This window comes from Trachemys scripta, chromosome 4, assembly GCF_013100865.1.
Source record: "Trachemys scripta elegans isolate TJP31775 chromosome 4, CAS_Tse_1.0, whole genome shotgun sequence".
NCBI lineage: Eukaryota > Metazoa > Chordata > Testudines > Emydidae > Trachemys > Trachemys scripta.
In genome coordinates, this window is record NC_048301.1 from 11,889,476 (window position 1) to 11,961,564 (window position 72,089).

Genomic DNA, 72,089 nt, shown 5'->3' on the forward strand with positions numbered 1-72,089 from the left:
AGGATGTTCCAAAAATATGAATGTGTGTGTGGAAATCCTTTCTTTGATTTTAATAGTTGGTGCTAAATGCTTTCACAGTCAGCCAATGCCAAATGTATTTTTAGTATCTCGGCATCACCTAAGGTTACACCAAGCTTCAGTTTTGACAAAGGTACCACAAAAATCTCAGCTATTAGAGACTCATCAAGATCCACATTTTAAAGGGGTAAGCAAGAAAAAAAAACGGAGAGAGAGCGAGAGATGCTTAAACAGTAGGAAAATAGATCTGAGCAGAATTTTAGAGCTCTTATTTAAGCCACACTTTGGGTATGTCTACACTGCAATAAAACCCCCATGGCTGGCCCAGGTTAGCTGACTCTGGGACAGGGGGAGGGTCCCAGAGCCCAGCTCCCGCCTGATCCCAAATGTCTACACTGCAATTTTATAGCCCTGCAGCCCCACCCTATGAGCCCGACTCACCTGCCATGGGCCTGCTGCCAGTGTTTTATTGCAGAGCAGACAAACCCTTTGATTCCTGTGCTCAGAGCCTCCCTTAGGCCGACCCGGCTCTGCTGTCCTAATCCTGAATCAGCAGGGCTGACGTCAGCCTCCCGTCTTCACTAATTCTTGCTCTGGCCCCATCACAGGGTAACTCATGGGTGACACGTCCACAAGGTGACCCTAGGCAGTGATGACAGAACTATCCACAGATACCATTCAGCCAGTGAGAACCCACACACACAATCAGCCATCTAAGATGTCCCATTGAAATCAACGGGACGACCACTTTTGTAATAATTATTGGCCAAAGTGAGGGTCTGTGGGATCAGGCTCCAAAAGTCCTCCGGTTTCTGGCAAACTGTCATTGGGCGTCTCACCAGGGCACAGTCTGGGAGCCTTTGCTTTAAGTGTGCCTGCAATGCAAAGGTTTATCACATTTAGAGAGATTATTAATATTAGCAAGGCAATTCAGTAGCGCACCGGCAGCAGAATACAGAGTGAGTATATGCTAGAAAGACTGTCCCTTGCATCAATAGGAATAAATCCGTTTGATTAATTTCCAACATACGGTACTGAATCTCTAGACATCATAATAAAATCGGAAGCCCAGCACATAAGTTATTTGTCAGGGAAAACTTCTTAGCTGTAATTGAATGTCAAATAATTATTTGCTTCCCTGAAGTTTTATTAACAAAACCGGCACGAGTGAAATAAGCTGTCTGCATTTCCTAATTCTGTAATTATGAAGTGCCTCTTCTTTATCAGATGAGAACCTCTGGGTTGAAGAAACTTCCGTTCTGTGCTTGTCATGCTGACAGTAGCGCATGTCAGTGCTATGATAAATCTCTTCCCATACTTGCATATATTTTAAAGACTCAACAATTAATTAGACAGCTGAGAGCATTCTTGAGTACCTTAATCAAAAGAGAGTATCAGACGAGAAGAACCCAATGGCTGGCTAGCTCCATGGGACAAGTATAAGTGCGCTTCACAGCACCTTACTGTAGAAGAGTTTGGGAGAGCGCGGCAAGCTTGCAACTTCTCATGTGCCACTTGCACCGTCCCTAGATGGCACCGCAGAGTATTTTCATTTTGACCAGTGGAAATGTAAACTTTCTACATTTAAAGTTATCACACTGGTGACGTAACATTTTACAGTGATAGAACATCATCACCGATGTGGCATAATGGTTACAAATGGCACAATAACCTTTAAATGCTTTGGCCAGTTTTCAAAAGAATCTAGTGATTTTGGGTGCCCAATCGGAGACACCGTAAGGGGGCCTGATTCACAGAAAGCACTGAGCACTCACCCTCTACAAATCAGCTCCCTTCAACGTGTCTCAAGTTGGGCATCCAAAATCACTTTTGAAGGTGGATTTTTGTTTCTCTCTTTCCCTTCTATTCTCTCTCTAAACAGTTGCATCACCTAAGCACCTAAGCACAACTGAACCAAGGAACGTTTTCTGTTGAATGGGGCAATGAAAGAAATGCATCATGAACAGAGAATGAAAACTGGAAGGAGGAATGTTTAGCAGCGGGGGAGAATCACCATGTGACTATCTATTTATTTTACATCCAGAGGACATGAAGCATCCAGGAAATGTTCTTAGAAATATCCATGGGTTTTATAAAATGGAAGATTCTAGACACCGAAGTAAAGACTAGGTAAAAGACTGGGGAATCAGGTCCTTACAATGTAAAGGGAACTGGAACAGACTGTATTGTGTCTTGATTTGGCTTCAAGGAATTAAGAATTGAGTCCTTGTTAACTATACTATGCGGTAACTTTTAGGAAGGGATCCAAGCCACAACGTTCTGATCCAAACTTCCACAAAGGTTGGAGATGTTTGGATGAAGGTTTTTGGTTTAGGCTGAGTGCTACTCTCTTTATTGCCAGAATTGATGGCCTTGGTTAGTCAAGATAGAATTGTTTTTAAAAATTTATCTGATGTCATGTAGGAACACACAGCTCCCGAATCGCTAGTTCACGGCTGCGGCACACTGCGCCCGTGGCTGCGAGGCCGGAGCGGCCTACACCCCCACGCCTGTGATTGAGAAACTTATTGGCTGACCTAATCATCACCCTCGCTGCTCGCTTTCACGTGCACAAGAAATGGGCTTGTTAGGTCATGTTGATAAGTATTGTATGCTCCTCCTATGCGCAAAAATTAAGCCACTCATAAGTGTTGTAAATAAAAAAGTAAAAAAATAAAAACCCCAATAGAAAGTCCCTGAGAAGCTTTTTCGGCTACCACAACCTGGCGCTCTTGTCTCCTTCCTTTTTCGTCGCCACAATGTCAGGGGAAGCTTACCTATGTAAAAATTCAAGCTATGTTTACCTAGTAATGAAAAAATAAGGGGCCAGATTCTCAGATGGTGGAAATCAACATTGCTCTGTTGGAGTCAATGGAGGGAGTTAGAGGTGAGAGTCAATGGAGCTAAAAAGGATCTGCACTGAAAGACCCTTTTGCCCATGTGAAGCAAAGGATTTCTGCATGGCTGTAAGAGCCTGCCCATGCTGACCTGACTGCAAGATCCATTTTACTTTCCGTAGGCAGCACCACAGAATCCCGACTTGGACTTACACCCTTGGACATGAGCAAGGCCCTGATCCTGGAAACACGTACATAGGAGCATAACTTTACTTGCACAAGTAGCCCCATTGAAGTCGATGGTGCTTCAGTGTGTGCAGGATTGGGGGTCTCACTGATTCATGGGAGATTAATCCTCATGCCTTTTCCTGCGTGTAAACTGCAGAATTTGGCTCGTTTTTTCAAAAAAATAGTTTTTGGAGTTAAAAAAGAAAAATTAGGAGCCATCAGGTGTTACAGAATTTTCCCCTGGAAAACAATCATTCCCCTGCAAATTATTTGAAAATGCAAATCTCAATTTTAAAAAAATCCCTGAAATGTAGAAATTCATAATGTCAGTGTTAAATATTATCCAATTTTTTCTGCACAAATCTTGTCTAATCTTCATATAACCCTTTCTAAAACCTTTCGGTGTAAATTTCTCTTACATTCAACATTTGAATAGCAAGACAACAAAGACAGCATAGCAACGTCTACTAAACAGCATTAGGAGATTAGAAAAGGATTAACTGGTAATCACACAAAGACAGTTTTGGCATTATGCAATCACCACGATTAGTCTGATTTTTATGTATCAGAGGGATAGCCGTGTTAGTCTGAATCTGTAAAAAGCAACAGAGGGTCCTGTGGCACCTTTGAGACTAACAGAAGATTTTTAATATTCTCACAGGGTCAGACGTGGGGACCCTTACCCAGATTGAGCAGTACCCCACTCCATGAATAGTCCCACGAAGCAATGGAGTAAAGTGTTACTCAGTGGGAGTAAGGGTGTCAGAACCTGATCCCTAGTCTCATGGCTAAGGGCTGGCCTTCCCACCCAAGATCCTTGGAAGAGGAAGCAGCGCTGGGCACTGGTTCCCTGCGGTGTCTGTGCGATGCTTCCCAGGGACACCTAGCATTGAGTGGCACCTTGCTACCATCTCCCTTTAGCGTGAGGAAGCCTCATCTGTGCCTACCAGGGGTCAGCTCCCTGACTCCACCAGCCACGTGCTACACAAACCCTCTCCTCTCCGCTGCTGTCCCTCTGGAGGTTGGCAATAGGCGCATTTGAGATTCTGAGCATCTCTCTGGAATGTCCAGCTCCTGGTCCACTGGACACTCAGAATTCACAGGTCTGCTATTCAAAGCATACCACACCCCAGCTTCCCAGTCTCCCCTCGCGGTCACCGCTCCACTTAACACACCGCACTTGGGTAAGTTTACAGTGAACACAAGAATACGTTTATTTAACACAGAACAGATATTCGAGGAGGAATAAGTAGAATGAATAGAAACAAATGGTTACATAGAAAGTAAAATCATAACACACATTCTAGAGCCTACCCTTGTCTAGCAAGATCTTTTCAGGTCCTGTAGCGTTTCTCTCACCCCAAAGTCTTTCTCCCAGCGTTGTACAGCCTGGTCGGCTGTGATCCTCCGTTCATAAGACATGCATGCTGGCAATTTGTTTCCTAGCTTAATAGTACAGGTACACCCGGGACCCGTAGATATATTCCAACAATTTATTGTCTGTACTTGAGAACAAGACACCCGCCACCCACCCCTGGCTGTTGGTTTTTTCCTGTACACTTCTTTCTTGTAGGTTTCAGAGTAGCAGCCGTGTTAGTCTGTATCCGCAAAAAGAAGAACAGGAGTACTTGTGGCACCTTAGAGACTAACAGATTTATTAGAGCATAAGCTTTCGTGGACTACAGCCCACTTCTTCGGATGCATATAGAATGGAAGTGGGCTGTAGTCCACGAAAGCTTATGCTCTAATAAATCTGTTAGTCTCTAAGGTGCCGCAAGTACTCCTGTTCTCCTTTCTTGTAGATTTTGCAAACTTTGATTAGCTGGTGGTTCACATTTTAAGACACACAATACAGAGTGGTCAGCCAGGGGGGTAAGTGTCTCCTACCCTTTGCCTGAACAGAACCTGTTCATCACCTTTTGCTGACCTGTCTTAACTTACCTACTTTAAGAACATAGTTTTCATTATAAATACGTAACTCCTTAAATATCATCTGTACATACATCTCGCAATGATTAGGATGACCAGGGTGGACTGGCTATTGGTAGAGACCTCCTTTGATGCATTATTATGCAGACGTTGGACCCCAGGGATCGCTGTAAATCCCTCTGCATCCCTTATGCCATCTGCCAGTTAGCATCAAGGGGACACTGGGACACTGTGAGCCTATCACCTGAATGGGCGTGTGTGGCATGGGCTGATGGCACAAAGCAAGGCAGGTTTTCCCAGATGGGACGGGCTTTAGATTCGCTTACAGTGACAATCTCCCCTTTGAGGCACAATTTTATGATTACAGCCAGGAAAACTTGCCTCTCAAAACAAAAGCCCCTTTCATGGTAACGAGATACACTAAATGGCGTCCTTGCTCTTTATCCTTGGGCCACAATCCTGCCTCGTTTGTAGTACTGTGATTCAGGTGCTTTCCCGGGGATAAGACAGAGGAATTCTCAGACCCAGAGGCAGTGAATCTGCTTCACAGGAGCTTCTTCTGCATAACAGCTGGAAAGGCCTCTGCAAACCCGTCTGCCCCCACTTCTGTCCCTGAGAGTGGAGGAAGTAAAATAGATCCTGCAGCCCAGCCCCACACCAGCTCTTCACAGGGAGGTCCTGCCCAGCTGAGCACCCTGGTGCACACTCCAGGGGCAGACACCTCAGATTCTCACTCCACCCCTCACGGAGAGGAGACACACTGGTTCCATTTAGAAAGGGATCTGCACAACTGAGGAGTGGCAGCGCCGGGTTAGGAAGCTGCCTCTTTGGGAGCACAAGACTTGATCCAATGCCCACACTGAAATCAGTGGGAGTCTTTCCATTGACTTCACTGGGCATTGGATCAAGCCTATAGTGCGACGTGGCTTGGACCATGACTCTACACACTGAACAATTAATCAAAGGAAACCTCAGGGCCCTGTGATAAATTTACATTCAAATGCACTTTCAGTCAACCCCCCCTCGCAGGACACACAAAGACAGAGGAGATCATCCTCGTACTCTGGGTGACGTTCTTTGCACCGAAGATCCGCGTAGAGCCGTGCTCTCTGCTTTAAAAATCAGCCTTTAACTTTAAACAAATTATACTCAGCCAAGCATATAAACCCAAGCCAATTCATTGCGATGGGGTAGGGTATTGATCTGGTGGCGTTTTCACTTGTCAGCTATAAATCAGATGCAGCCGCGGGATTTTATTAAGTTATCACCAGGGCCCATATTCCAATTAGAAAGCAGGCTGCATTAGTGTCCCAAAACAATGAATTCTGCGCAGGTGTGCTCCCAAGACGTCCCGTGATTTGTGCCTAACAGCGAGCAGTGCCGTGTGCAGGGCTCGAGTCCAAAGACAGTATTTCCTTTTAAAAAATGGTGTGCCAACAAGTTTCACTTTTAAATTGCTTGGCAGGAAGAGAGGAATTGCCAGAGCAGATCAGAGCAGGGCTTTCCGCCTAGCCCTGCATGTTATCTCCAGCACTGGCCAGCAGCAGATGCTGGACTAGGCAGTTATAGAATAACTTCCTCAAAGGGAAAGTTTCTTCCTAACCCTGTTACTTAAGCCAGGTCCCCTATCCCCCGTGAAACAAGATGGTTTAGATCCTTTTCTCAAACTCGTGGTGTTTGGAATCTGTATTATTTCGACAGGAGTTGCACGGTTTATTTCTTTCCTTCCTACATCATAAAAAGAAGCCGTTTTTCAGATGAAACCTGGCAAGCCATTTGTCCTGTCGGTTGACTTGCAGCCAAACCGTGGCAGTTCATTCCTGAGTTGCACAGAGGGGGCTGCATGCCAGCCTCGCCACATTTGGCAAACGCGCCGTACTCAGCACACAAAAGGAGTATGCCCACTGCACCAACCTATACCAGGGCTTCGCTCTATGGCTGGTTAACTGTTGTCAAGAGGGCAGTGGGATTGCCAAGGTGTGTGACCCTTGGATTTACAGCATAAAGTTCCTTAATAATACTACCTAATTTTTGTACAGTGCTTTTTATCCATAGGTCTCAAAGTGCTTTACAAAGGGCAGTATCAGTATCCCCTTTTACAGAAGGGGAAACTGAGGCACAGAGTGGTGACGTGACTTACCTAAGTTCACCCAGCAGCTGCTCAGACTAGAACTCAGGCTTTCTGAGTAGCACTCCAGTGCTCTATCCACTTCAAGAAAGATGTGAAGAAATTGGAGAGGGTCCAGAGAAGAGCAACAAGAATGATTAAAGGTCTTGAGAACATGACCTATGAAGGAAGGCTGAAAGAATTGGGTTTGTTTAGTTTGGAAAAGAGAAGACTGAGAGGGGACATGATAGCAGTTTTCAGTTATCTAAAAGGGTGTCATAAGGAGGAGGGAGAAAACTTGTTCACCTTGTTCACCTTAGCTTCTAAGGATAGAACAAGAAGCAATGGGCTTAAACTGCAGCAAGGGAGGTCTAGGTTGGACATTAGGAAAAAGTTCCTAACTGTCAGGGTGGTTAAACACTGGAATAAATTGCCTAGGGAGGTTGTGAAATCTCCATCTCTGGAGATATTTAAGAGTAGGTTAGATAAATGTCTATCAGGGATGGTCTAGACAGTATTTGGTCCTGCCATGAGGGCAGGGGACTGGACTCGATGACCTCTCGAGGTCCCTTCCAGTCCTAGAATCTATTAATCTAGTCCACACTGCCTTCCATATGATCCTTGCACTCTCTGGCCCACTGTCCCCCTATGCAAGGGCTGCCCACCACCTGTCTTTAACATTCAGCTAGAGTTCCCAATCTATTAGAATGCCAGGGTGCCGCTGGCTGGCAGCGTGACATGCTGCCCGCACCCTTCCGTGAACAGTTCTGCCAGCTGTTCTCAGAACCCTTGCCTCCGGAAAGACGGCGGCGTGTATCTCTGTGAGCTGCCACCTACAAAACCACATCGGGCCGGCGTGTTTGTGACTAGACTGATAACCCCATGCAGCGGCAATCGCAACACTGCCGAATAGAGACGAGAGCGTTTGGGATACTGGAGGAGGAAGGGCTGATACTGCATGATTTGGAGAGGGGGCATGGAAGTAGCAGAACAGCAGCCATGGGACATGGCAGGCTCCCTTTGGACAAGGGCGATTAGTCAAGGAGGAACCCACCCAAAAATTACCATAGTGACTTCCCCCGTGTGGCTGCAAGTCCCTTCCTGTGTGGGGGGGTGTTTGCCTCCAGCACTGGGTGGAGGGCATGGTAGAACAGGTCCAATGGGAGCTGTGCTACCATGAGACAGCAGGAAGTCACAGAGGTCCTGGGGCCGTGCACAGACAGTTCTGCCTCTTGCTGGGTGTCTCAGGGTCAATGTGGTGCTCGTTTAGGGGTCTGGGAGACACAACTCCGATTTTTTCATTCACCTCAGGGACGGCAAGTGGCCTAGAGTCACAATGGTTCCTTACCAATGCAGCTTCCTGTGAGAGGTCAGCCAAACATGGATCCTTTTATCCTACCCACACCAAGCCTTTTGTGGTTTTGATACAAAGGATACAAACGTAGGTTAGCAGGGCTCACACGAGTGCTCTAGCTGTGCGGCCAGCGCTTTGAAACTGGGTCTCCTTTGTATCAAACTCCCCTCTCCTTATCTCAACCAGCATTTTCAGTTTGCAAAAGCAAAGCCACCCTGGTGAGGTTTGGCAAACCTCTCACACAGCCCCTCTGCTCATCTCTATTTACTGCACATGCCAAGTCTTTCCTTCTCTCTCTAAATAAAGTTATTTCAGAACAGCCTCTATCCAACTATTACCGGCAGAGGTTGCAATTACAGGAAACAAGCTAGCTTGACTTTATTTCCAAAAGCCATTACTGAGAGTTTCACTCCACTTGCTCTTTTATCTCCACTTCTCTTTTACATATTCCTTGCTCACTCTCTCTTTCCATCATGGGACTGTGATCAGGGGTGGAAGGGCCCTCAGGAAGTCATCTAGTCCAACCCCCTACTCAATCCTCAAATGGCCCCCCCTTCAAGGATTGAACTCACAACCCTAGGTTTAGTAGGCCAATGCTCAAACCACTGAGCTATTCCTCTCTACCCCCCCTTCACTTCACAACACAACACAATACAACCCTCTATCTCTGTGCCAAAAGCAACAACACTGGTGCTGAAGAGCAGTCAGTGGTACCCCCATAGCCCCATCTGAAACCAGGCTTTTACCCACGTTAGCAAATCATTCTTTAAACTGGTTTAAATAGTTGCAGCTAAAAGAGCTTCTGCTTTGGTTTGACTCGCCAGAGTGTGTTGTTCCACCCCTGGGCTTGGTGCAGGAAGCCAGTGGGAGAGTAAAGGACATTTCAAACCACCTTTGCAGTCCCAATATTTCCAGGGGCCTGCCCAGTCTCTATAGTAAGTTACAGCAGCCTCGAAGGCTGCTCTAGCTCACATCCTGGATGCAACGTTACCCTAAGGGATTGTCTGTCTAGGTGTTACTAGTCAGAATGCAGCCCCCTCCCACTCCATCCTGCCAAGTCCCCTGTGCCAGAGCCTGGGAGGAGGGGTGCTGCAGAGCGGGACTGGCAGCCCTCATGCAATGGGTAATTGCAAGGATCACGTCCAGCCCTTTACACAGCTCCACAAAACAGATCCAAGCTCACGTTCTAGTGCCCTGTTGAGTCGGTCTCACAGCATTTTGGAGCGAGCAGAAGCGAGCCTCCCAGCACGGGTCAACGAACTTAGGCAGGCAAGGCTCGCATGTGTGCTCTACAAATAGCTGTGTAGCCAGCGCTTTGAAGTTGTGGCTTCGGGTGGAGCTCAGGCTCAGAAGCTCACCCCCCTCCCTAGCCATCCAAGCCCAGGCTGCAGCCCAAGACCCAGTTTCAAAGCACTGGCCACACCGCAATTTTTAGAGCGCTCGTGCGAGCCCTGCTAACCTAAGTATGTTGAGACAAGTGGAAGGGCTCGTTCCCGCTCGCTCCAAAACTTAGACATACTCCCAGAGTCAATCAGTCTAGGACCCATTCTTCAAACCAGTTTTACAACAGTTTGGCTGGCCACATTGCTTAAGAAACTCTTGTATTATTAGCACCAGAGTGGTTTATTATTTGCTGAGCAGTGACCGCACGCAGGGAACAGTAGAGAACAAGGAACAGTGTAGGGGTCCTGCTCTCAGGCAAGTTAAAACCTAAGGGACAAATTCTGCCTTGATTGACACCCTAAGTAACCCCCCTGGGTTTAGGATAGCTGGTTTTGATCGGGCTTAAACACGTACCTAATAGGGCAAAAGCCGGTGTTAGGTGGATCCATAGAAACTTGACGCTGACTGGCCTGTTCTGTCCTCAGAAAAGCTTAGAGTAATATAAAATGGTGCCAAGCTCTTCATTTGGCTCAAGAGCATACAAAAGACTTCCTGGAGGAAAACTGGCAGCTCTCGGACCAATACAGGGAATTGCTTTTGCACAAACACTACATAAAAACTCATTTGTTCCCCGTCTGCTACATTTTGTACTTCAGAGCGCAGGGGAACATGTTGCAGCCAGGGCTGGTGCAAGGAAGTTTCATGCCCTAGGCGAAACTTCCACCTTCCGCCCCCACCCCCGCGACAGCTCCCCCGACTCTGCCCTGAGGCGACCCTCCCCCCGCCCGTGGCAACTCCCCCCCCCGGCCCGGGGAGCTGTGTGGCAGCTCCCCACCCCAGCTCACCTCTGCTCCGCCTCCTCCCCGAGCACGCCGCCCCCGCTCTAATTCTCCTCCCCTCCCAGGCTTGTGGCGCCAAACAGCTGATTGGCGCCGCAAGCCTGGGAGGCGGGAGAAGTGGAGCAGCAATGGTGTGCTCAGGGAGGGGGCGTAGCAGAGGTGAGCTGGGGTTTGGAGTCCTGCGGCAGCTTCCTCCCACCCTAAGGCACCCCTCCCCCCTGCGGCGGCTCCCCACCCCCCCGGCCCTAACTAGCATCAATCACATTGATGCTTCCCAGGATAATCAGAATAGTACTTCAGTGATGCCCATTTGCTTTGGGTTCTGTCGGGTTTGTATATGAGTCGTGGTGTTTGTTTCCTCTTCCCTTTTCACAAAGAGTTTATCAGCCTCTAACACTACAACATGCTTGTGTTTGTTTTCTGACAAGCCTCTGCGCCAGTGAGCCTTGCGACTGGAAGGCTACATCCTGTTATATTTCTATAACTGCTAAGGAATACAACCCCCCCAAGCCTCAGCTGCAACTGCAGAGCGCCCTGCGCAACTGCATAGAGGGATGTAACGGTGGCTGTAAGCCAGTTGTATGTTCCCCTGATCCTGGACCAGTGTGCTTGAAGCCGCTTGAAGGCTGCTCTAACTTGTGCCATCTGCCACTGACCACAAGAGGCCATCAGAGCAGCTGGAAGTCACAGCACAGAGAAATTCCGGTTCACTAGCAGGCAGGGAAGGGAGGATCTGCAGTATATGATCTGTGCCAAAAAGGGCAGTAGCAAGAGGACCAGTGGGAAGATGGCTCAGTACGAGTGAGGAAGACAAATGGTTGGTGTCAGGAAAAAGCAAACCAGATCCTCTTGCTGCTGTAGCACGGACCCTATGTTAGCTTCACTGAACAGGCAGAGGACTCCCAGCACTCTAGTTAAAGGACACCTGAGGACAAAAGCAGACTAATCTTCAAGCACGTACCAGACACAGAGTGATTAACAGCTATGCTGTGCCTATCCATCAGTGGAGAAGAGGACGTCTCTTTTTATCCCACTGCATGCTGGGAGCAGACAGAAGCCAGGAGAAGGAGAGGAGAACAGAACGCAGAGACATTGTTTGTAACAAAACTTGGATTGAGCTAGGTAGGCCTGGAAGCAGCGTGGGTGGGGGGGGGGAGGAGGGGAGAGGGGGAGGTGTCAGACTAGGCCCAGCAGCAATAAACTACCTAGGATGACATTTTGCAGATCAGTAGACCCTAGTTCCGATTCTGACTTGCTGGGTGACTTTGGATAAATCACTTAATGTCTTTGTGCTTCATTTTTTCCATTTGCAAATTGAAACAACAATTTTCGAAACGTGGGTGCCTGAAATCAGGCTCCTAAATCCATATTTGAAGACCTACAAATTAGTGGCCAGATTTTCAGATGTTCTGAGCGTCCATAAATCCCACTGAAGCCCCGGGGAGCTACAGTGCTCATCACCTCTGAAAAATCAGGCAACTTGTATATAGGCACTCGGGTTTGAAAAGTTGGGCCGCTATTTTGCCTTCCACTGAATTGTGTTTCATTTAGGATTTATACTGTGAGTGTTCTGGATGTCCAGCTACGAACCTGAATGACAGACGAGAAGAACATAAAGAGAAATGCAAGCAGATGTACAACGAGCACTGTAAAGGACACAGAGGAAAGCAGAGCACAGCAGAAGCAGCATGTTTCCTCAAGCAAAAAATCACATGTCCCAGAAGAGAACCAGGCAGGTCAACACATACAGCACCAGCACACGGGGAGGAGGGATCTCCTTGCAGTGAGCCGACACAAAGAGGCAGAAGCAGTATGCAAGTGAGCAACGTATCATCCAGAACTTAAGACTGAGAAAACAGGAACATGGAAATGAGAGAGAACATGGCTTTTGGTTCCTCACTTAGTGTGATGTATGGACCACTGGTGACCAAATGCACACAGATGCTGTGACAGTGGAACAAACCAGATATTGAAAGCTCTGCAAAATACCACATAACTGGTGCATTATCATTTTCAGTCTAACGAATTACATTGTATTTGATCAAAACCAAAAATTTAAAAAGGCGAGGAGGATGAGAGCTGCCAAAGAACACACACCACTGGACAACTACATCACATATGCCACCCTTTCTATATTTAGATTTTGGACTCAGACACACACGGCACCAAAAGTTAACAAAATACTTTGCATTTTTTCATTAAAGCCTTTTGTCTAAGGATTTCAAAGCACTCTGCAAACACTAACTCATTAAGTGTACATACTGGTGTGAGATAGATCGGGGAAACTGAGGCACAGAGGCATCCAGTCAAATTTTCAAAAGTGACCACTAATTTTGGTTGCCTCCGTTTTTGTGGGGCCAACCTCAGGCACAAATGGAGGCACCAAACTCAATGACCATTCTTAGAAAATGCTGACATGAGAACTCTCAGCTACCAATACGTTTAAAACTGGTGTTGTTTTCTTTTCTAGTGGCAGGTAAAAAACACGGTCATTTATTCCACAAACATAGTAGAAGCCTTTATTCCCTCCACCCAGTCTCTCTTTGGTACTTTGGAACTTTGGAAAACTCCTCCCTTGCATTGCAATAGTCAGCACCAACCTGCCCTCACTGATGGAAAAAGCCCCCCTTCCAATCTATTTTTCAGTTATTTTAGGGGACCAACCTCACTTAAAGTGACCTCAGCCTCTCCAAAATATTACTACTAATAGGCCTGGTCTACACTAGGCGTTTATGTCGAAGTTAGCGCCGTTACATCGAATTAACCCTGCACCCGTCCACACCACGAAGGTATTTAGTTCGACATAGAGGTCTCTTTAATTCGACTTCTGTACTCCTCCCCGACGAGGGGAGTAGCGCTAAATTCGACATGGCCATGTCGAATTAGGCTAGGTGTGGATGGAAATCGACGCTAATAGCTCCAGGAGCTATCCCACAGTGCACCACTCTGTTGACGCTCTGGACAGCAGTAAGAGCTCGGATGTTCTGAACTGCCACACAGGAAAAGCCCCGGGAAAATTTGAATTTGAATTCCTTTTCCTGTCTGGCCAGTTTGAATCTCATTTCCTGTCTGGACATCGTGGCGAGCTCAGCAGCACTGGCAACGATGCAGAGCTCTCCAGCACTGATGGCAGTGCAATCTCAGAATAGAAAGAGGGCCCCAGCATGGACTGATCGGGAAGTCTTGGATCTCATCGCTGTGTGGGGCGATGAGTCCGTGCTTTCCGAGCTGCGATCCAAAAGACGGAATGCAAAGATCTATGAGAAGATCTCTAAAGACATGGCAGAGAGAGGATACAGCCAGGATGTAACGCAGTGCCGCGTGAAAATCAAGGAGCTGAGGCAAGGCTACCAGAAGACCAAAGAGGCAAACGGACGCTCCGGATCCCATCCCCAGACATCCCGTTTCTACGAGGCACTGCATTCCATCCTCGGTGCGGCCGCCACCACTACCCCACCACTGACTGTGGACTCTGAGGATGGGATAGTGTCCACGGCCGGATCCTCGGACATGTTAGCGGACGGGGAAGATGAGGAAGGAGATGAGGAGGACGAGGCAGTCGACAGCGCTCACAACGCTGATTTCCCCGACAGCCAGGATCTCTTCATCACCCTTACAGAGATCCCCTACCAACCCTCCCCAGCCGTTACCCCGGACACAGAATCTGGTGAAGGATCATCCAGTAAGTGTTGTAAACATCTAAACATTTATTTGTAACAGAACATGATTATTAACAATTTAAAAAATGGGTTTCTCATGATTAGTTTGATTAACTTAACGGTTCAGTCATGGGCAGTGCAACTATTTGAAAAAAATCTAGCAAGGTCCGGTTTTGCATGATTGTCCTGCCCAAGCCGCTCTACTGTTTAGTCCCTGCTACTGCAGCTACAGTAAGATGCGGTCTATATGTCCGGGGATGGAGCAGAAATCCTCCTGGGACATCTCAAGGAAGCTCTCCTGCAGGTAATTTGAAATCCGCTGCATTAGGTTCTTGGGGAGAGCGGCCTTATTGGGTCCTCCGTAGTAGGACACGTTGCCGCGCCACGAGACTAGCAAGTACTCCGGAATCATTGCTTGGCACAGCATGGCGGCATACGGCCCTGGTCTTTGAAGGCTTTCCCGGAGCATTCTCTGTCTGTCGCTCTCAGAGATCCTCATGAGGGTGATGTCGCTCATGATGACCTGCTTTGAATGAGGTAGGGGAATGTTAGTGTTGGGACTGCTTTACCGTTCCTTTACAGAACTGTAACCGCTGGTTTGCAGCCACGCGGTGGAGGCGGGAGAGGGTCAGCCGAAAGGGATCGTTCCCGGGGACAGCCGCGAGGGTGTGGGACAGGAGCAGACTTCCTGCTTGCCGGATTGCTGGCAGCAGGGACCGACATTGATTTCAATGTGAAATGAGGCCATTGCTAATATTAAAGTTTTAAGCTGCCACGAATCTACGGCTTACCATGTCTGCGTGCAAGAGCAATTCCGTTGTCCTGACAGGGTTCTCAAAAGTGCTCTGCAAAACCCCAGACACTGAATGCGAAGGCCGAGAATTCGACCTTGTGCTGAGTGCGCATGTGATAGGTGCTGTGCATGGTCCTGTTCACAGAGAAAGACTATGTTCTTTGTTCACAACTACATTTATCTTTCTGAGGAATTCACTCCCTTTTTCCCATTCCCACAGCCCCATCTGCGACTGTCTCACAACCTAGCCTGTCATCACACTCCCAGAGGCTAGGGAGGATTAGGCATAAGAAGAAGAGGACACGGGAGGACATGTTCTCAGAGCTTATAGCCTGCTCCCGAGCCCAGGCAGCACAGCAGACCCAGTGGCGGGAGAACTTGTCCCAAATGCACCAAGCCAACATGGATCGGGAGGAGAGGTGGCGTCAGGAAGACCAGCAGGCGACTCAAACCCTGCTTGGACTACTGAGGGAGCAAACGGACACGCTCCGGCGCCTTGTGGATGTTCTGCAGGAACGGAGGCAGGAGGACAGAGCCCCGCTGCAGTCCATCTCTAACCGCCCTCCCCCGCCACCAAGTCCCATACTCCCTTCACCCAAAGTGCACAGAAGGAGAGGCGGCAGAGTCCCTGCTAACTCTCACTCCACCCCTGCAGAGAGCTCGAGCAGCAGAAGGCTCTCATTCCCCAAAGTTTGACAAGTTCTTTCCTTCCCGCCTGACACAAGCCCCCGTCCAAGTTTCACTTCCCAGTCCCATGTGTAGTTGATAATAAAAAATATGTTTCTGTTAACTACTGTTTCCATCATGTTCTTTTGGAGGGGGGGGGGAAAGGGGGTTGGTAATTGGACAGGACAGTCACCTTTGGCAGGGTACATAGTCGGGGGCAGGCACAGCAGCAGGGCACAGCAGCAGGGCACATACATAGTGCAGTGATGCAGTGACTACTTACCCTGGTTAGTCTGGGAGGTTCTTTTCATGTTATGTGGTGGGGGGTGGGTTGCTCTGTGACTTTGTGTCAGGGGAGGGCAGTTAGAGATCTTAAGCGGCGGTCCTTAGGCAGGATCACAGAGCCACACAGCAGGGGATCTGTAACCGTCCCCCCCCTGCCACAAACTCACATAGACCCCCCATACACACAGTCCGTATCAGGAGGGGTGACAGGCTCCGTTGAAAGAACCATCCCACCGCAGCGGAGCCTGTCAGTCCTTGAGTTTAGAAGCTGCATTCGCGCGACTACACTACACCCGCTCCGCACCACAGTCTGCGTCCCAGTTTTAAAAAATTCCCACGAAAACAGTATTAAAGAAAACGGTGTGCTTTAACAAAGTAGAACTATTTTTATTTTGAAACGTGTGTTGGAAGTGGGGTGAAGGCTTCTCTGTACACAAAATTAGAAAGTCACAGGTTACCCTGCTCACTCAGGAACTTTGCTTTCAAAGCCTCCCGGATGCACAGCACTTCCCGCTGGTCTCTTCTAATCGCCCGGCTGTCTGGCTGTGAGTAATCAGCAGCCAGGCTAATTTCCTCAACCTCCCACCCCGCCATAAAGGTCTCCCCCTTGCTCTCACAGAGATTGTGGAGCACACAGCAAGCTGCTATAACAATGGGGATATTGGTTTCGCTGAGATCACAGCGAGTCATCAAGCTTCTCCATCTCCCCTTGAGACGTCCAAAAGCACACTCCACCACCATTCTGCACTTGCTCAGCCGGTAGTTGAAGAGTTCTTTTTCAGTGTCCAGGGCACCTGTATAGGGCTTCATGAGCCAGGGCATTAGCGGGTAGGCTGGGTCCCCGAGGATCACTATAGGCATCTCCACATCCCCAACAGTTATTTTGTGGTCCGGGAAGTAAATACCTTGCTGCAGCCGTCTAAACAGACCAGAGTTCCTGAAAACACGAGCGTCATGAACCTTGCCCGGCCATCCGACATTGATGTTGGTAAAACGTCCCCTGTGGTCCACCAGTGCTTGCAGCACCATGGAAAAGTAGCCCTTTCTGTTAATGTACTGGCTGGCCTGGTGGTCCGGTGCCAGGATAGGGATGTGAGTTCCATCTATGGCCCCACCGCAGTTTGGGAATCCCATCGCTGCGAAGCCATCTATGATCGCCTCCAAGTTTCCCAGGGTCACTACCTTTGGCAGCAGTACATCAACGATTGCCTTGGCTACTTGCATCACAACAACCCCCACGGTAGATTTGCCCACCCCAAACTGGCTCGCGACTGACCGGTAGCTGTCAGGCGTTGCAAGCTTCCAGAGGGCTATGGCCACTCGCTTCTGGACAGTCAGGGCTGCTCGCATCCGGGTGTCATTGCGCTTCAGGGCAGGGGACAGCAACTCACAAAGTTCAAGGAAAGTTCCCTTCCGCATGCGGAAGTTTCGCAGCCACTGTGATTCATCCCAGACCTGCAGCACTATGCGGTCCCACCACTCAGTGCTTGTTTCCCGTGCCCAGAATCGCCGTTTCACAGCATCAACATGACCCATTGCCACCGTGATGTCCTCGGCGCTGGGTCCCCTGCTTTCTGAGAGGTCTGTGCTACTCTCAGACTTCAGGCCATCACCGCGTTGACGTAGCCTCCTCGCCTGACTTTTCTGCATCTGCCTCAGGGCAACCTGTATGATAAGCTGCGAGGCGTTGAGAGCGGCCACAACTGCAGCGATGGTTGCAGCGGGCTCCATGCTCACAGTGCTGTGGCGTCCGCGCTGTCAATGACTGGAAAAGTGCGCGAAATGATTTCCCGCCGGCGCTTTCAGGGAGGGAGGGAGGGCGGGAGTGATGGACGGATGACGACAGTTACCCAAAAGCACCCTGGCCCCTTTTTTTTTTACCCAGAAGGCATTTGCGGCTCCACCCAGAATTCCAATGGGCGGCGGGGACTCCGGGAACTGTGGGATAGCTGCCCTCAGTGCACCGCTTCCAATGTCGACGCTTTCCCCGTTAGTGTGGACTCACAATGTCGAATTACTGTCCTTAGTGTGGACACACACGTTCGACTTTGCAATATCGATTCCAAATATTCGATTTAAGTAAAATCGAACTACTCTCGTAGTGTAGACAAGGCCATAGATGCCTAGACTGTCTTCCAAGAAACGGTCTTGTTTTGATACTAATTTTTCGGTTCAATAGACATGCTTTTATCCCTTGGTGAACTACCTGCTGTACTTTGCAAATCTCTCCTGAGATTCTATAGCTCCCTCTTGTGACACAAAAGTATTGTTTTCCCTCATGTATACTGAAGTTGTACATTTGTTGACCTTTGTGTTATCTATTCTATATCCTTGCATACACCACCCCTAAGCACAAAATCATCCTTTTGCATCAGAAATATAATACAACCCAGTGGGTCTCTTGCTAGTATCCTCATTGTAAAACCTGCAATCATGTACTTTTCATGCATCCTGCTTGCATGCAATTCTTTTCTTCCTCAGAGTCATGAATTAAGACCCTCCAAGGCAGTGTCCAATGATGCTGGGCGAACTGATGAAGCCATTTTCAAGCAGAATTCTCTGAGGTGGACTCTAGAGCTGAATGAACTAGAAAAAGGCCGCAAAGCCCGACAATCCTGCACTGGGTAAGGAGGCCAGCTGTAGTACTCTGAGTACGTTTGAAGCTAAGTTAGGAAATGGAAATTTTTACATTTTAGAGGACTGAATTATTCATTTTCCAGATTAAAGAACAAATTCCTTACGAGCTAAGAACAAGTCCTGAGAGAGAAGGAGATCAAATATAGGAGATGCCCAAACACTCTCCCTTTCTCAGATGCGGCAGCAACGCAAACATTTTGAAATTCCTGCTTTTCACAGTGCAGAAACTGTCAAGTTGTCCAACTAGATTTACATTAAAAACAATACATTTTCCATGACGGTCTCAAGATGATGCTTTTCACATGCTAGCTTGTTCTAATAGCCCCTTGCAAATTCAGAGGAGGTGAAGAGTTATGTAAGGACGAGCAGAATCAAAGTCACGCCACATATGTACCCAATCTTGCCCACAGAATATTGCTGATCTATTATTAGCTTCGGGTACTGAATGGAAACACCTTGATGCTGGGTGAACGACAGGGATAGAGAAATCTGCACTGTGCAGCTGTACTTCATAGCGAATCTTTGAGGGGTGTTAGCCTGATATTAGTCATCATAAAATGAGCTTAATGTAGTCATGTGCAAATGCAGGTAATGAGCCCTGCTGAGCAACTTGGAACTTCTTTTCAAGGTGACCTCATCCCACTCACCAGCAGAACTCTGGCTCCTGCGCCAGATATATATGTGGAATAAGTCACCAGCTGGAAAATTCAAACATGGATTTTCCAGGTCTATTTTTCTTTTGTTCCTCCCTCTGTGTAGAAGGAGGTGCCAGTTACTGTTCCCTAAGGATGCTGGAGTGTGGCAAGAGGAGACAGGCTCCCCCAATGTCCCCCATACCAGCCTTGCATGGATTTCTTTCCACAGAGCCTTCTCCATAACAGGGAGACTTGGGGACAGCTATGGCCAGGGAACACACTGGTAGGGTGGTCCCAATGGAACCAGTTGGCTCAATGGGGCTCCAGACCCACTGCAGGGGCACAGCACCTCCCTGCAGAGGCGTGAAGAGAAACAGTGTAAAGGGAGGGGGAGCAGGGATTAGAAGGCTAGAAAACCTTCACAAAGGAAGCGGGATTAGAACATTGCAGAAAAGCTTTACATTAATTTCGCACGCTTACAAACTGTGACTGGATGCACCCCTGTAGTCACACCCTACACACCATGGTAATCTATATCTAGAATATGCCTTACGTGGTATCATTTGAAAACTAAGAGCTTGCTGGTCAATAATATCATGGTGAAATCTGTGTGGCAATGTTATATGTAAAGATATGAACATAAACTGAAATTATGACTGAAACGTGTTTACCAGACAAGCCTGGGGAGGCAGCAAACCCTGTTCCTCAAAGACAAAAAGAAGCTAAGGCCTCTAGTCAGGTGTCATCAAAGGTGACTGGCAATCACCGGTCAAGTGGCCATTCTTCAGCAATAGAGGGGAGCAAGAGCAGATCGACCTGCATTTTAACAAATAACAACATGGAACCTCTTCCATCACAAGATTCCATGTCTCCGTACTCAAAGTGGAAGGAACTTTGTCTATGGGCAACTCTCAAGCAAATGTGTTTCAAAAGGTGACTGGACTATAAAAGTGAGGGGCAAAAACACCCCAAGTAGTCTCTCTCTCTCTCTCTCTCTCTCTCTCGTTCTTTCACCTAAGACAATAAAGAAACCAGCCCTTTGGAGGCAAATCCTGACTCAAGAATATGGTCAGGTATGTTGCTGAGAACATGTGGTAAGGATTTTACCTTGAACCAAGTCTAGTTTGTTAAGTCTTAGCTACTAGGAAGTGTTTTATCTTTATTTCTCTTGTAACAATTTCTGACTTTCATACTTTGTACCCACATCTCTCTTTGTAGTTAAATAAATGTGTTTTATTATTTAATCAAAACTAATCCAGTGTTGTCTTTAAACTGAATTGTTTGGTAACTCCAATTAAAGTAGAAATTGTTATATATTGACCCCTTACATGGGCAACAGACCTCTAATATCTGAGCTGTCCAAGAGAAGGCTTCAGAGTGCAGACCACACGTTTTTGGGGGGAAATCCAGGACCTCAAGTGTGTTGGGGTCACCCTGCAAGTGGTAACCAAGGCTGGTGGAAGCCAGAGTGTAACTGGAGTGCTGCCGGCAGGCTACAGCTATCCACAGACACTTTTTGTGAGGTACTCCAGGTTTCAGGGCAGGTGGTGACACAGCCCCTCACTGGCCTGGATTGCACCCCAGAATGTGATACAAACACTTTCACTTTCATTAAGAAGCATTCTTTTCATTGTCATCGTAGATCAGGTTTTCGCTCTCGCTGACAAGCACAGTAACCTCCTACAAACACACACACACGTTCAGAGAACCCTAGATACAACATTCTGACTGCTTCTGGGATAGGTGCGATAGGGAAGGAACAGGGTTCCCTGTATTCTTTCCACACACATCCAATATCTCTGCCAACAGGCAGCCACAGCTTGTTTAAACTCCATTAACCCTTATGAGACCGATGGGCCAAACTCTCTGACGATGTTGCTCATTGACCTCACTAGAGTCACAGCAGCAGTGAATTTGCCCCGATGTCTTCTCACAAACGAGCCTACAACAACGCACACAAACCTAAAACTTTCAGTAAGAGTCAGTTTCCTTTTGATGACATTCCATTGCTAATATGACCAAGAAGAGTAAACAAAGGCACCATTTGCCCCTCAATCAAAGTGATTTTGGAAATTTACTTTAGTTTGGGATCCAAAAATTGATTATTATGGGCCAGGAAATGTTCCCATTCTCCAAGCTAAGTTATAATACTACTTTGTTTCAATGACAGCTCTCTCTGTACAGAGCAGTGGCCTATCACAAGTGTTGGTCTTTTTGCACCATCCTATAAAGCCTGTGAGAAAGACTCCCCCTGATCCGAGAGGGGAGATCTGTTGTCACTAGGAAGCATCTGAACTCTGGGGTTTTCTCAAGTTTGATGGTCTTTGCACCTCTTCCAGAGCAACTTCAATGAGACAAATTTCTCATTGCTATGGGGAAGAAAACCCAGGATTCTTTTACCTCTCGTAAGGTTCAGTAATGGTTACTACTGCCCCTGTATTTCTCGGTCCTCACTTTCCCCTCATGTAATCTGGCGATAATACGCTTACCTTCCTCACCGCCACATTACAAGGTTAAATTCAGGAGGGCTTTTAAGGCACTCTGTGATTCTCAGATGGAAGTTGCTAGATGCTGCAAACGCTCCTACTACTATCTCCACATTTCAGCCTCTCTTAAAGACCCACTTCTGCCGTGCTGCTTATAATGAATCAAGCCAACCTTTCTATACATTTGTTTTTTTCCTAATCTCTGTCTTTCTGTTCTGAGACATCCTCAGGACCGTCCTTTCTTGAATACCATGAAAGCCCATTGTGGGCACCACTGCAAACACACACTGTATGATAATGTTTTAATAATACTTTAAGATGTAATTTTATGCAGAAAACTTGGAAAACTCAAAATTGAACTGAATAAGGAAACTACCCTTCCAGACATTCATGGTTTGCTAAGTTTTAAGGCTCAATCGTGCCAAGCGCTAGGCACTTTCAACTCTTTCGGACTTTGGAATCCAGCCCTTATTAAGCCTATGTCCATTCTAGGCCGTCTTGCCTCTAACTCAGAGACGACTTTAGGATCCATCACATGGAACTCTGGAGAAAGATCAAGCATTTCTAACACACGAGAGCAGCCTCTACCTGCAAGCAAGAAGGTCATTGCAGATGATGTACAACAGGTTCTTTCTGAGGACTAAGATCTGGCTGAAACTGCAGATGTAGGGTCACAGAAAGATGTTTGAGCAATTGCTTAATGACTTCTTCCTCCAAAACACTTTGCCGTAGAAGGAAGGGTTACAGTTCTCCTGGACATCCTTAAGGAAAGAAGACTATTACCAGCACTTTGTCTTAGTATCCATTCCACTCTGAGAGAGGAGCTGACTATTCTTAAAAGAACCAGGCAAGCTGTGGAGATAGATTATAAAGAAATCTTTATATATAAAGGCCCCAGCTACTTAGGTGCAGGTATCTGTCTGCAGAGGGTCTAAAACCACTCAGACAATTATACGAGAGAGAGGTGTTGACCCCCCTTCACAGACACAGCAGGGTGGTGCCGAACAGAACATGCCCATCTCGTGTCGGTTTTAAAAACACAGGCCCTGGTTCTGCAGCGAGCTGTATGGGTGGAGCCAGGCGCCTTTGTGAAGCTCATTGCAGGATCTGGGCCTTAGAGGCAAATCCCTGCAACCACAGAGAACTCCAGGTAAGTCAATGAGTCTCTGTGTGGGCCGTGTGGATCCAGTTTAAGGCTCTGGCCCCTACAAGAGATGGATGGGGAGAGACTCTCAAAAGCACCAATGAGTCTATGGAAAATGTATTTATCCTAAGGATCCTGACTCTTGAACCAGGAATATATCATAGGAAGGACTTCAACTGATTGCAGAGGTGACCCTACTGCATTTGTATGCAGAGATCTGTAATTCAATTGCTATTGGAAATGGCTTCCTCTTAAATAAGGATAATCCTTCTTTTTAAATTAAGTTACTGTTCCGTATTTTGTCCCGTCCACATGAGGCTTTTAGCAATCTTTGCTTATTCTTGCCAGAACTTCATTACTCTGTAGCTGTTTTTATTACCATTCTCGTTGATTCGGCACTTTTATCCTAAAGGCCCTAAATTCATCATGTTATAACTTTCCAAAACATTTACTTTTAAGACTGACATTTATCATGTTTGCTCTCAATCCAGTGGTGAATTTGCCTGGGAAGTTTTGAAGAAAGCCTGTTCAGTCACTTCTTTACAAGACTCTCCTGATAAGATACTTTACTGACAACTTGGCTCTGTTCTCAACAACCCTGGCTCTGTGGATGAGGGGAAAGCAGTGGACGTGTTATTCCTTGACTTTAGCAAAGCTTTTGATACGGTCTCCCACAGTATTCTTGCCAGCAAGTTAAAAAAGTATGGGCTGGATGAATGGACTATAAGGTGGATAGAAATCTGGTTAGATCATTGGGCTCAACGGGTAGTAATCAATGGCTCCATGTCTAGTTGACAGCCGGTATCAAGCGGAGTGCCCCAAGGGTGGGTCCTGGGGCCAGTTTTGTTCGGTATTTTCATTAATGATCTGGAGGATGGCGTGGATTACACCCTCAGCAAATTTGCAGATTACACTAAACTGGGAGGAGTGGTAGATAAACTGGAGGGTAGGGATAGGATACAGAGGGACCTAGACAAATTAGAGGATTGGGCCAAAAGAAATCTGATGAGGTTCAACAAGGACAAGTGCAGAGTCCTGCACTTAGGACAGAAGAATCCCGTGCACTGCTACAGCCTAGGGACCGAGTGGCTAGGCAGCTGTTCTGCAGAAAAGGACCTAGGGATTACAGTGGATGAGAAGCTGGATATGAATTAACAGTGTGCCCTTGTTGCCAAGAAGGCTAATGGCATTTTGTGCTGTATAAGTAGGAGCATTGCCAGCAGATCAAGGGACATGATCATTCCCCTCTATTCGGCATTGATGAGGCTTCATCTGGAGTACTGTGTCCAGTTTTGGGCCCCACACTACAAGAAGGATGTGGAAAAATTGGAAAGAGTCCAGTGCAGGGCAACAAAAATCTGGAGCACATGACTTATGAGGAGAGGCTGAGGGAACTGGGATTGTTTAGTCTGCAGAAGAGAAGAGTGAGGGGGGATTTGATAGCTGCTTTCACCTACCTTAAGGGGGGGTTCCAAAGAGGATGGAGCTAGGCTGTTCTCAGTGGTACCAGATGACAGAACAAGGAGCAATGGTTTCACATTGCAGTGGGGAATGTCTAGGTTGGATTTTAGGAAAAACTTTTCCACTAGGAGGATGGTGAAGCACTGGAATGGATTACCTCGGGAGGTGGTGGAATCTCCTTCCTTAGAGGTTTTTAAGGTCAGGCTTGACAAAGCCCTGGCTGGGATGATTTAGTTGGGGATTGGTCCTGCTTTGAGCAGGGGGTTGGACTAGATGACCTCCTGAGGTCCCTTCCAACCTTGATATTCTATGATTCTATGAACTTTGCTTTCTCTTTTTTTTTTCTCTTTAAAAAACAAGAATCCATTAAGGTGGAGATTCAGGGCATGAATGTGATCTTCAGTGGGAGCAAGAGCAGGCCCTTTCATTGCACAAAGTCAGGAAACCGAGATGTAAAGTTCCAGCAACAATGTTAATTCTCTCCCCTCATGCACATTTAGGACATGTCTGACCCCAGTGCACTGGGCAAAGGGCTTGTCTTCACATACAGTGCTGCAGCTGCGGAACTGTAGCACGTTAGTGAAGATACTTCTAGTGGGAGAAGCTCTCCCATCAACATAGCGCTGTCTACGCTGGGGGTTAGGTCGGTATAACTGTACTCGGGGATGTCGGTTTTTTAGACCCCTGAGTGACGTGGTTACACCGATCTAGGTCTGTAGTGTAGGAATGAACTGCATTTATTCCTCTGCTGCCAATCCTCCAGTGAGACTCAATACATAATTTAACTGCACCTGTCCTGTAGCCTTACATGCCCACACGTAGGATTTGGTATTACCGCATTTATGCTGCGTAAGAATATAAGTGCACGAGGACACAGCTAAGATATGCTCTGGGAATCTTAACTGAATTTCCTGACGTTGCTAAAATTAAAATCTCAGCCTTAATCTTCAATTAAGGGGGGGGGGGGGGGGGCGTTGTTTGTTTGCTTTTATTCATTTTAATGAAAGTTGCTGTTTTTAGTGGAATCCCTAGAGTTCAGGTAATTATTTATCTTCTTTTTCTCTTTTGGAAATTTTAACTTCCCCCCGACACACACACACTCCTCCGGTGCTCAAAGCGTTAGCAGCAAAACTTCTACAAACTCATTAATTACCCACACATCGTGCTAAAATTCACTCGTGAATGTTTATCCGGCACTGAAAATTAAACTATCAATTTAGTTGCTTTTAGATCCAGCACTTTTATATTAGTATTTATTAAATAAAAATGTAGCTGGGAAGACGGCCTTGCACTGAGACTGAATAGTGCTGCACAGGGCTTGTAACTGTGCTTAATGGGTCTTACGAGGGCTGTTCACAGGCACTAATATTCACCCTGGGTTTGGATGCTTTGGCCAAAGTTTGGATATGAATCATTCAAATATAACTTGCCTAATATGTCTGATCTGCTAATATCATAATGACTAGCAAACATTTTGGAAGGGATATAAAACCTCAGACTTCAGGGCATAAGCCAGTTCTAGCTCGGCGATCAGAAGGAGATCTGCATGACCTCTGAAGTAGCTAGTATTGGCCACTGTCAGAGACAGGATACTGGGCTCGATCCTCAGTCTGGCAATGCCTGTAAACCAGTGATCACCAACCCGTTGATCGCAATCGACGGGTCGATCCTGGAGCTTCTGCCAGTTGATTGCGATCTCTGGGCCTCTAAAAATCTGGTGGCGGAGCAGGGCTCAGGCAGGCTGCTTGCCTCCCCTCACCCCACTGTGCTCCCGGAAGCGGCTGGCTGCTGGCCTGTCTCTGCCGCCCCTGGGGGGCAAGGCAGTTCCGTGCACTACACCTGCCCCCCAGCACCGTCCCCGCAGCTCCCGTTGGCCAGGAACCGGCCAATGGGAGCTGCCAGGGAGGCACTTGCGGGCATGGGCAGTGCACGGCGACCCGCTACCCCCCTTTCCCTCAGCCAGCCGCTTCCGGGAGCAGCGTGGGGCCAGTGAGCCCCGCTGCACCGCCAACTGGGAGCCGCCTGTGGTAAGCGCCTCCCGGCCAGAGCCTACACCTCACATGCCCTCCTGCACCCCAACCCCCTGCCTCAGCCTGGACCCCCTCCTGCACCCCAACCCCTTGCCCCAGGCTCAGCCCGGATCCCTCTCCCACCCTCTGAACCCCTCAGCCTCAGCCCAGAGTCTGCACCCCCTCCCCCACACCAACCCCCTGCCCCAGCCTGGTGAAAGTAGGTGAGGGTGGGGGAGAGTGAGTGACGAAGGGAGGGGGGATGGAGTGAGCGGGGGAGAGCCTCAGAGAAGGGGCGGGGCCTTGAGGAAGGGGCAGGGTAGATCCTGGGTTAATCTTAAATTCAAAAAGTGATCTTGTGCATAAAATGTTTGGAGACGACTGCTGGAAACCATCCCCCGTTACAGCTTTAGCCACCATTATGCAATGTCTATAGCAGATTTGGTGACACAATTTGGAACCTGCCCTCGCCCCCCGCTTCCCCCCGACCCCGAGCAGTTCCTCTAAAGTCACTGATTGTACCACTCTATACATTTAAAAAATCACCATCACCCCCGCAATCTGGGGAAATTCCACGTGACCGCTCACGGGAGACCAGATTACTCATGTGAGTAAGAGTTACAGAGGCAGCATTTGGTTTGGGCTTGTGAAGGAAGCACATCAACGGGGGAGTTCGGCTACCATCTTTTCCAACTTTGCCTCTGGGATACAGACTCTGCATCCCAACCTTGAGAAGCGCGGCTGGTAGTGCTGTGCCACTGCATTGCGTTCCCTCCGACGAGAGCTTGGAACTACTTAATGCCCTGCAGACTATGGACTAACCCCATCGTAACTGGGGATTGTCCCTAAAAATAAATGGGGTGTGGAAGGGGAAGGGGGGGGAGAATGCCACTCAGGAACTTTAGGATTCCAAGGAGGATTTTCTGGACCGAAGCAGAATCTGTAAGTGACTCATACTCCGGTTCGGATATCAACCAGGAAAAATTTCAGTGTGTGTAGAGAGAGGGGAGTCTAGCTTTGCTTGGATTCTTACTTGCACCTAGTAAGGAGCATTGCCGTAATTACAGTCATGCACTGGCTATAATACAAACTGAACTATATGCCACCAAACAGCTGCTGAGGTCTGCCGAAGGTCAGACACCAATTGATAGTCTGTGTCTAAGGAAAAGAAGAGAGCCTGCCCTTCCAGTGACCCGCTCTCGAGCAGGTTCACTGAGACGCGCTTTCATCTGCTTGCCAACACAATTCTCACAACCCCACTGAGATCACCTTATTTGCCTCACACAATAATGCACAAGATTAGCAATCACATCCTGAACGGCGAGCAGAATTCCACCTTGACTAGCACAGGGCAAATATCACCGTCCTTTGTTCTGTTCATTCCTGCTTGGGCATCTCCTACCTCTCACTTTAATCTGTAGCTTTTGAACAGGCTTAGCGATGCTGTTCCACTGAAATTTGTACATGATACAAGTGGTCTATTTCCAGTGAGATCTGTGGGCAAAGTGGGGGAAACTATGAAATACAGCACTGAAGGTCAAGCTGGGGACCAAGTCACAGCAGGTGAGGTTAAGCAACTCACCTGACCACTGACTGCCTAATTTAGGTACTTATTTCATCCCGTCACTGTAATAGCTTCACAATCTTTAATGTATTTATCCTCACTTCATCCCAGTAGGTAGGGCAGTACTATTATCCCTATTTACAGATAGGAAACTGAGGCACAGAGAGGCTATGTGACTCACCCAAGATGTAGAAAAACATCCAAAAATATTTAATAAATTTCAATTGGCATTCTATTGTTTAACGGTGGGATTAAAACAGCGATTAATCGCGATTCATTTTTTTAAGCGCGATTCATTTTTTTGAGTCAATTGCATGAGTTAACTGTGAGGAATCAACAGCCCTACTAGATATAAGTGTAGCAATGTTAAGCCATGAGCAGTGGTCTTAGCATCATTCACACCTCATTTGACCTGATCATCCCTTTTCTTTTCTGCTGTTGCCTGCAAATCATAATGGGCTAAAATGCTGAGGGCCAGAACCATCGTCAGACACAGATTAGTAGAGAAAATGGCCAACTTGATTATTTTATTATCCTTATTATTTGTATTAGGGGCCCCAAACAAAACCATGACCCTTCTGTGCTAGGTACTGTACATTTGAAAAAGAAGAAACAGTCCCTGGCCTGAAGAGTTTGCAGTCTGAATCGACCAGACATACAAAGGGCAGGAGAAAGGAAGGATTATTATCCTAATTGTATAAATGGGTAATTGAGACCCAGAGAAATTAAGAGCCTTTACTCAAGGTCACACAGGAAGTCTAAGGGAGAGTCAGGAATAGAAGCCAGATGTGAGTCCCAGTTCAATGCCTTAATTATAAGCCCAGCTGTCCTCCAATTTACTGACTTAAAGCTAACACCTGGGGCCAATAGGTCCTGGCAGCAGTTGTAAAGGGAGGGAGGAAGTGACAGGAGTTTTATTTCATCACAGGACATCCACCTTTTGGTACTTATATCTAAATATCAAGTGAGCCAAGTGTCCCAGGCCAGATGGGCCCACCTACCCTAGGCCAGAGCAGTCTGCAATCTGCACAAGAGCATGCTGCCTAGAACTGCAAACACCCCATGAAATGAACCAACATGTGCCTTGCATTTATGGCATGGAACGTGACCTAGGTCACTGCTTAAAGGTAGAGCCATGTGATGGGGTGTCTGCCCCACACTGATATGTAAGGGTTAATAGGGCCGTAGGAAGGCTGTGCAGGAAGCGGCCAATAGGAAAGAAGCTGTGAGGAGCAGCCAATCTGGACTCAGCAGGCCCATATAAGAAGAGCCGCAGGGCAGAGAAGGGGCAGTTACTCCCTGGAGCTCAAGGAGGGAGAACTGGTGCCTTGCAGGTGGATAGAAGCTAGCACCATGAACAGAGAAGTGCTAGGCAGGAACAGGGGAGTGAGAGGGAGCGCCTGGCTGGCTGCTAGGACTGGCATGCTGAGGCCTTGAGGGAAGGGCAAAGAAGATGCTGGGGCTGTGGGAAGTGGCCCAGGGAAATGTACTGGGGAGTTGGAGGGGATGCAGCATGTGGTTGCCATCTACAGGGCCCCTGGGCCAGGACCCAGAGTAGTGGGCAGGCCTGGGTCTCCCCTCCACCCAACACACACACTCCCACTGGGGAAGTGGCCAGAGAATTGACTGCAGTCACCACCGTGGGAAGTGGCTGGATAGTTGACTGCAGGTCCCCCGGAAGCGGGGAGCACAGATCATGGCACAAACAGAGTTGCTCCTTGGAACCTGCTTGACCCAGCCACATACTTTTGTATCTTAAAAAAAAAAATCCAGCTTGGAGTCGCCACCTAAACAATTTACATATGCAAATAAGGAGTGAATCTCCTTCAGCAGTAGGAGGTTTTGGAAATGTCACAGTTCTTGCAAGGTGAGATTCATAAGCCAAAATTTTCAAGACCAAAAATGGGATTTTGGGTGCCCAACCTGAGGCATCTTAAAGAACCTGCTTGTTAGAGAGTGCTGAACACCTGCTCTCTGAAACCAGGCCCCTTGAGGGTGTCATACCCCAAGTCAAAAGTTGCTTCGGCCATACCCAACCCACCTCGGCCCCTAAAAATATACATACGGAGATGCTGCAATAGACACATTTCACTCCTCTGGCCAAATAGCTACCCTCGCCCTCTGCCCCTTGATGTCTGCCTCCATTTACTGGGGGGGGAGCAGGAGGTAAAGGAGGTAGAGGCAGGTACTTAGCCATCTCTGCAGCACAGGGCACTATGGGAGCATGCCGGAGCTGGGCCCGGTGGCAGCCTGTCAGCTTCAAGGAAACAACTCGCTAGACAGATTCTTTGATCCTCAGCATCTGCCCCAGCCAAGGACCACTTTAGCTGGAGGAAATGGGCAGGGGGGTATCTTGTATGCATGGCAGCTTTCCCCATCCCTACTGCTCTACGGGGTCTGTGAGAATCAAAGACAGGGACAGGCAGGAGGCACCCCAGCCCTCACAAAGCTGTTCCCTTTGTTTACATCGCACATGCCAGCCCTCAGGCCACAAGATGCCAGCAGCCAGGTTCTAATATACACCTCTACCCCAAGATAACGCTGTCCTCAGGAGCCAAAAAATCTTACCGCATTATAGGTGAAACCGCGTTATATCGAACTTGCTTTGATCCGCCGGAGTGCGCAGCCCCGCCCCCCTGGGGCACTGCTTTACCGTGTTATATCCGAATTCGTGTTACATCAGGTCGCATTATATCGGGGTAGAGGTGTATTTTTAAATGCGCTGCCCAGTGCCTGGACCAATACCTCAGAGACTGGTGGTGCATTGGGAGATGGTGGGGGGAATGAATCTATACATTCCGCCCCTTCCATTTGTTTATTGTTATGCTTAACTTGATAACAAGTATTATCCATGCAGCGTTTACAATGTTCAACTTCTAAGCCATATGCCCAAGTACTGTAAATATGGTTTGTGTTTCTTTTTCCATGCTATGGAGCAGAGTTCGGGGACCTTTTTAACCACAGGAGGGTATTTTTATTTCTTTGTTATTCACGTATAATGCAAGTTGACAAGAACAATAGTTGCAGGCAGAGTTGTTGTAGCTATGTTGCTTCCAGACTATTAGACAGACACGGTGGGCAGGTAATAGCTTTTATTGGACCAACTTCTGTTGTGAGAGAGACAAGCTTTCGAGCTTACACAGAGCTCTCCTTCAGGCTTAAGCTTGCAAGCTTGTCTCTCTCACCAACAGAAGCTGGTCCAATAAAAGCTATTACCTCACCCACCTTGTCTGTCTAAGAACAATAGTTGACAGGGAAGAGAATGAGGAATCTGGATTTTAAACTGCTTTGGGGAGCAGAGGGAGGACTGATTGGTTCGAAGTCTTTTGGTAACCGCATTGAGCCTGACTGCTGTGCAGGTCAGGGAGAGGTGATTGGCAGAGTGCGTAAGGCTGGAGAACTCCCATGGCAGCCATGTCCAGCCTGAGCGCAGCTCTACTGAGTCAGAGCTGACGGCAGATTCTTTTTTCCTCTCTCGCTGTTTGTCAATGTTTCTTCCTTGTAAGAATTTCAGGTCACAGTTTTCAAGCCTCTATGCCTAAAGTTAGGCACATAAGTCCATAGTTCAGCAGCTGAATCTAAGGGCAGCTCTACACTTAAACGTTGCTACGACACTGTCGTGCTTCGATGAAGGTGCGACTTAGGCCGACAAGAGGGATTCTCCTTTCAGTGTAGGCTCTCCACCTCCGCGAGAGGCGGTAGCCATGTTGACAGGAGACGCTCTCCCGTGAACATCACTCTGTAGGTCAATATAAGTACGTTGCTCGGGGTTTGTGTAGCTCCCGAATTTGACATTCCTGCCCATACCACAGAACTGGACTGTACTGCAGGCAGCCATCTTGTGTGTTCAGCCACTGCCAGCTGAAAAGCAAACATCACATAGCTAGGAATAACTTTAGGTCCTGAGAGGCAAGGCCACGCAGCTGCGTGTTTGCAGCTCTGCTAATCAGAATGGGAATTTGGGACAGCGAGTTTAGGTTCCATGAAAATAGAAGGAATGTTTGGTCAGCCAACCTTGATTTTAGGTGCCCCTGACATGTAAGTTTGACAGCCCTAATCATAACAACAATAAAACGATTTAAAAAATTAATCGTGATTAATGGCAAGATTTAAAAAATTTAATCACAATTAATTGCATTTTATTTGCACTGTTAATAATAGAATACCAATTGAAATTTAGTATAAATATTTTTGGATGTTTTTCTACATTTTCAAATATCTTGATTTCAATTACAACACAGAATGAAGCATGAAGGGGCATACAAATGTTTAGCAGATCTGGCACATAAATACCTTGCAACGCTGGCTATAAAAGAGCCGTGCGAATGCCTGTTCTCACTTTCAGGTGACGTAAATAAGAAGTGGGCAGCATTATCTCCCGTAAATGTAAACAAACTTGTTTGTCTTAACAATTGGCTGAACAAGAAGTTAGACTGAGTGGACTTGCAGGCTCTAACGTTTTACATTGTTTTGTTTTTGAGTGCAGTTATGTAACAAAAAAATCTACATTTGTAAGTTGCACTTTCATGATAAAGAGACTGCACTACAGTACTTGTATGAGGTGAATTGAAAAATACTATTTCTTTTGTTTATCATTTTTATAGTGCGAATATTTGTAATCAAAAATAATAATATAAAGTGAGCACTGTACACTTTTTATTCTGTGTTGTAATGAAATCAATATATTTGAAAATGTAGAAAAACATCCAGCAATATTTATAATAAATTTCAACTGGTATTCTATTATTGTTTAACAGTGCTATTAAAACTGATTAATCGTGATTAATTTTTTTAATTGCGATTAATTTTTTGGAGTTAATCACGTGAGTTGATTGTGATTGACAGCCCCAGTTTAAGAGAAGAAATGCTTTGCTGATAAGAATAATGAATTGTTATTGGCTGGTTGCAAAGGTCCTTAAAAAGGAAGACGAGCAGCTTACACTGCTCTACAGCCAAAATGCTTCTGAAATAAATGTAGTCAAACTTTACTAATTCTGGGTCACTGAGAACGAAAATGATGCTTAAAATTGTTGATTGGCTCTAGTTTTCAAGATATGCTATTGGGTCAGTATATACGACCCTTGACTTGGGAATGGCGGAGGATAAGTGAGTTATAAAGGGAAGGGATCTCAATTTAAACCAGAAGTGACTAAAATACATCTTTGACTGGATCTATGAATAAATCTGTGACTGGGTTTGGACAGTACTTGCTTTTTAGGCAAAACAATGAATGATGCAATCTGAAGCTGGTATTGCATCATACATGATATGAATTGCATCATGTTATTCCTAGAAGTCATGGATGATGCAATCATAACGAAGCTTACAGCACTCTGCTGAACAAATTGCCCTATATCAGCTCTAGAAATCATAGAGTGTTGTGCTCTCTTATTTATCAGTGTTTGATTTTGCAAAGGGACACATTTTTGTTTAGCCAAAGTGAGCAGAGATGCCCCATACTTGTGTGAACAGTGCAGATAAGTTCTGCTATGTTTGTGGTGAAGTGACTTTTGCATCACAAAAGCGCAGTATAACCACTATGGTTAAGAAAGCCTATCACCTTTATTTTGGCTGCAAAATTGGAGATCAGGACAAGAGGTGGGCCCCACACATATGCTGCAACACTTGTGCAACAAATCTTCGCCAGTGGTTGAACAGGAAAAGGAAATCTATGCCTTTTGCAGTGCCAATGATTTGGAGAGAGCCAACAGATCATACCAGCAATTGTTACTTCTGCATGGTGCCTCCAGTTGGGAAAGGTGTGTCAAAGAAGAAAAAGTGGACTGGGCATTATCCAAACATTCCATCAGCTATACGCCCAGTACCCCACAGAGAAGGCCTGCCGGTTCCTGATGCACCAGAATCATTCTCACTTGAATAAGACGAGGAAGAGGAAGAGGATGAAACTTCCAGTCCTGAACCATCCATGTCACAGGACCCACATTTTCTCCCATCCTCCTCCTCTGAACCACACCTCATAACACAAGGTGAACTGAATGACCTTGTCAGGGATTTGGAACTACCCAAGAGTAAGGCAGAGCTGTTGAGCTCCAGACTACAGCAGTGGAATCTCCTGGCAGGTGATGTTAGGGTTTCCATGTTCCGTGACCGTCAAAAGGATCTTGTCCCATTCTTCTTCATGGAAGGTGATCTAGTAGCCTGCAACAACATCAATGGTGTGATGGCAGCCCTCAACATCGTTCACAATCCAGATGAGTGGAGACTGTTCATTGATTCATCGAAGACGAGTCTTAAAGCTGTTTTACTGCATAATGGCAATGTTTTGCCATCAATTCCAGTTGGTCATGCAGTCCATATGAAGGAAACCCATGACAACATGAAACAACTTTTGAGGTGCATAAACTATGACCAACATCAGTGGCAGCTTTGTGGCGATTTGAAGGTTGTTGCTCTCTTGCTTGGTCTGCAGACTGGATACACAAAGTACTGCTGTTTTCTCTGCGAATGGGATAGTCGTGCAAGAGATTCCCACTACATCAAGAAAGATTGGCCACTCCGACAGTCATTGGAGCCTGGGAGGAAAAGTGTTCAGCATCAACCACTTTTTGAATCAAAGAAGATTTTGTTACCACCCTTACACATCAAGCTGGGTCTGATGAAGAACTTGGTCAAGGCCATTGACAAAACACAAGCAGCTTTCAGGTACCTCCGTGGAAAATTTCCAAGGTTAAGTGAAGCTAAGATAAAGGAAGGTGTCTTTGTTTGTCCTCAGATTCGTGAACTTCTTCGAGATGATGCATTTGACCATGCACTGTGTGCAAGGAAGAGACGGCATGGAAAGCCTTCCAGTTAGTGGCAATAAACTTTCTCGGAAACAACAAGGCAGACAACTACAGGTTGTTGGTGGAAAACCTCCTCAAGGCATACCAAAGCCTTGGTTGCAACATGTCACTAAAGATACATTTTTTGCACTCTCATCTAGATTTTTTTCCACCGAACTGCGGAGCAGTGAGCGACGAGCACGGCGAGCGATTTCACCAGGACATTGCAACAATGGAGAAACGCTATCAGGGCAAATGGAGCCCATCAATGCTTGCAGACTATTGCTGGACAGTGACAAGAGATGCTCCATTTAATGAATACAAGAGACAAGCCAAGAAGCGCCGAGTAGACACTGAATAGGACTAAACTATGTACATAATAGTTTTTTGCCTTTTATTTCATATTAAATTTATCTATATAATCCTTTTGCTGATTTTTAAAGTGTTACATAAACAGGACAGGTGAAATATTATCATGTAAAGCAACCATAAACACATGAAAAGACATAGGTTTACAATTTATGATTAAAACTCTACTATCTACACAATACACATAGACATAAAATGTAAAAACTTAAATATCGTAGAAACAGTAGCCAATCAGTTGTTTTAATTGTCATATTTGAATTCAGCACATCAAAATACATAATAAATAGCACATTTTATCTCTGAAGCAGACGACATCTCAAAAATTGTAGACCAGTTATGTTTGATGCATCGCAGAAGAAGCTGATGGAATGATGCAGACAGAGGAATGATGTGATCAAAGCGACAAGCCAGAAAAATGATCTTTGCTGCAGTGTTTGAATGGATATAAGTGGGGCAAGAAGGGATCTGTCAAGACTAACTTCCTTAGCTTTAGCTAAAGTATCTTTCACTTTAGCCACAGAAGATGTGAATGGTCCAGGGAACAGCCACCGCCAGCAGATTTTCTAATTCAGTCACTCTAGCCAGACATTACCCGGCGTGAAGAGCAATAGGATTGACGAACTCTAAACTCCAGACACTCCAGCTGTGACCGACCATAACTGAGCTCTGCACTGCAATGTGCTGCTTGCATTAGTAGAATGGAAAGTTTATGTTCCACAGTACTGTCCCTTCCAATCTGTATTTTCTAATTTTCAGTACCTCCTTTTTCTATCAAGCAGTGTAAGGGCAGGTCTACAATTAAAACGCTGCAGCAGCAAAGCTGCATCGCTTCATTGATGACACTACATACTCCAACGGGAGAGCTTCTCCTGCTGGCATAGGTACTCCGCCTCCCCAGGAGACAGTAGCTATGTGGATGGGAAAATTCTCCCATTGACCTAGGGTACGTCTATACTTACCCGCTGGTTTGGCGGCCAACAATCGATCTTCTAGGATCGATTTATCGTGTCTTGTCTAGACGCGATAAATCAATCCCGGAAGTGCTCGCCGTCGACGCTGGTGATCCTGCTCTGCGAGAGGAGTAGGCGGAGTTGATGGGCGAGCCTGCCTGCCGCGTGTGGACCCGCGGTAAGCACCTTTAAGTTCGAACTAAGATACTTCAACTTCAGCTACGTTATTCACGTAGCTGAAGTTGCGTATCTTAGTTCAAACTGGGGGCTTAGTGTGGACCAGGCCCTAGAGCTGTCTACACTGGGGGGTAGGTTGGTTTAAGTGTATCATTCGAGGGTGTGGCTTTTTTACACCCCCTGACCGATGTAGTTAAGCCAACCTAATATCCTAGTGGAGACCTGGCCTGAGATATGAAAAAGTAATAAAGCAACACTGAGTTATTGCCACGATCTGAGGTCTGGGAAACCTGCCTTATTCTGCGAGACTAAAGAAGCACCTGCCTACTGCAGGGTTTCTTGCACGTTACTCTGAAACGGCTGGTGCTAGCCACTGTCAGAGCCATTCTGGGTTTTTGTTCTGTGTTTGTACAGTGCCTAGCGCAATCCAATACAAATAAATCATAATAATTCCTATGGTCCAAGTTTAGAGCCCTCAGGCCAGATTCCGGCTCCTGCTCTGGCTGTTTCATGCATCTCCAGCGGCACAACGCAGCAAGAAAGCTGGCAGATCAGGCACGTCAAGGGGTGGCTTAGAGCCACCACAGCAACTTCTATGCCACTCCTCTCCCTGCCCTCAGCACAAGGGCTTGCCCAAGAGAAAGGGGTGTGGCTGAGCCTCTCTATGCCCTTAGTGATCCCCAGCTGCCAGAAATGCTCTCAGGGGCTCCTGGCAGCCAGCAGGAAGGAGAGCAGCCCTGAGACAGCTCTATTTTTTGCAAAAAGGACCAAGGCAGCAGCCAGCCAGTCCCAGGACCAGGGGAGGGGTGTGTACAAGTGTGTTAACGCCAGCTTTGCTCTCTCACACACCAAACTGTGCAGAGTGCAGCAACGTCAGCTCACGATGTCTGTGTCTGATTTGGTCAAGCAGAGTGAAGGCCAAATTCTGACTTGATTTACAGTGGGCACTCTTGAAAAGTTGCCATTTACTTTTCCGAAGTTAGCTGAAGTATTTATAACAGAGGTGCCCTGTGGAGGGGGAGAACATGCAGGGTCACGTGCCCCCCACTCCTCAGGGTTGCTGCTTGGCTTGTACTTAGGGTTGCCAGGTGTCCGGTTTATGACCAAAACGCTCGGTTGAAAAGGAACCCTGGCAGCTCCATGTGGCACTGCCGACCAGGCCATTAAAAGTCCGGTTGGCAGCACAGCAGGGACTCGGGGGTAAGGCAGGCTCCCTGCCTGCCCTAGCTCCGTGTGGCTCCCAGAAGAGGCTGCCAGATCCCTGCAGCCCCCAGATGTATGGGCAGCCAGGGAAGCTCTGCATGCTGCCCCTGCCCCAAGGGCCAGCTCCCCAGCTCCCATTGGCCGGGAACCATGAGGCACGAGGCAGTGCGTGGAGCCTCCCTGGCCATCCATGCATCTAGGAGCTGCAGGGACCTGGAGGCCACTTCCTGGGACCCGCAGGAAGTGCCACCAGGAACCCTCTCCCGCACCCCAAACCCCTGCCCCAGCCCAGAGTCCCCTCTCTCACCCAAACTCCCTCCCGGAGCATGCACTCCCCCAACACCCTGCCTCAGCCCCCTCCTGCACCACAAATCCCTCATCCCCGGCCCCACCCCAGACCTGCACCCCCCGACGGAGTCCTCACTCCCCCACACACACCCCAACCCCCTGCCCCAGCTGGAGCCCTCTCCTGCACCCCAAAACCTTCATCCCCGGCCCCACCCCAGAACCTGCACCCCCAGCCGGAGCCCTCACCCCAACCCCCTACCCCAGCCTGGTTAAAGTGAATGAGGGTGGGGGAGAGCGAGCGACAGAGGGAGGGGGAAATGAAGAGAGCAGGGGCAGGGCCTTGGAGAAGGGGCGAGGCAGGGGCAGGGCCTCAGGGAAGGGGCGGGACATGGGTGTTCGGTTTTGTGCGATTAGAAAGTTGGCAACTCTACTTGTACTGAGCATGCTCACACAGACTGAGTATGCTCGGTAACACTGCTGAAACCGACTGTCCTCATTCCGTGCCCCCCCACACACACACACACATACATACTATCAGCAGGCATGGGTTGTCTCTGATGTACAGAAACCCCCACTCTAAGTATCAGGCCTCCTGCTAATACCATAAATACCTTACGTAACAGGAAAGAGTAAAATGACATTTTAAGGGTTCCCGAGACACTGGTTTAAATCCAGAGCAACCCCACTGAAAGTCAGCTGCAATGAACAGCGTAACTCAGACCAGAACACTGTATTAAAGGTAAGTTATGCCGGTAATCATGAAACTCAAAATAGGCTGGTTTTTCAACTGCAAAGTCAGCCTGTGTAAAGAGCTTGCTACAAATACAAACACAATATGAGCACTGAGCTGAAGCGTATTTTCTACCATGTAATATCCAGTGCCCATAGTCTTATGGGGAATATGTGCACTACATTATTCACTAGCCTAGAAATAGACAACCTTTTCAGACACTTCTGCAGAAAGCGAATTGCCTCAGGTAACAGCCAAATACTACTCAGTCCAGCACGCTCCCACGTCATCTACAGTTCTCCACTTTTCCACGCTCCTTCGCTCAGCAAAACACAACCAACAGTCTAGTGACAGGGCAATATGCGTTAAAAGCGTGTGCTGAAATGATGTCTCAGCTGACCAACTTCATTTATTTAAAATACCACTGGACTTAAAATACGTGGAGGGAAACACACAATGTTTCCAAGTCCAAATTTTCAGGGTTTGTCTCTAAATGGATGTTTTATGGGAGCCTGAACTTCCCATTTAAAACCGTATAGAGAGAATGTCACAGAATAGATGTCACTTTGGCATAATAAATCAGAGAAAACACTAGCAAAGAGTCAGGTTGCCAAGGTTCAAAACCAGCAATTGACTTTGAAATATGGCAATCAAAGCTCATGAACAGAAGTTCTTTAGTTTTAGATAAGAAACAACCTCCCTGCACCCCCTCTCCCCCAAAAAAACCCATGTCTCTTCCTGCTCTAACCTTTATTCACTGGGTGTTTGCAGGAGAAGGGGAATACTGTAACAAACTGAGGAGGAGCAAAGACAGCTTTTGAGGAAAAATGAAGAGTGTCTTGTTAAGATGTGAGACACAATGTGCATAAGAAATTGAGCTCCGGTGCTCAGAACTCAGCCTGCTTACTATTAGTGAAAGAGAAATCACTGGAGTGAGAGGATGGTCCCTTGGGACTGGGGTTCAGGTGATGTCGGTTCATGTCCCACCTCTGCCACAGACTTCACTTGTGACCTTGGACAAGTCACTTAATCCTTCTGTTTTCCAACCCGCTCTCTATAAAAGGGAGATGATAACATTTTTTTTCTCCCACATTTTCTCTATTTTATCCATTTGAACTGTAAAATCTTAAGGGGGGGGGGACTGTCTTTTACATACAACATGCATGTACAGCACCTAGCGCAGTTGGGTTTTTATTTCAGTTGTGACAACACTATAGTACCTCAGGCTTTGATCTTGTAGATATTACAGTCGAAGACGCATTGAGGTAGGTCAGTAACTGAATTGGAAACACCACGGCTGCTTTATATAGCAACCCATTTGGCCTCTGGACTGCTAGATGGTTTTTTTCCCCTCTATTGAAAGCCTTTGAGTTGTCAATTTCAATAGAAACTGGAAACAGCCCAGTCATCTGAAATGTTAGCAGCAGTGGCGGGCAAAAGCGAGACGCACAGAAGCCAGGGCTGGGATGCTTTCAAGCCAAGCCTGTGATCGCAAAGCTGCACTGCGAACTGATCAATGCTTCAACTTTAGCTTCTTAAGTGACAGTAAAATAGAAAGGTGCCCAGCTGCCTCGGAAGCGTTGTACTGCACAGCAGCCGCAGAAGGGAAGAATACAGCTGATGTGTGTGTCTCTATTGAAGCTGGGCCACCCACGGCCAGCAGCACTCTGCACACAAAGGAAAGTTTCCTCAGCACTAGAGCCCTTCCAAGATAGCTGGGGCTGTGTCCCTCCTCCTATTGGGTTCCTGGAAAAAGGAAGTAAAACATCAGAGACCAACCTTCCCTCTGAGCCCAAACCAACTCCCATTGAAGTTATGGTGGGGGGAGACCCTGACTGGGGCCCCGTTTGAAGACAATGATTGCGCACAGAGCGAGACTAATAGAGTAGGAAAAAAGAAACGAGCCAAGGCTGGAGACTGTTCTGTTGCTAAAAGCTCCAGAACATCTTCCATTGAACCTGGATTACTAGAGTTACAATTAGAGGGCAAAGAAACCTCAGGTTGGAAACATGTCCGTGCACTTGTGGTGCTACAGAAATAAATAACAATATACCTTTGTCCAAAATCATTTTAAAAATTGGGGATGAGGGATTTACCCTCTGTGTTTTTTCTTTTACTCTTTGTTTTGTTTTTTACTGAATTTAAGAGCTGAGATTACTCAACTCGGACAGCTTGTACCTGGTGCCTTATTTGAAATCATGCCAAGAGCTACGTAAGAATGTCAAGATCTTGTCTTTTCAATATTTACAAGTCGACTGTTTTATGGTGAAATCTGGATATGACACAGCTCCATCTAGACTTTTAACCACATTGGAGGAGCTGAGCTAGGTAAACAAGCTGCAACAAAAATGTTTCATTCCTAAGATATGTACAATTTTGACTGAAAAAGTTGTTGACAAGAAAACAACTGAGATGAAAAGATGGGAGAGTGATTTGGACAAAGAAATTGATCTGGGTGGGTGGGTCACTATCTGGAAAAGGAGATATACATCTTCAATTTGTGTAGTTGAGAAAGATGATTTTATGAATTACTGTACAGATGGCATTTGCCTCCAGTTAAGATCCATCATATTTTTGCTACTAGGGAGGTGCTCTGTTGGGGAGGCTGCAGGGGAAGGGGAACGTACTTCCACTCATGGCTAGGAATTAGACGGTTTGGGGAGAATTATTAATGAGATTAATTTTATGACGAAATGCCGGCTTCCTAGAGATCCCTCAACCTGCTTCCTTAAAGCTCTAGTAAAGGATCTACATTTTAAACAGAATGGCAAATTATTGTTTTTATTGTTAGCTGCTAGATTCAGTATTGGAAAAATGTGACACATACACCCCTCATCTTGGATGGAAGTGGGGTATAGGAAAATGTGGACTGTCCCTGTAATGGAAAAGCCTTCACACCAAATATGTTCACAAGAGAAGCACTGAAACGAGAATAGGGATTCAGAAATTTCTGAATCTTTTCTAGTGTATTCAGTGGAGGAGGGCTCCCCAGCCAGCAAGCCGGACTTGGAAGTCAGGTTCTTTGAATATTAACCTGATCCGGAATAAGTAATGTACAATGTAGTATGGTCACATTTTATTATAACTTTGCCTTAATAAGTTTTCAAAAATGATGCTGAAATAAATAAATAATAGTATTATATTATTTATTATAGCACGTTACTTTTAAAACATGATTTCAAAACTTATGTACGGTAAAAGCTGTGTTATCCGGCACTTTCTCAACCAGAAAGCTCTATTAACCATCATTCCTGATATCTCCCAGTACAAATCTTCAGTCTAATAACCAGGACTAGTATACTGCCCGGGAAGTTATGCAATTGCACATTCTGCATTCTGCTTGTATGCAAAAGAGGCAGAAGACAAGTAAGGAAGCTGATATCAGGGATTTATTCAAAAAAGCAGCTTCCAGGGTGTGTCACAGGGTCATTACAGATTCAGCCCAATCCCCTACACCTTCTACATCTGCAGTGATAACTGATGTTCATAATGATGACCCTGAGGCACTGCAAGATCCTGAAGTGCCTTCTGAATCATGTTCTGTATAGTTTTAGTGTTAAATGTATATTTAGTGATCTGGGTGTACGTCATGCTCTACCCATAGTGATATGTAGTGTCATAAGATAACCTACTGTATAGAAAACTTTACCTGTATACACCTAAGTGCCTCAAGAAACCCACCACTCTGCACTGCAGTACTACTACTGGATTGGTGAGTACCTGTAAACTATTTTATACTTTATTCATTTTATTGTATTCTAGTTCTTTGAAAATTGGTATTCCATTGGTAAGTGTAACTCTTAGTTCACTGGAATTTTTGGCTAACCGGCACCCGCCATTCCCCAATATGCCGGATAACAAAGCTTGTACTGTATTTCACTGATTAATAAAGGGGCAAATCCTGAATCTTTATTTAGTTTTTACATCATGACTGGGTAACGACTTCAGAATTTGACCCAATAATAATGCATTAAGATATTCCAAGCTGTAGGTTAGGGTGTAATAATTCACACCTTCTGGGTTCTTAGGCACAGAGCCTGAGCCCATGCAAGTTGTAAATTACTGTACTGTAACTCTCATATTGCTGTGTCTTATTGCTTAATACTGTGTGTGATATTCCATAAACCAGCCGTACAAAAAGCACTGGAATCATTATCTCTTCTACCTACAGAAACTTTAAAGCTTAAACATATTGAAACATAGTGAAAAAACACTGAAATTAAATATATTTAATACAAACCTCTAAGACACCGAAACACTCCTAGACATTTTTGTCTTAAGAACCCATCTAAAAACATAGGTGCAGATTCTCTCCTGCCCCAAGATCTGCACAGGAAGTGGGAAGGCCATCAGAGAGCTAGTTATAACTCCACAGTTTGCAAGCTGTAGCTGATCAATCCCTAGTCCCAACCAGGCATAAATTACAGCAGCCTAGTGGCTGTTCTAATTTATGCCAGCTGGCTCTGGTCGCTAAAGGTTATTCCCGCTGGAATTCTGTGCCACTGCGCAATGCAGAATTTGCACAGAATTAATGTTCCCCACAGAATTTTATTTTTTCATGCAGAATTTGTGATTTCCATCAAAATGCTTCCCACCATATTTAATTTCACTGAAACAGAAGATAACTGTCAAGATACATCAAGTTCCGTATTAATATGCTTAGTGAGGAATCTATTTGTCAAAAAACATTTCCTGAATCTTTTTTGTCATCTCTATTGTTATAGACATACTTGCTGACAGGTCTTTTGAAATAAATTACCAAAATAATTGAAACTAGTGTGATTATATTGTGTTATCTTGACATATAAAATATGCAGAATTTTAAAATACTGTGTGCAGAATTTTTTAGCAGAGAATTCCCTCAGGAGTACTAAAGGTGAATACCTCAGCTGCACTCCATCCCAGTCAGGACATGTCCTCTCCTCTTTCTCCTCGTCACATTCCCCATATCTACATGGCAAGGCAGGATTGATCTAGAAACCAGCTCTGCCTAGATACTGTTTAGACCAGGTGAGAATTTCTCTCCCACCAGGGAAATTCTCAGTTGGGCAGCTCTAGCTAGATTCTGGGTCCTTTGGAAGCACAAAGGGGCTGCAACTGTGTGAGGGAATCTGGCCTGTAGCTTTATGATTCATGTAGTTGTTTTCTACTGTCAGGCTAAAACTATGCAAAATACAAATACTATAGAGAAATTCCATGCAAAGTCCACTCTTTCCACAGGAACACTATATACAGGCTATTCATGGCCACTCCAGAAAGGGCAACTATGAGAAAAGAGGGAACCTGTATAATTTGCCTGTGACTATATATTTTGAATTTCAATGAAAAACAGAAGACATTTTGATGGCATTTTAGCAAAGTTTGCTTCTTGTTTTTTCAGCCAACTACATTCATGAGTGCCAAGGAGGGAGCCAGTTGCATTTGCAGCCCCAGAGGTATGTGGGTTGGCTGTACCAGAAGGAGCAGTGGTTGATGAGTTAAACAGCATAGCTCGTCACTGCTCAGGAGGTATCATGTCTTTCAAAAGGCAAGGGGCATCCAATTTTCACCTGTGGCCTAGAAGATCACAGCACAACCCAGTAGGGGCACTGCAGACATGGGCTAGCTGTTCTCTGGGCCAGTGTTCTGGTGCCAGTTAGAGCAGCCAAAAGACTGCTCTAAATTATACTTATAATTATTTTAAAGAATCCTTATTGCGGTTGCAGGAACAAACCATCCCGATGTGTAGAAAGAATAGTAAATATGGCAGGAGACCAGCTTGGCTAAACAGTGAAATCCTTGCTGATCTTAAACGCAAAAAAGAAGCTTACAAGAAGTGGAAGATTGGACAAATGACCAGGGAGGAGTATAAAAATATTGCTCAAGCATTCAGGAGTGAAATCAGGAAGGCCAAATCACACTTGGAGTTGCAGCTAGCAAGAGATGTTAAGAGTAACAAGAATGGTTTCTTCAGGTATGTTAGCAACAAGAAGAAAGTCAAGGAAAGTGTGGGCCCCTTACTGAATGAGGGAGGCAACCTAGTGACCGAGGATGTGGAAAAAGCTAATGTACTCAATGATTTTTTTGCCTCTGTCTTCACGAACAAGGTCAGCTCCCAGACTGCTGCACTGGGCAGCACAATATGGGGAGAAGGTGACCAGCCCTCTGTGGAGAAAGAAGTGGTTCGGGACTATTTAGAAAAACTGGACATGCACAAGTCCATGGGGCCGTATGCGCTGCATCCGAGGGTGCTAAAGGAGTTGGCGGATGAGATTGCAGAGCCATTAGCCATTATTTTTGAAAACTCATGGCAATCGGGGGAGGTCCCGGATGACTGGAAAAAGGCTAATGTAGTGCCCATCTTTAAAAAAGGGAAGAAGGAGGATCCAGGGAACTACAGGCCAGTCAGCCTCACCTCAGTCCGTGAAAAAATCATGGAGCAGGTCCTCAAGGAATCAATTATGAAACACTTAGAGGAGAGGAAAGTGATCAGGAACAGTCAGCATGGATTCACCAAGGGGAAGTCGTGCCTGACTAACCTAATTGCCTTCTATGATGAGATAACTGGGTCTGTGGATGAGGGGAAAGCAGTGGATGTGTTATTCCTTGACCTTAGCAAAGCTTTTAATATGGTCTCCCACAGTATTCTTGCCGCCAAGTTAAAGTACTATGCGCTGGATGAATGGACTGTAAGGTGGCTAGATCGTCAGGCTCAACAGGTAGTGATCAATGGCTCCATGTCTAGTTGACAGCCGGTTTCAAGCGGAGTGCCCCAAGGGTCGGTCCTGGGGCCGGCTTTGTTTAATATCTTTATTAATGATCTGGAGGATGGTGTGATCTGCACTCTCAGCAAGTTTGCAGATGACACTAAACTGGGAGGCATAGTAGATACATTAGAGGGTAGGGATAGGATACAGAGGGACCTAGACGAATTAGAGGATTGGGCCAAAAAAAACCTGATGAGGTTCAACAAGGACAAGTGCAGAGTCCTGCACTTAAGATGGAAAAATCCCATGCATTGCTACAAACTAGGGACCGAATGGCTAGGTAGCAGTTCTGCAGAAAAGGACCTAGGAGTCACAGTGGATGAGAAGCTGGATATAAGTCAACAGTGTGCTCTTGTTGCCAAGAAGGCTAATGGCATTTTGGGCTGTATAAGTAGTGGCATTGCCAGCAAATCAAGGAACGTGATCGTTCCCCTTTATTCGACATTGATGAGACCTCATCTGGAGTACTGTGTCCAGTTTGGGGCCCCACACTACAAGAAGGATGTGGAAAAACTGGAAAGAGTCCAGCGGAGGACAACAAAAATGATTAGGGGTCTGGAGCACATGACTTATGAGGAGAGGCTGAGGGAACTGGGATTGTTTAGTCTCCAGAAGAGAAGAATGAGCGGGGATTTGATAGCAGCCTTCAACTACCTGAAGGGGGGTTCCAAAGAGGATGGAGCTCGGCTGTTCTCAGTGGTGGCAGATGACAGAACAAGGAGCAATGGTCTCAAGTTACAGTGGGGGAGGTCTAGGTTAGGAAACACTATTTCACTAGGAGGGTGGTGAAGCACTGGAATGCGTTACCTTGGGAGGTGGTGGAGTCTCCTTCCTTGGAGATTTTTAAGGCCCGGCTTGACAAAGCTCTGGCTGGGATGATTTAGTTGGGAATTGGTCCTGCTTTGAGCAGGGGGTTGGACTAGATACCCTCCTGAAGTCCCTTCCAACCCTGATATTCTATGATTCTATTCTATAGCTGCTGCTAATAGGGTCTTCATGACAGGTGGGAATTGCTGGGACTCAGGGCAATTCCTGGCCACAGTCCTGTGAAGGAGATGGCACAGCAGCTGCTATGTCAGCTCTACACCACTGCAGAAAGTGAGAGTTCAATCCTTGAGGGGGGCCACTTAGGGATCTGGGGCAAAATCAGTACTTGGTCCTGCTAGTGAAGGCAGGGGGCTGGACTCAATGACCTTTCAAGGTCCCGTCCAGTTCTAGGAGATGGGATATCTCCATTAATTTTTAATTTTTGTGCGGGGAGGGATAGCTCAGTGGTTTGAGCATTGGCCTACTAAACCCAGGGTTGTGAGTTCAATCCTTGATGTGGCCGCTTAGGGATCTGGGGCAAAATTAGTACTTGGTCCTGCTAGTGAAGGCAGGGGGCTGGACTTGATGACCTTTCAAGGTCCCTTCCAGTTCTAGGAGATAGGATATCTGCTTATATTATAAGAACAGCTCTATATTAATTCAGTTATTAATAAAATTTGGAGTCCATCTTAACTTTAAAAATAGGAAGTAATAAATAAATAGTTTTCATGAAGCACCCTGAAAACATACCCTCTGGCGTCTGATTCTCTTCTCAAGCCAGTGGGTGAATTGCTAAGGTGCAAGGAAACATAGCTATTGTCATCACTTGCACAATGGTAAATGGTGTAACAGGATTTGTGTCACTCTGATGTTTTCCAGTACCTACATGCTGCCTTTTGTACTATAGCCTATAGGGCTAGCTAGCCTGCTTGCTTGCTTGCTTGCATATATATATATATATATATATATATATATATATATATATCTTTTCTTATGAGTTTGATCCATTATAGGTTTGTTATTTGTTATTATAATGGGTTTATCAATTTGTATTATGGTATTTTAGCTGTAACGCAAGGAACCTACAGGCAACATCCTGTATGTTTAGCTAAGGTAAGTTAACATACACATGAGCGAGACCTTTACTCTAGATAGGTGGTGATGATGCTAAAGCATACGGTATATATGTTTGTGACCTTCCACATAGATAAGGGGGCAAGTTAAAGCAAGTTGGTAGGTAAGGCAAGCCAAGTTCGTGGCCTTTTTCAGACTTAACAGGTACACCACAAAGAACATGGAAACAACCAGTTGGGACAGAAATAACAGAGGTGAGGATGAGTTAATGGTCTCTAATAGTTTCGGATATGTCATTAATACGCACAAACATGCCAGCCTATAGAGTAAGTAAGTGTACCCTAACATTTTTGTGGGCAAGGAAGTTAAGTCTGGACGTGGAAAGAGGAAACTTAGGGCTCAAGCCCTAAAAGAGGAGCAACCCAGGAAGCATATACAATGGAGACTTCTCAGAGAGAGCATGTAGACAGTGGAGACTGCTTGATCCACGTCATAGCAAAGGTCTTTCCAGCAAGCTGGAAAAAGCTATAAAAGAAGTGAAGTGACATCACTTGGCCTCTCTCCCACCAGAACTCAACATCTGGAAACCTGTCTGGAGAACAAAAACTGAATGGGGGGTGGGGAGTGGAGGGGAGGGTGTCCCCAGGCTGGAAAGAAGAATCCCAACCTGTGTATTAAGGAGCTATACCATCTACCAGGATGAGACACGGCTTGATTGAAATCCTGTCTAGTTTATAGAACTCATATTGCTATTTGACTTTTATTTCTTAGGTAACCAACTTTGATCCGTACACTTATTATTTATAATCACTTAAAATCTATCTGTCATTAATAAGTCTGTTTTATATTTTATCTGAAACAAAATAAAATTGGTTGAAGTGCTCGGGAAATCTGCTCAGGTTGCAAGGCTGGTAGAACGTTCTTATGTCCGCTCTCCTTTGTCAAGTGGTGAACTGTGTAATACCCACTTACACTGGTCAGGCTTTTGACCAGGGCAAGACAGTACAGCCCTGAGGTCCTAGGCCTGGAAGCTGGGAGAATTGGCTGGAGCCTCACTATTGTTGGTTCATGAGCGGCTGGCAAAAGCATTCATGTAACTCAGCTGGGTGTGTCCCTGCCTGTGGATGTTTGTGTAAGTGCAGGACCTGGAGAGGTTTGTGGCTTAACAATAGTATTACAGTGTAAGAGGGAGCCCTGGTTGGAGGGACAGAGGGCTCAGCGGTACCCCAGTTCCAGGCTGCACCCCAGAGAACCTATCAAACTACTTTCAGTTGCACGCGGTATCTTAGCTGGCTTCACTGGAAGCCAGATACACTTCCAAGGGCAGAGTGGGACCCAAAGCCGGGGTTCTTATACAGAACACAACTGCAGCCTGGTTCTAGGTTGCACTCAATCGGGCAGGTGCTGAGGAGTAAATGACTGTTTAAAAAAAGGTCTGAAATACTGCAGGGACCAGACTTGTGGGGGATATTCAGCATTTTTAAATGTTCACGTCCGGGTTTAAATAATTTATTACTAAGCTTTCTTAACATAGATTTTAGGAAGGAACGTATATTTCAGCAAAGAAAATGATCCACTTTCAGTAGCACGTGCTTTGCCGAGCGTACTTATACAGTACATTTAAGCCATCCATTTAACTTAAAGTGACGGATTGCCTGCACATGCAAAATTGAAAGCACTTTATTTTTAGGCTCGAGTGGTAAAACTTCAACCTGACAAAGAAAACCATCACACTGATTTAATGACCACACAGTTTGGCCAAGCCAGCAGTTTGCTGACATTCTGTCCGTGGACGTAAAGCATCTGCTACTGAGCTTTCTCAGAGTGATTTTGGTTTTAACCCAGGAGTTTTAAACGGACCATCTGGCAGACTTCAAGCCCAGAAATAAGAAAGTAACAACTTCAGTTACTATTAGTGTATTTATGCAGCTACTGCAAAAGTTAGTATAAAGGGCATACATTATTTGGTGTAAAAGTCAGTTCCTTCTAAGAAAAAAGAAGGGAATATGAGAGTTGGGGAGAGGCAGAGATGCAGGAGAAAGAAGCACCAAAGGGAAAGCTGGGGGAAATGATGGGAAAGGCAGCATGAAAGAAGAAGAAAGCAAGAAGAGAGGATGGATTGCCCAGTGTTTAAGGCACTCGCCTAGGTCTTGGAAGATGTGACTTCAATCCCCTGCTCTGTCACAGACCTCCTGTGGAACCTGGGCTTAGCTTCTCCAGGCCTTCATCCCCCCTCCCCCCTGTAAAATGGGGGTAATACCACTTCCCTACCTCACAGGGGTGCTGTGAGGATAAATAAATATATTAAAGATTGTGAAGCGCTTTGAGAGCTCTGGATGAAAAAGTGCAATGTAAGAGCTAGGTATTATTATTATTACTGGAGAGTAAGCGACAGAGAAGCTGGGAGACAAAGTGTGAGGAGAGGAGTTAGTGGAGGACTGGCACAGAGGTGCGGCGCTTGCGTGAGAGAATCTGGAGACATTCTGCCTGGGGTGGTAGGGGGAAGGGGGCCTCCAGAGCCAATGTGAAAAGTGAGCTCATTTGTCTCACTGACTACAGCTGTAGAACATCGTGTGTCTCTCCTCGGCACAGCCTTGCAGCCATTTCTTTGTTCAGGAAGAGGACGGATCTCACGTCATACGTCAGCTTGGAAGCATTCAAGAGTGCTCACAGGCTCCCTTGCACCTGAGAGTGCAGGTAGCCAAATGATGGCTGTCCCTTCCATGGAAGCAACGGCCTTGAGGAAGGGGTTCCCTGCATCCTGTCTCACTCAGCACACCCAAGCCAGGTGCTGGAAATGGTTTGGCCTGATGTGTTTCAGATACCAGGAAACAGTTTTACTAGGCAGCCCAGCTCTGCCCTCACTCTCCATGTTTCTCGACACAGGAACAGAACATTACATTTCTGGTGCTACTATGTGCTACTTTCCCATTGCACTTCATACCGAGTCACCGAGCATCGCACAACGTGACTTAACCAGACATAACCCAACATGAAACAACATGCAAAAGAGACATTTTCCTCTCTGTATATACAAAATGCTATTTGGATATGCCTAGATGGTTCAAAGTTCAACCAGATCATTCCCCTCAACTGCAAAATGATTTAACACATTGCACTCTACACTGGCTCCAAGTTAATCGGCTGCAAACGGAACTATGTCTGTCAATGCTATCCCCAAATCCCTCCTTTTGTCTGGCAGCCTGAGAGAACCAAATGCATGGCTCCGAAAAGTGAAATTTAATTATGACTCACTGAAAAAGCTACTGTCCAGCACTAAAAAATCCTTGGTGCACTGACATAGGGGTTACCAAGCAGCCGTATATTTTGTTACGTGAAAGTATTGCCCACACAGCCCACCCCAGGAGCTGCACGCTGAGCCCTGGAACCTTTATGAGTAGTAGCTGCCAATGACGGGGCACAGACATCTCTCCGGAGCTTTATAGTCCATAGGCCAAGGCCAAGGCCAAGACTACCAACAGACCGGTGATTTGGGGTGCCCAACTCAAGACCACTTAAAGGGTTTTGTTTTTCAGAAGGTGGGTTTTCAGCCTTTTCTGAATATCCATCCCCTTTAAAATGTCTTGAATTGGGCACCCAAAATCATGGTTTGAGGGCTAAGTACCCTGCCCCTCTAACTTTCCCTCAGCTCCTCTCTGCCTTCTCTAGCCTTATTTGGAACAATAGTCTCTGAAGTTGAGGGAAAGAGGAAGGGTCTGTGGCACCAACAGCAGAAAACAAGAGTTGCTCTTGATAAGTAACCTGCTTTGATTTTGGAGGCAACATCATGAAGGAGAAAGAGGGTTACTTATCAGCAGGGAACCTAGACATCCATTTGCCACACAAAAACACTGAATTTGCATTTTTTACAGAGAATCTTTAGTTTATATATTTTGTGAAAAAATAAAAACATATACAGGAGAACCCCATTTATCCGAGCCTCCATTATCCGGCTCTCCACATTAACTGAACCAGGGCTGACAGTGGGCTGATACCCCAAGCCCTGCCACTTTGGGCTGACAGACATAGAAGTATTAGGTATATGTAAGAAATGCAAATTGCAATTCTATTAATTTTATTCTATTATAATGATTGATGGCACTGATAGGCTTCAAACTTGCTTAACTTTGTAAATACACCTCTACCTCGATATAATGCTGTCCTTGGGAGCCAAAAATCTTACCGCATTATAGGTGAAACCGCGTTATATCGAACTTGCTTTGATCCACCGGAGTGCGCAGCCCCGCCCCCCCGGAGCACTGTTTTACCGCGTTATATCCAAATTCGTGTTATATCGGGTCGCGTTATATCAGGGTAGAGATGTCTATCAATAAAACACTGCGTTCAACTGATGCCTACATATATTGTGGCTAGAGAAACTAAAATTCAGTGTTTCATTTTAATCGTTGAAAAATGTGGATTTTTATGGTTTTTAAATCGGAGAATGTTGGGGGGTTTTAACCACAGAATCCCTGCTTACCGACAGTAACGCCTGTTCTCCTCTCTTGCCTCCAGAAGACCCCCTCTGAAGGTAATTAGCTAGCAGGGATCCCCCCTCTAAGAGGCAGGTTGAGGAGCTCTGCTAAGTGAACAGTAACTGAGATACTGGCTGCCTTAAACCTACGTCTCTTCTTTGTGTGGCATCCAGAGAACAGTGAGCCATGAAGGTCTGAACCAAACTCCATACAGCAAGCAGCCCTACTGGTCTGAGCTCAGGCCACACTGGGGATACCTGACATTGAGCCGTCTGAGTGCCGAGATGTTAAGGCACAGGAACATCAGGTAGTCTAGGGCATGATCGGATGCATTTACACTCCTGCTCACCTGAAGGCCCCTTTGCATAGCCAGAGCAGTGTCAAGTGGCCCTGGTATAAATGAGAATCACGTTCGTTCTCGTCGAATATCTTTCAGCCGAGATGTTCTGAGTTCCAAATGTTTCTCTATGGGCCACAAACAGTGAATTAAACTTTCAGTGGCAAAATAACTGATGGTTCCTTTGACCACAAGGGGCTCTGCCTATGGAGCTTTGGGCAAAACACAGGCAGTGACATCCACTAATTGAGATGAAAGCCCAATACATCCTTTGTGACAAATTCGGAGTGAGGGCTAAGTACCACCTGGCCTTTGGAATATGATGTAAGGTGGGCTGGCCATCCCATGCACGCCTCTGGTGCAAGTGAATTGCGTCCACCACCAAGCATTTGGTGAATCTCCAGCCAGTTCAAAGTTTGGTATCTTGCACTAGTAATGAGCTCGACATGTTTCTTTTGCATCTGCGGTATCGAGAAGTGGAAAGAGACATCTCAAAGATCAAGGACCATGAACCAGTCTTGAGAGTTGAGCAGGAATTATGCTGCCCGGAAGAATCAACCCGAATTTAAATTTTCCTTAGATATTAGTCCAGTTTGCAGTGATTCAAAATAGGATGAAGTCCAGTGTTTCTTTAGGGAGATACAGAAATAGACTATACTAGAGGATCTGGCACCACTTGTATGTCTTCTATGTTCAAGGCAGCCAAGACTACTTCTTTTAACAGTTTCTTGTTAGAGGGAGCTCTGAAAACGGAAGGGGAAAGGAGCTGGGGTTTGACATGGCCTTGAAATGGAGGAGGTACCCTTTTTTGATGATCTCTAGGACCCAGCGGTCTGAAGAAATAGTTTGTTATACTTGTCAAAAATGAAACATACAATCCCAAAGTGAGGGGACAGGGAAGAGAAGAGTGAGGATCTGGATCTAGTATCAGAGGGGTAGCCGTGTTAGTCTGAATCTGTAAAAAGAAACAGAGGGTCCTGTGGCACCTTTAAGACTAACAGAAGTATTGGGAGCATAAGCTTTCGTGGGTAAGAACCTCACTTCTTCAGATGCAAGATCTGGATCTAATCAGCCTTCCTGCCTGGATGCAGTACCACAGGTCCCTGGGTCTGAGGAGGAAGAACTGTACCTGTTCTGATGGGATCAGAAAGATTTTTCCCAGACTGTCTGGGCATCTGCTGGGAGCCTGTCCCAGAAGATATCTACTGTGACTATCCCTTGTGAAACCTACAAGCAAAATTTTCTGCCGGACACAGACTGTCCGAAATCCAGAGGTTTAGCCATGGTTTGGTGGCCTCTGATTTCTCCAAAACCTGAAGAGTCTCTGGACTAAGAAGCTCTGTTCCTTCAAAGGGCAAATCCATTAGTTTGGCTTGAGCCTCAGCAGAAAAGGCCAAATTCAAGAGCCATCCATGTGTTCCATGGCTTATTTTCCACTTCAAAAAACGTGAAACCTTTAAAAGCCACTTCTGCTTGACATTTCAAACTTATTGAGCAGTGGCGGTGGAAGGGCCCTGTTTGAAATTTTCTATGTGTGCTGTGAAGTAGAGAGAAGGTGGTGGTGAGAGAGAGTCACGTATTCTACAGCTGATCCCCTTTTCCTCGCCCAGGTTTTCTCCCCTCCTTCTGATGCAGTGGGCGTGCACACACACTAGCCTGTGTCTCACCAATTGTCCACATCTGTTATGGAGGTGGGCTGTCTTTCCTGAGTCAACGAATAAAGTTGGCAATATATCCACTGCCAATATTTTTGCCAACTTTGCATGACACAAAAGGGCCATCGGGTCTAAACGATGGAACTTAAGCCAGGCAGGCAAGACAGAGCATCACACAGCAGCAATAGCACAACTGAAAAACCAGCAGAGTTTAGGCGAGAGAATCTTTTCACAATTCATAGATTCCGAGGCCAGAAGGGATCATGGTGATCATTCTTTCTGACCTTCTGTATAACACAGGCCACGGACCCTCCTCCAGGCTTTTGAGGATTCCTGCCTCAAAAGCAAAGATTTCTGGTTGAACTAGAGCATCTCTTTTAAAAAGATAATTGGTCTCGATTTAAAGAGGTCACGTGACAGAGGATTACACGTGTGGTAAATCATCTTCCGCAGCAGCTGTAACAGGTGCACCAGCCTATTTCCACTGGCATCCCAAAGTGTTCCCAAAGCGTTACTAAGTTTTAGGAAGTATACATTGCCCACAGTGTCACAGGTAGGGTGACCAGACAGCAAGCGTGAAAAATCGGGACAGGGAGTGGGGGGTAATAGGAGCCTATATAAGAAAAAGACCCAAAAATCGGGACTGTCCCTATAAAATCGGGACATCTGGTCAACCTAGTCACAGGACACAGTGTGGTGATCAACACAAAGTAAAAGAAGATAAAACTCAGGCAGGAGCAGCAGAATTAGATCTTCCGGCCAGGTCCCCAGCCAGGCCTCTTTCTCTTGGTTGTAAATTTGTGGTCAACACATAACTAAAACTGACCTGAACACTCAGCCAGACACATGCTGCACTGCACACACTGTAACAAACCTATCTAAAGGACTTTATACTAAATTGGGACATTGCTCTTTTACATAGAAAGTGCTTGTCCTAGATAGCTTATGGCCATCAGAGGGCATTCAGATCAGCCTGACCTGAGGAGAACAGAACTATTATAACCTGTATCCTTACAGCTTGTGTTTTTTTAACACAAACTAATAAGGTATTTCTATTAAGTGTGCTTAATTGTGTCTCTTGGTGACAGTACCTGAAAATTGTAAGCAGTTGTGGATTAGCCACTGGGCCAACAGGGCCCATGCCCAGGGGCTCTGGCCAATATGGGGGCCACCGGAAAAATGGGTGCCCCCGCACCCCAAACCCACTCCCCAGCAGGAGTGCCAGGCAGGGGGGCAGGGCAGGGCAAGCCCCCATGCCCTGACCCCATTTCCCTTACTTGCTCTGGCCCAGGGCCCCACAAACCTCTAATCCACCTCTGATTGTAAACCCGACTGGAAATTCTAGTAGAGTCCATATGAATATTCCAGCAGGTCTCAGTTGGTTTCTACTGGTCTCTGCTGCTTTCATTTGGAGAATCAATATCCAGCTATTGATTAATATTAATAATATTAATATCCTTAGTATGCAGGAGCTCAACGGATCTGTTGTTTTGTTCAAAAACTAAAATTGGCCAACAGGAAACATTTGAACATTTGCAGCTGGACTTTCCACTGGGGAGAACTTTAAGTCCTGTAAACAGCATAAAAGGTCAAACGCTTCCTGACATATTTTACTCTCTCTTTATCTAACATATCTGTACAAACCTCAAGACATGACAACACTCGGAGTATGCTCAGAGTGGCAGGAACTACATTATACACTTTCCACAGCCACTTGGGTTAGACAAACCCACAGTTTTCCTCCTCTCGCTTGTCAATCCCCACGGATTTTTCTTTTCCCCTTCAAATAATTCTTGCCCTGCTTCGAGTGGAATAAAATTTAGAAATGTGCAAATCCCAGCCTCACCCAGGCAAAGCTGCTCATAAAAGCACGCAGTAAACCAGCCTTAGCAATACATAGACAAAGGGGGCACCAAGATCAGCCTCAATATAGCAAAACTATGTACAAATCCAGTGAGAGGGAACCCCTCAAGATTTTGGGCCTGATTCTCCCCTGCCTTGCACCTTGTGTAGTCAATTACGCCCAGGCAAGGTAGATCAAAGCTATTATCAGATCAGAACAGTAGCTTTTCACACCCGCTTTACTCATGTGTAGCCAGCAGTGGAGGATTAGACCCTTAGGGTACATCTACACTACAGCGGGGAGTCGATTTAAGATACGCAAATTCAGCTACGTGAATAGCTGAATTCGACGTATTACAGCCGACTTACCCCGTTGTGAGGACGGCGGCAAAATCGACTTCTGCCGCTTTTTGTCGGCGGCGCTTACTACCACCTCCGCTGGTGGAGTTAGAGCGCCGATTCGGGGATCGATTGTCGCGTCCCGACGGGACGCGATAAATCGATCCCCGAGAGGTCGATTTCTACCCGCCGATTCAGGCGGGTAGTATAGACCAGGCCTTAGAGTCAGATTGGGATGCAGAATGTAAGGGCGGGACTGTAAGCGCTGCCCTAGCCCGTTCCTATTGAATTCAACAGTATAACTCCCAGCACAGAGCGGCTCCCTGTTGCTGGCTGACGAGGCATGGGGTTCTTGTGCTCCCTCTGTCTGCAAAGCATCTAAATTCTATATGAATTTAAATCAAACACAGCTACAAGCAGGGCTTAAATTCAGCCAGAGCTGTCCGGAGAGGATCTCCAGTAAATATTTTCAAACCCACCCCCTGGAGTTTTTATAGCATGTTGTGGTCACTTTGGGGGGGCTCCAGGAAATACTCTATAAGAATTTAAGCCCCGGTATGAGCTTTGAACAATCATAACTTGCTGTGCTGGTTCTATCATAGTAATCTCTGAGTTACTTAGCTCAGTAAGGTCTCCGTTTATAGCAAATGTGTTAGGATGCAGCCAAAACAACCACAAGAAATACTAATCGGAAGGGGAAAAAAACCCATTGAAACTGTGGACGCTAACAGATCTACCTTCCACATCCAGCCGGGCTAGTGAGCAGAAAGCGGGGATGGGCACAGCTCCACAGAAGAACATCGCTGACATCTAGGTTTTCAGGTCAACCAACTTTGTTCTCAGAACAATAAACCTCTATGCCTTTGGCACAACTCTTGCATTTAGGTGAGCTGATGGGAAACCCAATAATTCAGACACCCACACAGGGACACACGACATTTTTATTAGGCAAAACTGAATCTAATTTAAAGTAGCTGATGGCACAAAAACTGCAGCCTGTTATCCAACTACCTGAAAATTTGCTGATCTGGATTAAATGGAATCCAACTCCAAACCCAAACCATCTCTGGTTTTGGCTTTGCAAAAACCAATATAATTTAAAAAGAGATCCCAGGCTTCCACACCGGGCAGTTGCTAAGACATTGCATAGCCAGACAGGGCTTGTCTGCTGAACCACACTCTGCTCAGGCCTGCCCTGCCTAAAGACAAAGGATAATGATTCATAGATGCAGGTGCATCTATGAGAGAGATGAGAGGCTGGAACGTCTTTCTCTGATGGAGTGAGGGGCAATACAGAAAGATCCTGCAGGGATAATGCCACAAAGAGTCAAGCATTAGGAGAACACTTAGGCTGTTGTAGTTAGTTGGGACACTAATAAAGCTATCCCATGGGGAGGCGAGTTAGTTATATATTGGGTGGATGCTTTATTAGGAGCAGGATGGGAGCTCCATCCGTTCATAGCCAGTCACAGAGATGGAAGAAATCCCAAAGCTTTTATGTTGCATCTCCCTTCTCAACCTTAGGTCATTCAGATCAAATGGGCCCCAGATCTGAAGCACAGCCGATTTGAGGCTTGCCAAAACATATCCTCCTTGGGCAATCTCTAATTTAAAGCTGGACTGATTCCCCGCTCACCGGCAGGTTTTCAGCAGGCTACTTGTAACCAGCTGGCTACACTCAAGTTTATTACTATAAAACCCAACAGAGGAGAAAATATGCATGATCCACATTTTTGTTTCTTCCTGTGAAGGAGCTCTTATCTTAAAGGGAAACTTCAGTAACCAGTTAAAATAGCTTAGGAACAAATCATGCAGTCATTACTCAGGCAGGGGTGCTAGAACTATTTTTATAGTGGGGGGTGCTGTGAGCCATTGAACCAGACTGTAAATCCTGTTTATAATGGAAACCACTTCAAGTCAGGGGGTGCTGCAACACCCCGCCATACTCCTAGTTCCAGCCCTTGTGTACTCAGGCAAAACTCCCATTGAAATCACAAGACATTGTTATGAGTTACGGCTGAGGATGCAGGAGTGCATTATTGGACAGTAATCTAAACCATGACCTCGGCCTCCCTCAGAAATACCCAAATCCTTGGTGACTCCAAACTCATTGGAAGAAAGTAACTACATCCCGGACGGCAATGAGCAATCTCTTTATTAGACATGTGAAGCTTCTCTGAAGTATCATAAAAGGTCCGCTGAATTCAACTGTTTAAAAGAAAATTGATAAATATTGTGTAGCTGTAAAATATTATCCAGTATTTCAAAGATAATTCTAACCTCCACCACCTCTATTTAGTCTGTCACATACCACCACTAAATGCAGCCTGGAAAGAATTATATATACCCTGAACGTGACATATATTGACAATAATCCCATAGGCAAAGAAAACCGTCTGTTGACTCTGCTCATGGGAAGTAGTAGCATTCCCCTGGGTGTACAAATAAATTACGCAAATAGCTTGTAAAATCTACAAGCCAGCTCCTGGCCTGTGATAAGGCCCCTCTGCACTGCTCCAGCACAACAGAGGCACCAAAGTGCCATAAACATGCAGCTTGGGATCGTCTCATCATGGAGGAACCCACAGCTGATGTAGAGCTGGCTTAGCCGACTCCACATTACCCTCTCCAAGCCTCTGCCCCAGGAAGCCAGACAGGGGACAAAGTGGGTGATGACCCCCAGCCAGCATAACAAACCAACGTAATTTAGAGCAGCCCTGAGATGGCTCTAAATTATGCCAAGATCAAAATTTCTCCTGGCTGCCCCAGGGATCAAGGGAGCACAAAATTGGCCTACAGCCCTCCTTCCTTCGGCTGCACTTAGCAGAGCTCTGGGATATAGCACTACATCGCAAATCTGAATCTAAACTCTAGTTTGACTTGAGCTGTTCCAAAGCAGCACAGAATTGTCCTGCTAATGCTCCCTTATCTTTTCAATGCCACTGCTGCGCTAGATGCCAAAATCTCCCTTAGAGAAACCCGCAGAGTGCTACGCCAAGAGGTAAATAAACAGACAATCCTGAATATTCCCCCAAACAGAGCATTTAATTCACCCAATGCTTGAAAAGGAGTTTAGCTCAAGGGGTTATTTAGCAGCCTGGTGAACCCAATGCCAGGTGTACAAATATAGCAAGTCAGAGGAAAGCCACCTCCCCACAGGTCCTGCTGAGATCCTGTCCACCCCAGTCACTTTATTAAACAGTCAGACTCCCAAGTAGCATTCTGGTTTGGATGGGCAAATACAGAATGTAAAGTTAAATCCAGGAAACCAATCCCTTCCACACTGTGACCCTGAGTAATTTGTGGGCCTCTTGGTATTCCAGAGTTAGGAAAGAAACTGCTCGTTGGTTGGAAAAAAGAAGGAATATATCCCAAGAGACGCAGTTGGACGCGGGTTTGCTAAGCACGGCATCTGTATTATTAAAGTGGATGATATTCTAGCGAAACACCAAGAAGAGAGGCAAATCCTCTCTCTGATTATGTATTCACTGAAGAGTTAACTCAAGTTATCTACACTCAAGTTAGCAGGGCCATAAATAACGCGCTGCACCGAGTGACTGGATTAGCTGCATAAAGTGATTGGATTCAAGTTGATGAGTTGTGCTAACCAGAGCCAACATGCCAGCTAACTCCAGCTAAAATCACCACAACACTCGAGTTAAGGAGTTTTGTTTGTGGATGGGACTCGAATTTGGGGCAACACTCAAGTGGTAATTCGAGTTAACTCAGCAGTGAAGACAAGGCCTCGTATGTTCGCTCTTCTGAGTATCAGAGCGGAGCAGATCAGTCAGGCCTCCAAGGCTGCGTCTATGCTACAAACACTACCGCGGAGCAATTGCCTTGTAGACACTTGCTACAGCAATGGAGGGTTTTTTTTTTCCCATCACTGTAGTTAATCCACACACCCCAAGAGGTGGTAACTAGGCTGACAGAAGGATTCTTCCGTTGAACTAGTGGTGTCTATACTGAGGCTTAGGTGGGCTTAACCATGTCTCTCATGGGTCTGAATTTTGCACAGTCCTGTGTGATGTAGCTAAGTCGAACTATGTTTTAGACGTAGGCCAGGCCTTAGGGTACATCTTCATGACTGCTATTTTTAGTGCACGAGCTCAAGTAGAGCTGGCGCATTTCTCTACCCGAGCTGGGAAGCACATTTCCCTCTGCAGTGTAGGTGGGCCTTTAAGGGTTCACACACAGATGTAATTCTTAGTTCTCCCAAGGACCTGCTCCTGCATCTGCTGAAATCACTGGCAAAACACCTATTGGGTTCAGTAGTACAGGATCAAGAAGATAAAAATGGAGCACCAAAGATCCTAATTGTTCTGCCACACTGAATGAACAGGCGAGAGAGGAGGACAGGCCAGAATTCCTAAAACTGGGCGTGTGTCTTTTTTTATTTTATTCTCACTTTATTTATTTTGGTTGCAGTAAGGACAGACACACGCACAGAGAAGAAGAAAACAACCAGGTTCATACAGAAAGAGATCAATACTTGTTAAAGGGAAATATTGTGGCAGAATGATAAAGCGGGACCGATAATTAGTGGTTGAAACATATGCACCAGCAGCAACCATCATTTATAAAACACAAAGCAAAACAATACACAAAAGGGTTTAATGTGGTCCAACAAAGCACCTGCTAATAGCAAAGTAAGTATAGCGCAACTAGCATCCAACACAGCAATCTATAATCCTGACAGGAATGTGTACTGAAGCAATGGCTTCTTCTCAGTTTCCTCATGGTCTAGCCCAGGGATAGGCAACCTATGGCACACATGCCAAAGGTGGCACCCGAGCTGATTTTGAGTGGCACTCACACTGCCTGGGTCCTGGCCACCAGTCCGGGGGACTCTGCATGTTAATTTAATTTTAAATGAAGCTTCTTTACTTTACATACAACAATAGTTTAGTTATATATAATAGACTTATAGAAAGAGACCTTCTAAAAACGTTAAAATGTATTACTGGCACGCGAAACCTTAAATCAGAGTGAATAAATGAAGACTCGGCACACCACTTCTGAAAGGTTGCCGACCCCTGGGCTAGCCAGAGTGAACCAAAAAGAAGGAGGGAGGGAATGGATGGATGGATGGATCTCCCTCTTTTGGAGTTTTTAATATATATATATATATATATATATATATAGGATGTTTAGCTCCATGGGTGAGCAGTGAGTGAGCAGATTATTAGCGAGTTTTGCAAGTCTCTTGAGAAAAGTCCATTTTTCAACAACAAATTCCAAACCTTCTAGAAACAATAGTTTATTTCAGGCTGATGTATACAGACTTGTAGCTTTTCAGGTTGCTAGGGCCAGGACTATTTTTAAAAATTAATTTTGTTGTTAATCAAGGGGGATGATTTTGTTAAAAAAATCATGAATGTTTCCAGGTGAAGCTGCTAGATGCGAGGTATAAAGCTGGCTAGAGAATTTTTAACACACAAAGTTGTTTCTGTATCTCAGAGAATTAATTTTCCTTAGAAAATAATGTTCTTATTAAGCATTTAGTGAAATTTTACTTTTTAATTTGCATGCAAAGATTTTGCTGACTTTTAATTATGTTCATAATACGTTTGTGCAGTTCAGCAAAGCACATGTTCCATTCTCTCAATTAAAAGGAAATCTGAAGAACTGTTGAAGGATGGTAAATTGAGTTTAAATGTCTGGGGAACTATTTTTCTTGTGAAGTCTCTCTAGGTTTTATATCTGAAATTCCAAAACTTTGCCAGCAGCTCTCGGTGCCTTTTTATGAGAAATTACAAAAGAGAGAAATTCCACGAGTAGCTGTTTTGAGCATTTCCCACTAGAGATGTGGGTAGATCTATAGACAGTCAACAAATGCAACTGGCGCTCTTTCAGCAAATAAGGAGTGACTTCTCTATCACTTGAAATCTTTATATCAAGACTGGATATCTTTCCAAAAAATATGCTCTAACTCAACCACAATTTGCAGGAATCACTGGGTGAAATTCTATGGCCTGCTGTGTTATACAGGTCAGACTAGATGATCATATTGGTCTTTTTTGGCCTTAAAATCTGTAGGGCAGATCTTCAGCTGGTGTTAATTTTCATAGCTTCATCAATTAACAAAGAGAATAAAAATCCTTGGTTGTCATAAAAGTGCTTAGATGCCCAACATCCCTTCCTTGTGTTTGTACAGTGCCTAGCACAACTGGGACACAATCCTGATTGCAACCTCTAGACACTACAATAATACATACAATAATCATAATGCCGCCCCTCTGCTGAGCAGTAACAGACATCCAGGGTGTTGTAGGTCAGCTTCCAGTTGGAGGAGAAATCAATGAGGCAGAGTTTGGGTGTACTATACATGTGGCTTGCTTTATTTACAAACAGGCAGTAGTCCTGCAACAGAGATGGTCAAACAGCATGCAGGACAATCCCTCCTATCTGGAATGTTTTGCAGTGTTGCTATACCTCATATTTGTAACATCTTAATCATCAAAACAGCCGTACTTTCAGACACATCAAGGGTAAAGCCATGTGTTTTGTTACTGATACGAACAAGCAGCCAATGGATTGGGCGGGGGAGATATTTATTTTCAGCCCTATTTCTGGGCCTGACACCAGCAGTTTCGCCATCACCTCTAAGCAGCCATTGGCAGCAGCACTCACTAGAGAAGCCATTGCAAACCAAGTAGCATATTTCACACAAATGCACACAGCTGGAAGCCTTCCAGACCAGCTGAAATGTCTGCTTGCCATTTGGATAACTTCACAGAGTCTCACTTTTGGCTTCTTTGTTGCAATATAACAAAAAAAACTCTTCAAAAACCCAGGTCACATCTATTATTTCCTGATGGTAGTCACAGAGGCCCAGAATCTGCTTTCAGGGACACTGGTGCAATCCCATGTGGACGCACTAGTATAAAACCAGAGTCCTGCAAAGCACCCATAGCCTGTTTCAATGCCCTTAAGTCAATGAGAATCTTTTAATGGCCCTTAAATCTGCGCTTATTTTTAACCATGTGAACAGTGAAGTCAATAGGACCACTTATATGCTTAAAATTAAGCATGGGCTGAAGAGCTTCCCTGGATCAAGTCTACAACGTGAGCAGAATTTGAATCCATATAAGGTGTATAACGCAAACTTGGCAGCCATCTACGAAAGCTGGTGAGATGCTTCCGCAAATCCAGCTAAGTGAGATCCTTCTCCACGTCCACAGCTCATTCAGGATGTACAAACCAACCCTAGTTCTCTTTACTCTATGGCTGAACACATTCTCGACCAGAGATTAACATCCACTGTACAGTATAATGATGTTGTACACTCTGGGAAAGGACTATTCTGGCTCTATGCTGGAATCACTCTGGAAAGCCTGTACGGTGGTGCTACCCCCATCTCCGATGCTATTTTGAGCAGACTAGCTCAAGCAGAGTTAGTGCATCTGTCTACTCGAGGTGGGGAGCATGCTCCCAGCTGTCATATAGATATACCCTACAGCCCGGCCCACACCTAAAACATAGGTCGACCTAGTTACGTCACTCAGCTCGGAGCAAAATTCACACCCATGAGAGTTTAATGGTTCGGGGGAGGGAGGGGAGTTGTTGAAGTTGTGGTGGAACTCTGAGGGAGTTTAGGTTGTCTGTCTGGAGGATGAAAATACCATCGATGTATCTCAGGTATATCATTGGTTCTGTGGTGCATCTGCCCATATATTATTCCTCCAAGTGGCCCATTATGAGACTGGCATATTGTGCAGCCCTCAGCAAATACCCCAATAACAGCTATATGGATATAACCAGACAATCACTACGCTCTCGAATGAATGTAGGAAAATTATAAAAGACAAAACCACCCTATTACCTGTGGGCAAGCGCTTTTCACAAAACACTCACTCCAGCTCTGACCCCTCAGCCCTCGTCCTCAGAGGTAACCTGCACAACACCTTCAAAAAATGAGACTTTCGGGTCCTTGCACACGACTCAATTTAGCTCCATTGGCCACTGACACATGCAGTACCCAGTGTGCGAGCACAATTGCGTGAATTGAGCTATTGTGGTTGGAAAATCTTGTGTTGCAGTCACTTGTCCTTTGTCCTTGTGCCTTACAGAGTCCCCTGAAACATGCAGTATTAACCTAGAAATGCTGCCCGTGCCTCCTTAATTGTTTTGTTTCGGCCGCAAGCTGCAAGTAAAACAATAAATAAATAAATAAAACCATGCTTGGAAATACAAATGACCTCTTTGTACTTCAATATGATGCACTTCAGACTGAATTGCAATGAAAGGGTGCGTCCTGGCCTTTAATAAGCTGTAATTTTATAGACAGGAGATGGTGGTTTCTATTTCATTGTTCTAAGTGGATCATTGGGGAGAAACCATTCCAATACACTGGATTTATTGTTGTTCTAGTGGTTTTCCCCCCAAGAGTTTTATTTCCATTTTTTTCTGTTACCTTTTTTGCTTTGTGTGCAGGATAAACTGCACCGCATATTCACAGGGATAAATTACTACCAAGCAAGAATGGTTGCTCTGGGGTGCTGATCACTTTTGAAATCCTGGCTATTTCAATTAGCTACCTAAAAGGGAGCTTAGATGTTTTGACAATCCAAGTTCAATTGTGCAGGTTTGGAAAATCTGACCCCAGGTCTCCTTATTCCCCAAGCTGTGTCTACGTCACGACACCATCTTGGTCTTGAAACTAATTGTCTATCCTGATAGCTGAACAGCAGCAATGCATATTTTCCCCTTGAGCTAGTTCATTATCAGCTGAATGGACATAGAAATCACCACCAGACTCCTTATCGTGTATGATATTACTAACTGGATAGTTCCATTCTGCCAATCCAAAAGCCTTCTCTAGTTTCAGCTGAGGAAATTGTCCTTTGCTGCCCATCTTAAAAACACCTTATTGTGTAGTGCTGCTGCCATGTTCCACCCCAGAAACAACTGCATTCCAGTATGGGTGAGTGACCCCAAACTGTAAAGTGCTTTCGGAATCTTCAGACTGAGTGATGCTACCTCAATACGAAATGTTGATGTTACAATATGCTGTATTAGGGTGGCCAGTTTTCAACCAGAAAGTCCGGTCAAAAAGTGGACCTGACAGAGTCCAGTCAGATCCACTGATCGGACACCAAAAGTCTGGTTAATGCGGGTGAGGGAGCTGGGGAGGCATTGGGTCATCACCAGTGCCCGCCTCTACTCTACTACCTGCATCGGGAGGCTGAGCGCCCAGCCCCGGCGCCACAGGCTAGTCCCTCCCAACCTAAGCAGAGGGGGAGGGAGAGAGGGGGAAAGCAGTGAGTGACAGGAGAGGGGGGAAGAGGAATGAATGGGGGCCAAGTCCTCAGGGGAAGAGGCGTGGCAGGGGTAGGGCCTCAGGAGGGAAGAGGTGGGACAGGGAAGGTTCTTAAATATTATATAGCTGGCAACCCTATAAAGCTGTATGCAGAGGCCAACTGAATTATGGCCCAAAGTTATATGAGGTGGCACTAAAGTGACAGCTCTTTACTGGTGAATCTGGGGAGGGAAAGTCCATTGCTTCTGCTCTGTACATTAAAATCGAGCTGTCACCCTCCTTACCTGTGTCTTTAGTGTCATCCAGGAAATGTTTAAAACAAAAGAGAGGACTAGAAGGCACAGGTAGTTTGTAGACTTTTCCTTTTGCCAGGGCTAGCAGACTTTAGTCAGTGAATAGACATGCAAATGGATTTTTGATCCAAGTTTGGCAAACATCTGTGCCTTCCTTCACTTGGTCTGTTTTTCTGAGTGATGGGCCAGTGGGAGGAGTTTACTTGAGGGTGCTTTTTTTCAGCGCTGGCTTATTTGGTGGCAACCAGTTAGGCATTCAAGAGTGATTCCTGCATAGTCCATCCCCAGAGTTGGGGCCTTTCATTTTCGGTTTTTATTTTATTTAATTTTTCCCAAGAATGTATCGGTGTTTATTATCACAACAACAAAAATAGGTGAAAATCGGTGGAAAAAAACTATAATTTTTCTGGGTAAATATCGGGGTTTATTTTGGTGGATGGAAGGACAGGGAAAAAGTATTCAGAAGATTAATGCTTTGATTAATGGAATTCAATGAGGTTTGCTGCAGAACTAAATCAGAACTCAAAACGAAATGCCACCTCTGATTTTAAGAAAACAATCCCTAAATAAAACTTTTCATTTGAATAAACAGTTTGCCATTGTAGACCTAGAACTATCAGCCTATAAATATTTACATTTGATAATTGGGACACACCACTTGCATCGCATACACTCAACTTCTTTTTCTCCTGTTTTTGTTTTTTTAAACTTTCGAATACTGCCTTGTGTTCTGAAACGTATCCTGATACAGATTTTCATTTTCTTTCCATTTTAGTGTGTCAAATCTTGAAACCGTTATCTGCTAACAGCTTGAAATGTGTAGGTGGTGAGCATGAGATTCATCAGATGCACACGCACTTCAGAGCTTGTGTGCATGTCTGTTTGTTTATTGTGTGTATCTTCTAGCTAGACTAATACATAGCCTTACTTCAACAGGCTGCTTTGCATATATACACAGACTAATGCATTATCGTAATACATATATAGAATCATAGGACTGGAAGGAACCTCGAGAGGTCATCTAGTCCAGCCCTCTGCACTCATCTCAGAACTAATTATCTAGACCATTCCTAACAGGTGTTTGTCTAACCTGCTCTTAAAAATCTCCAATGATGGAGATTCTACAACCTCCCTAGGCAATTTATTCCAGTGCTTAACCACACTGACAGCTAGGAAGTTTTTCCTAATGTCCAACCTAAACCTCCTTTGCTGCAATTTAGGCCCATTGCTTCTTGTCCTGTCCTCAGAGGTTAAAAAGAACAATTTTTCTTCCTCCTCCTCCTAACAACCTTTTACATACTTGAAAACTGTTATCATGTCCCCTCTCACTCTTCTCTTTTCCAGACTAAACAAACTCATTTTTTTCAATCTTCCCTCAGAGGTCATGTTTTCTAGACCTTTAATCATTTTTGTCACTCTTCTCTGGACTCTCTTCAATCTGTTTACATCCTTCCTGAAACATGGTGGAATCCTTATTGAGGTTGCAGGAACAAACCATCCCGATGTGTAGAAAGAATAGTAAATATGGCAGGCGACCAGCTTGGCTAAATAGTGAAATCCTTGCTGATCTTAAACGCAAAAAAGGGGCTTATAAGAAGTGGAAGATTGGACAAATGACCAGGGAGGAGTATAAAATTATTGCTCAGGCGTGCAGGAGTGAAATCAGGAAGGCCAAATCACACTTGGAGTTGCAGTTAGCAAGAGATGTTAAGAGTAACAAGAAGGGTTTCTTCAGGTATGTTAGCAACAAGAAGAAAATCAAGGAAAGTGTGGGCCCCTTACTGAATGAGGGAGGCAACCTAGTGACCGAGGATGTGGAAAAAGCTAATGTACTCAATGATTTTTTTGCCTCTGTCTTCACGAACAAGGTCAGCTCCCAGACTGCTGCACTGGGCAGCACAGTATAGGGAGAAGGTGACCACCCCTCTGTGGAGAAAGAAGTGGTTCGGGACTATTTAGAAAAACTGGACGTGCACAAGTCCATGGAGCCGGATGCGCTGCATCCGAGGGTGCTAAAGGAGTTGGCGGGTGAGATTGCAGAGCCATTAGCCATTATTTTTGAAAACTCATGGCGATCGGGGGAGGTCCCAGATGACTGGAAAAAGGCTAATGTAGTGCCCATCTTTAAAAAAGGGAAGAAGGAGGATCCGGGGAACTACAGGCCAGTCAGCCTCACCTCAGTCCCTGGAAAAATCATGGAGCAGGTCCTCAAGGAATCAATTATGAAACATTTAGAGGAGAGGAAAGTGATCAGGAACAGTCAGCATGGATTCACGAAGGGGAAGTCGTGCCTGACTAACCTAATTGCCTTCTATGATGAGATAACTGGCTCTGTGGATGAGGGGAAAGCAGTGGATGTGTTATTTCTTGACTTTAGCAAAGCTTTTGATACTGTCTCCCACAGTATTCTTGCCACCAAGTTAAAGAAGTATGGGCTGGATGAATGGACTGTAAGGTGGATAGAAAGCTGGCTAGATCGTCGGGCTCAACGGGTAGTGATCAATGGCTCCATGTCTAGTTGGCAGCCGGTTTCAAGTGGAGTGCCCCAAGGGTCGGTCCTGGGGCCGGTTTTGTTTAATATCTTTATTAATGATCTGGAGGATGGTGTGGACTGCACTCTCAGCAAGTTTGCAGATGACACTAAACTAGGAGGCGTGGTGGATACACTGGAGGGTAGGGATCGGATACAGAGGGACCTAGACAAATTAGAGGATTGGGCAGAAAAAAACCTGATGAGGTTCAACAAGGACAAGTGCAGAGTCCTGCACTTAGGACAGAAGAATCCCATGCACTGCTACAGACTAGGGACCAAATGGCTAGGTAGCAGTTCTGCTGAAAAGGACCTAGGGTCACAGTGGACGAGAAGCTGGATATGAGTCAACAGTGTGCTCTTGTTGCCAAGAAGGCTAACGGCATTTTGGGCTGTATAAGTAGGGGCATTGCCAGCAGATCGAGGAACGTGATCGTTCCCCTTTATTCGACATTGGTGAGGCCTCATCTGGAATACTGTGTCCAGTTTTGGGCCCCACACTACAAGAAGGATGTGGAAAAATTGGAAAGAGTCCAGCGGAGGGCAACAAAAATGATTAGGGGTCTGGAGCACATGACTTATGAGGAGAGGCTGAGAGAACTGGGATTGTTTAGTCTCCAGAAGAGAAGAATGAGGGGGGATTTGATAGCAGCCTTCAACTACCTGAAGGGGGGTTCTAAAGAGGATGGAGCTCGGCTGTTCTCAGTGGTGGCAGATGACAGAACAAGGAGCAATGGTCTCAAGTTGCAGTGGGGGAGGTCCAGGTTGGATATCAGGAAAAACTATTTCACTAGGAGGGTGGTGAAACACTGGAATGCGTTACCTAGGGAGGTGGTGGAGTCTCCTTCCTTGGAGGTTTTTAAGGCCCGGCTTGACAAAGCCTTGGCTGGGATGATTTAGCTGGGAATTGGTCCTGCTTTGAGCAGGGGGTTGGACTAGATGACCTCTTGAGGTCCCTTCCAACTCTGATATTCTATGATTCTATGATTCTATGGTGCCCAGAACTGGACACAATACCCCAGCTGAGGCCTAATCAGCGCGGAGTAGAGCGGAAGAATTACTTCTTGTGTTTTACTTACAACACTCCTGCTAATACATCCCAAATGATGTTCGCTTTTTTTGCAACAGGGTTACACGGTTGACTGATATTTAACTTGTGGGCCACTATGACCCCCAGATCCCTTTCTGCAGTACTCCTTCCTAGGCAGTCATTTCCCATTTTGTACATGTGCATCTGATTGTTCCTGCCCAAATGGAGTACTTTGCATTTGTCCTTATTGAATTTCATCCTACTTACTTCAGACCATTTCTCCAATTTGTCCAGCTCATTTTGAATTTTAATCCTATCCTCCAAAGCACCTGCAACCCCTCCCAGCTTGGTATTGTCCGCAAACTTTATAAATAAAGACATGCGTCTGACGAAGTGGGTATTCACCCACGAAAGCTTATGCTCCAATACATCTGTTAGTCTTAAAGGTGCCACAGGACTCTCTGTTGCCTTTTACAGATCCAGACTAACACGGCTACCCCTCTGATACTTGAAACTTTATAAATGTACTCTCTATGCCATTATCTAAATCATTGATGAAGATATTGAACAGAACTGGACCCAGAAGTGATTCCTGCAGGACCCCACTGTGACGTTGTGCAGTCTATATGGTTTTATAAAAATATAAGTGAATGTAATGTAACTGGGATATGCTTCGTGCAAAAGGTCTCTTGTAAGGTATCATTACAAAGCTCATGATCTACTGAGTGTGATCATCCTATTTGTAGAAATGTACCACTCTAGTATCTAAAACTAGAAATATAAAACATAACTCTGAGGGCCTATTGTAATTATGTAAAGTGTGGGCCATTAAGGATGGTTTGGAATCTTGATGACTCCCATTGTCTGCAGATGACCGTATTTACCTGTGAGTCTTCCTGTATATGTGTGTGCTGGCAAGTGAGTAATGAAGTCTTGCAGTGACATGTGATCATGTCACCTGAACTGGAATCCATCTTTAACCTGGTGCTTTTCCAGTGAGCGGGGATGGAAACCCAGAGGGACAAAGGGTTCCCGCCTTATGCAAAAGATATATAAAGGGGTGGAAGAGAACAGAGAGGGAGAGGAGCCATCATGAAGAATCCCCTAGCTACCACCTGAGCTGCAACAAGAGCTGTACCAGGAGAAAGAATTGTGCCCAGGCCTGGAAGGTGTCCAGTCTGAGAAAAACTTACTGAAGCATCTCTGAGGGTGAGATTATCTGTATTCAGTTTGATTAGGCATAGATTTGCGCATTTTATTTTATTTTGCTTGTGACTTACTTTGTTCTGTCTGTTACTACTTGGAACCACTTAAATCCTACTGTCTGTATTTAATAAAATCACTTTTTATTTAGTAATTTACTCAGAGTATATATTAATACCTGGGGGAGTAAACAGCTGTGCATATCTCTCTATCAGTGTTATAGAGGACGAACAATTTGAGTTTGCCCTGCATAAGCTTTATGCAGGGTAAAACGGATTTATCTGGGTTTAGACCCCATTGGGAGTTGGGCATCTGAGTGCTAAAGACAAGCACACTACTGTGAGCTGTTTTCAGGTAAACTTGCAGCTTTGGGACAAGTGATTCAGACCCTGGGTCTGTGTTGGAGCAGACGGGAGTGTCTGGCTCAGCAAGACAGGGTGCTGGAGTCCTGAGCTGGCAGGGAAAACAGAAGCAGGGGTAGTCTTGGCACATCGGGTGGCAGCTCCCAAGGGGGTTTCTGTGATCCAACCCATCACACCCACTCATTATGCTCATGCAATTTTTTGAATTTTCCTAATAAAACAAGTTATTTTTCATATATTTGAATAATACAAAAGTAGGATGAAAATCAGAAAAAAACTAATAATACTTTTTGTAAAACCCAGGGTTTTTTTCGGTAAAAATCAATTTAAACTGAAAACAAAGGGGCTTATCTAGAGTATACAACATCATTATAAATACCGTGTATTTAGCTGTGACATTTTGATTACCTTTCCCAGAGCTGAAGAGCTCTGTGTAGCTAGAAAGCTTGTCTCTCTCCCCAACAGAAGTTGGTCCGATAAAAGATATTACCTCATCCACCTTGTCATTCTCTAAAAGATGAGACAAACTTTCAGTGATTTGACTGCCATACTGTGCATTTGCTTAGATCCTCTGACTCAACAGATGTCAGAAGTTTCAGGCGCTGTGTACTAACTAGTGGAAGCGACTGAACTTTCCTCCAAGTTATTGCTGAAGGACAGCACTTTGTGCCCAGCAATTGATAGTTCCTAGAGAAAATACCCCTGCCCCTATAATGAAGATAGGCAATGTGGTTTAGGTCCTTGGAAACTAAAATAAAAAGTTCCCTGGTGCAATTAGTCTTGCTGTCTTCATTTGCAGGGCTTTTGACCATGAAATTGATACCATGTTTAAATCTCAAAGGGAATGTTCTCCCAATTTTCTTGTGCAGTATTTGACAGGGAGTGAAGTAGGAAGTGGCTACAAAGGCATATGCTCCATGAAGCTCTTCATTTCTTTTATAATTAAAAACACTAAACTGGTGGAGAAAATGTTTTAGATTTATGGTTTGGTTACATATACACTGGAGGATAATGTGGTAGCATTAACCCAAGTTACTGCAGTCAACCTTGGTTTCAATGGAGTCACTGCACAGTTTCTATGTACAGTAGTTTCCGTGAAATAAAGCAATATTGCTACCTCTGATGATTTTATCGCAAGTCTCTCCATTTCTCTCCAAGCTCCAGCTCCTGGAGTCACGTGATTACATGAGAATCTCAGCTTTCATTTTTTAAAAATAGTAAGTTTCTTGCCCACAAGGTTGTGAAGAAAAGCTCAAAAACATGACCTGAGTGCATCATTTTGATTCAGAAACCAGAAGACAAATAACAGAGACCAGCATTTTTTTATATCTCCTGATTTTGGGGGGCCTGACTCATGATTTTTGAACAACTGGGGTTGGCAATACCAACATTATTCATATTAACTTAACATGTGTCGCTCATGGCACCTTGGTCTTTTAGCTCCTAGAAATGTTGTTGCACTCCAGTTCAACTGTGAGCACAACTTAAATATAATACCGAGGGCTAGCATGACAGAGTGCTGGGAATCTATGGCTCAGCCAGCGTTCAGATCACACAAACACCAATTAACTCCCCCAGAGTGGACCTGACAGTGCCTAGTT